At 35.7% G+C, this 71536-nt stretch overlaps 3 protein-coding genes and 1 non-coding gene across 4 annotated transcripts; 1 reads left to right on the plus strand and 3 right to left on the minus strand.

Annotated features, from left to right (window-relative positions):
- Positions 1-5188: 5188 nt before the first annotated feature.
- Positions 5189-15905, minus strand: LOC132625216 (MACPF domain-containing protein NSL1). The gene is made up of 7 exons (XM_060340055.1): positions 15363-15905; positions 13159-13397; positions 12203-12407; positions 9220-9303; positions 8947-9130; positions 7459-7625; positions 5189-6122 (listed from the first exon to the last, which is right to left on the minus strand). Exons 1-7 carry the CDS (start codon positions 15633-15635, stop codon positions 5433-5435), a joined length of 1842 nt encoding a protein of 613 aa, XP_060196038.1. The 5' UTR covers positions 15636-15905; the 3' UTR covers positions 5189-5432.
- A 6729-nt stretch (positions 15906-22634) lies between these two features.
- LOC132624563 (uncharacterized) lies at positions 22635-23132 on the plus strand. The gene has a single exon (XM_060339323.1). The coding sequence runs from the start codon at positions 22635-22637 to the stop codon at positions 23130-23132; it is 498 nt and encodes a 165-aa protein (XP_060195306.1).
- Positions 23133-33427: 10295 nt separating this feature from the next.
- On the minus strand, positions 33428-33530 carry LOC132625285 (U6 spliceosomal RNA). The gene has a single exon (XR_009576727.1). It is a non-coding gene; the product is annotated as a U6 spliceosomal RNA (small nuclear RNA).
- Positions 33531-64666: 31136 nt separating this feature from the next.
- Positions 64667-65479, minus strand: LOC132622008 (ethylene-responsive transcription factor 12). Its single transcript, XM_060336515.1, has one exon. It carries the CDS (start codon positions 65367-65369, stop codon positions 64923-64925), a length of 447 nt encoding a protein of 148 aa, XP_060192498.1. The 5' UTR covers positions 65370-65479; the 3' UTR covers positions 64667-64922.
- Between the last annotated feature and the right edge of the window lie 6057 nt (positions 65480-71536).

Consider the following 71536-nt stretch of genomic DNA (forward strand, 5'->3'; position numbering starts at 1 on the left):
AGTGAGATTGGGAATTTGAAGCATAAGGGTGGTGAACTCCTTGACATAGTCGCGAATGCTCCCTGTCTGCTTCAACTCTCTAAGTTTGCGCCTTGCCTCATACAAGACATTATTTGGGAAGAACTGTCGCTTAAACTCATGCTTGAACTGATCCCACGTGTTGATTGTGCATAGACCTCTGTCAGCATCGGCGACCTTTCTTCTCCACCATAACATGGCAGTCTCTGTTAGGTACAACACAGCGGTGTTGATCTTGGCCTCATCGTCCCTCACTTTTCCATGCCTGAAATAATTCTCCAAGTGCCAAAGAAAGTTCTCCACTTCTTGTGCATCACGAACCCCTTTGAACACTGGTGGCTTGGGAGCCTCGATCTTAGCCTCCCTCGTCACGACAACATTGTTGGCTGCCTTGGTCACACTAACATCAATATGCTCTTCGAGTGCCACTATCTTTGCCTTCATGGCATCGATAGTACTTAACGCCTCCATGAGTCTGCACTCTAGGGCAGTGATGGTTTGTTTTACCTCAATCTCAGCCTGCATGTGCCCTTCCAAGTCATTTCGGATGCTTTCAATCTCTTCAAGAGTATGCCCCTCAAGAATGCTAAGAGTGCCCTCCACCTTGCCCAAACGTTGGCCAAATATGTCGATGGCGTCCATCCCTACGTTAACCTTCATAACCCACTCTTTACCGAGCGAGACGTCCTCGGACAGGACCTCCACGTCATCCTCGCTCGCCTCAGTGGTAGATAGTTCTTGGGATGTAAGCCCTTCATTTGGCACAACCTCTGGCGGCACCTCCTGGCTCTTGTTGGCGTCATTCCTCTTTTTGTTATGGCCCTTCTTGCCAGCTGCATCCTGGATGACATTGGCTTGGGTTTTAGCAGCGTTGATTTCTCCGTCGTTTGCCATTCCCTCAGTCGTAACCTTCGCTCTGATACCACGTTGTCACGTCCTTAGTCTTCAACTAAGCGCACGTGCGGCACTTGACAACTCGCTCACGTTCTTGCACAACTTGCTCACGATCTTGCTATGCCAAGTCAGCCTAGATTACTACACTTAAGATCACTAAGGGAATAGTAATTAAGAAAGACAAGAGAATTTTGCTAGAAGGAAGCTTTGTATTAGAGAGAACTTGAATTGTTTTTCTTGATGATTTTTACAAATGTATGCCCCTCTATTTATACTACTCACCTAGGGGCTAATGGATAAATAATAATTGTTACACAAGTCCCTCTATATTTACAAGTATGCCCCCTCTCTAGAATTCTCTACATGCCTAGAATATTCTAAGGCTTTTCAAGAGAGTCTTCCTAAATATTTTATAAGAATCTAGAGTCTCTCCAAGAAAACTCTCCATGGCTCTAGAATCTTCCCATAAATGCTAGCATCTTTGCCATGTAAGCATCCACATGTCTAAAATATGTGCTTATGTGGCAAGATGACTTGGAAGGTCATCACATAAGAGTTGTTAAAACTTCCAAATGAAGTGGGTATGAACCATAAGAAATTAATAAGTCTCGCAACCAAAATTCTGAGGTTTTGCTTTGTATATATATTCATGGGGATAGTTTGGCTCATCTTTAGTGTTGCAAATGAAGACATCTTGGTAAAAGCTTACCCACATTGAATGTATATGCCAAACTAATGGATACATCTTATAGTCAAAATTAAAGTGAGAATACATGCAGCTTACGCATGATCAAAGTGGCGAATATGTATATGAAACATATATGTCTTACAATATTCATTGATTTGATATAAATATCAGGTACAACAACAACAACCCAGTGAAATCCACATCGTGGGGTCTGGGGAGGGTAGAGTGTACGCAGACCTTACTCCTACCAAGATAGGACGGCTGTTTTCGAAAGACCCTCGGCTCAATAAAAGCATAAAAAGAAGTCAGATAAGGTTAAGAGAATCAAAGCGATGAAATGAAATAATGCAAGCGACACAGATAACACAGGGTAATCAAAGCACAGGAAATAACAGATAATAACAGAAATCTGAGCAGAAGAAATTATATTGCGATAATGCGACTACTAATAAGAACGGAAAACGAGACTATCTACTAGCCTTCTACCCTAATTTGGGTCCTCCAAACCCTCCTATCTAAGGTCATGTCCTCGATAAGCTGTAGTTGCGCCATGTCGTGTCTAATTACCTCTCCCCAATACTTCTTCGGTCTACCCCTACCTCGTCTGAAACTATCCATGGCTAACCTCTCACACCTCCGCACTGGGGCATCTGTGTCTCTCCTCTTCACATGCCCAAACCATCTCAATCTCGCTTCTCACATCTTATCTTCCACCGAGGCCACCCCCACCTTATCCCGAATATGCTCATTCCTAATCCTGTCACTCCTGGTGTGGCCACACATCCATCTTAACATTCTCATCTCAGCAACTTTCATCTTTTGAACGTGAGAGATCTTAACCGGCCAACACTCCGCCCCATACAACATAGTCGGTCTAACCACCACTTTGTAGAACTTACCCTTAAGTTTTGGTGGCACCTTCTTGTCACATAGCACTCCAGAAGCAAGCCTCCATTTCATCCACCCTGCCCCAATACGATGTGTGACATCATCGTCAATATCACCGCAGCTTTGCAGAATAGACCCAAGGTACTTGAAACTACTTTTCTTCTGGATGGCCTGGTTACCAAGTCTCACTTCCAAGCCAGCCTCCTGAGGTGCTTCACTGAACTTACACTCTAAGTACTCTGTCTTGGTCCTACTCAGCTTAAACCCTTTAGACTCCAGAGTATGTCTCCAACTTTCCAGCTTAGCGTTAACTCCGCTACGAGTCTCGTCGATCAGGACTATGTCGTCCGCGAACAACATACACCATGGCACCTCACCTTGAATTTGCCGTGTCAATTCATCCATCACCAAGGCAAATAAAAACGGACTAAGAGCTGATCCTTGATGCAACCCCATCACAACTGGAAAGTGCTCTGAGTCTCCTCCTACTGTCCTTACCCTGGTTTTGGCTCCCTCATACATGTCCTTGATCACCCTAATGTACGCCACAAGTACACTTTTAGCCTCCAAGCATTTCCATAGGATCTGTCTTGGAACTTTGTCATAAGCCTTTTCTAGGTTGATGAATACCATGTGTAAGTCCTTCTTCCTCTCCCTATACTGCTCCACCAACCTTCTCACAAGATGGATGACTTCTGTAGTTGAGCGTCCCGGCATGAATCCGAACTGGTTCTCTGAAATAGACACACCTCTCCTCACCCTCATCTCCACCACCCTTTTCCACACTTTCATAGTATGGCTTAGCAGCTCGATACCTCTATAGTTGTTGTAACTCTGAATATCTCCCTTATTCTTGTATAGAGGGATCATTGCACTCGCCCTCCATTCTTCGGGCATCAATGCCGTCTTAAAGATGACATTAAACAACCTAGTCAGCCACTCCAAACCTGCCGGGCCCACGCTCTTCCAGAATTCCCCAGGAATCTCGTCAGGTCCGGTCGCTCTTCCCCTGCGCATCCTACGAACAACACCCTTAACCTCGTCAACCTTAATACTCCTGCAATACCCAAAATCGTGACGCCTTCCTGTATGTTCTAATTCTCCCAACACAATGTCTCTGTCCCCTTCTTCATTCAAGAGTTTGCAGAAGTATGACTGTCATCTCCGTCTAATGAGAGTCTCTTCTACCAATACTTTGCCATGCTCGTCCTTGATGCACTTTACTTGATCCACATCACGTGCCTTTCTCTCCCTCGCCTTAGCTAGCCTGAACAATTTCTGGTCCCCTCCTTTCTCTTCTAGTTCAGCATACATGCGTTCAAAAGCTGTTGTTTTTGCCGTCGAAACCGCCAACTTCGCCTCCTTCCTCGCCATCTTATAAAGTTCTGTATTCGTCCACTTCTCCACCTCATCCTTGCTTTCTATCAACTTCGCATACGCCACCTTCTTTGCTTCCACCTTCCCTTGAACTTCTCCATTCCACCACCAGTCCCCTTGATGCTGACCACGACTACCTATCGAGACCCCCAACACTTCCCTTGCTACCACCCTAATGCAACTAGCCTTCTTATCCCACATACTGGTCGCATCCCCACTACTATCCCAGGCCCCCATATCCTTCAATTTCTCTCCCATCTCCAGGGCACTAATCGTGGTCAAACTCCCCCATCTGTTCCTAGGTCGGTCCTCCACGACCCTCTTCTTCCTCGTCATCTTGATCGCTAAATCCATCACCAAGAGCTTATGTCGGGTTGTAAGATATTCGCTCGGAATGACCTTACAATCTTTGCACAGACCTTTATCATCCTTCCTAAGGAGTAAAAAGTCTATCTGAGTCTTAGCCACCGAACTACGGAAGGTTACCAAGTGTTCCTCCTTCTTTGGGAAACTCGAATTGGCTATCACCAACCCAGAAGCTCTTGCAAAATCCAAAAGTGAGACTCCTCCTCCATTCCTGTCCCCGAAGCCAAAGCCTCCATGCACATCATCATAACCTCCCGAAATAGGCCCGATGTGTCCATTGAAATCACCTCCCACAAATAGCTTCTCAGTAGGCGGTATGCCTCCCACTAATTCGTCCAAATCCTCCCAAAAGCGCCTCTTCTCCTCGTCGCCTAAACCCGCTTGCGGCGCATATGCACTAATAATGTTCACAGTGAGTCCTTCAACGACCACCTTAATCGACATCATCCTATCAGTGGCTCTCCTAACCTCTACCACCTGATCCCTTAATTCACCATCTACTAAAATGCCCACCCCATTTCTATACTTCGACCTACCAGAGAACCACAGCTTATACCCGTCTACCTCCTTAGCTTTAGGACCTACCCATTTGGTCTCTTGGATACAAGCTATATTAATCTTCCTCTTCTTAAGAATCTTAACTAGCTCTATGGACTTCCCCATTAACGTCCCAATGTTCCAAGATCCTACTCTCAACCTAGACGCTCCTCTAACCCACTTACCCCTCCTAACCCTCGCCCCCGTCCCCGAACGAGAACATGACCCTAGTCTACCATCACTAAGCAAAGCCACGAAAATGAGTATGAACTAATAAATTATTCAAAAGTCTAAAGTTAGCAAAATGTAACTACAAGTGTATGGACAAATAATGGATGTGGCAACCGGAGGTACCAACTCCAGTTGAACTGAACCTGGTCGCCGCATATATTCACAGTATCTCCTTCGAGAAAAAAGACCTCTCCCAACATCATCCATCTAATTTGATATTAAGTACATTTGCGAATGTTACATGTACATCCAAAAAATATGTTCCTCTCTTTCAGCAAAAGTTCAAAGTTTCTTTACACACTAAAACTTTTAACTAGGCCAATTTGACCCTGCTAACACATTTTACATATTTGAGCAAATACCAGATGAAGAAATATACACAATGTCCTATAGAAGAAGATAGATAAAGCATGTATCGCACTCTTTCAATCCTTTATATCAAGAACGAGTCCTCTGTAAGTATGGTCAAGAGGGAGTATTTCACTTTTATTCTTATCCTACCTTCTTCTACACAGAGCTTTGCACCAGTGACCACCCAGTAGCCAGGTGTCTCCTCTGGACCTCTTACCATTTCTGTTGTATCGACAAAGTGTGACATCTTTGGCGCCCTTGCCGGTGAAGGTGGCCCACCAGGATAAACAGCAGAATTCAAGTCCACTTTTGCTGGCTTCTGAGGTTGATTTAGCTTTGTACTGAAAGGGGTAGTGATCAGCATCGAGATCAAACCTGATTTCCGACATGTGGTTGCTGGTCCTTCCCATTCTGACCGACGGATCTTTGCTGAGGCGACCATCGAGAATCCCAGCCTCAGGAAGAGGACCTTTTTCATTCCCATACCTTTCACCTCAAACCAGGCCTTGGTCACAATAGAAGCAGAGTCATCTATTCGTGTTCCACGGTATTCAACTGGAGCAGTGCAAACATGTGAAAATATGCTCCATTTGACAGGTTCAAGATATCCTCGTTCAACTGGCTCATTGACAGGCTCATAGCTAAGATCATCTGTTAGTTGGATACTTTGAGGAAGTGCTGATAGATGTTGAAGATGGATAGCCAGGTGATCGCTCCTTTTACCTTCCAAGTATAACCGAATTCCAGTTACTGGCCTGTTTCCAGAGTCTACCTACAAATATTAGCAAGAGGAAGGAAAGAGTGATCATTCAGAGCTCCCACCTCGACTAAACTATCCGATTATAGTTACGTTAATGTTCAGCCCAAAGATCTTAGAAATGCTGATCATAGAACACAATCAACGATAGTCACTCCTTACGCCAAAAGTTAATGCTTATTTAAAGCAAAAAGAACGTTGAAGCACAGGTTATCCTCTGGAGAGTTAAAGGGGGTAGATTGCCCTATTCCCCAAACACGAGAGTAGAAATTTAACAGGCTCTCTAGAAATTGTATGGTAGGTCAAAATCAGAAAGTCAAGAAAATAATCATATCTATTACTCAAAAATAGATTAAAGAGAAAACAAAGTGAAGATTTGTCATCAAATCAAACTCAACATAGAAGTGCACCCTCTTTCTGAATGTTGAAACTAGTACAACAAAACTAGTCAATGCACATTTGAAAGGAACAGGAAAGAACTGCTACTGCTGCATTTCCTTTGTCCCTTCTAATTAAGAGGGAAAAGGTAACCTTTTAACTATATTAGGTTGAGTCGGATATGGGTCGGTCGAAAATGGGTTAAACCAAAACGGATCAATTATTCGACCCACCCATATTTTACACAGATAAAAAAGGGGTTAACCCACGGATAAGCTAAAAACCAAAATAAGCTTAGATTCTACGACAAAATTAATAAAAATAAGAAATCAAATATTTAAAAAATAAAAATAATTTTTTTTAAAATAAACAAAATTAAAAAAAAAAAATTAACTAAAAAAATTAAAAAGAAAAATCTAGACTCCCAGAACTTTCTATGATGTACTAAGTACTACTAATATAATAATTAGCTTGAGGGGAGTGTAGTTGGTGGATAACCCATGGGTTTACCCATAAAGTGGATAAATATAGGTTGACTCATATTGGACTCATTCTAAATGAGTTGGGTATCCAACCCATTTTAAATGGGTTGGGTCGGGCGGATAACCATAAATTTTACCCATTTTGCCACCCCTAAGTCTCATGCTGATAAATATGAAAACTTCAAAATGTTGCTCTTGAAAATCCAGAGTACAAAAAAAGCTTTCTTGGTGTTCTTATCTTAACAACAACAACAACATACCCAGTATAGTCCCACAAGTGGGGTCTGGGGTGGGTGAGGTGTACGCAGACTTTACCCCTACCCTTGAGGGGGTAGAGAGGCTGTTTCTGGTAGACCCTTTGCTCGAGAATAGGTTTGAAAAAAGAGCAAGAGTAAAAAGCAATGATGAAAATAATGAAGAAAGAAAAGTACTGACAGTAAAATAGTGTACATCGCCAAAGGATGTTCTTGTCTTAACACATGAAGATATACCTTTATAGTGTTAACATATAGCCTTGGACCCAACAAAGTGAACTGCAAGGATGGAGACGCTTGTTTCCTGTGACGATGACCAAGAGGAAGATCACTATATGCTGGCGCCCACTGCCGAGGTAACTGAAATTCTAAAAATTGTTCAAGTTCCTCGATTGGCGGTTTATCTGCATAAAAAGATCTTTGCTATCAGAGATAAGAAGCAGTTTACTATGTAGCTCTAAATGAAGAAATGGAAAAGAACTTCACAACTGTTGACACGAGAACACATTTGCTCTTCCTAAAACATACAAGGAAGATATTCTTTCATAGAAGTCCAATATGTTTTAAACTGCGGGAGGGCTTCACAGAATAGGAGTGTAATAGTCACATGCTCTGCTCTCACAAAACTGAAGACGTGTGCAAAGGTCAAGCAAAAAATGGTATAACCCAAACAATTCTGCACTGGTGATGGAAATTGAAAAGCACACATCGAAACAGGACAACTTCTCCAGCCCTTCTATTTAATATATTGCCAAAATGCTTGATCCAATTTTTTATAAGAGCATGCGTGTGGCTTTTTGTTCATAGTCCACGACATAGGACTCTTCAACTAGCTTTCTACTATTATCAGTCCTGTGACGCTTTGTCTGTTCGATAAACAAATGCAGACAGCCTAATTGTATTCCAATACATTCTTATATTTATGAAATACACGAAAAGTAGCAATAACTACGACTCAATCCCAAACCTTTTTTTTGTTTAACCATCTGGTATCCAGAACTCTGACCCGACTAATCCAGATTCGTGCAACATAAGAGTCCATTTATGAAGGAAGCACTCCCTGCTAGGAATTTTTCCATTCCCAATGCTCGAACCCCGAACCCAAGACCTTTGGTTAAGGATGGAGGGACCCATCCATCCCACCATATCCCTTTGTGGTAATCCCTAACTAGTTAGTGTAAATAATATGAATTCTCAATAGACATTCGCTTTATTTGGAACAGTTTCATTCCATAAATAGTTTGTTTCAGCAAATTAGGGTTCTCTAATGGCTCATTAATATCCTTTCAAAGATGATCTATATCATATAGAAAAACATATGATTGGTTTTACGCCAGCATCAATTACAACAATCTATTCATTGTATAAGGCTGCAATGCTGCTCAAAAATCCAATTATATAAGAGGGAAGAATTCAGAGCAAAAGACGACTGGCGAGTCATTTACTAATATGCCTTTATCAAGTAAAACTAAGGCTGAGATCTGATCTCTAAAGACAAGATTTCAACTGTAATGTTCTGCATATTATTCCCTTCTCATTTTCCATTCCTTCGGTCTGTCGTGCTGGAGTTTCTTACATGGGTAAAAGGAGAAGAGAATAAGCTAGATCTTGTTGATATTTTGATACTCATTATATTCCCAGGAATAGCCAAAATCCCAGGCATACAAAGCGAAGAGAAACATTTCCACCAGAAGAATAAAGCAACGATGAAATAGACATACTCACATCGCAGGTAAAGATTAATTGCATGGCTTAGAAATCCACTGCCCCTTACACCACTCAAAAGTGAAGCGATTGGCACAAAAGACATTGATATGACATTGGGAGACTGTGATACAGTAGGAAGCCACTGGCTATGACTTTGACCAAAATCAAGACCTCCTCGACGGATATGAATACTTAGTAGATCCTGCATGAGGAATTCAAATCCAAATCCTTTACAAAAAGCTAATCATCAGAACACAGCGATTCATTTCAGAGGGAACAAAACAACCTTACATCAGCTTTCGAGTGAGACATAATAGATGGTCTGATTGAGTTTGCAAATGGTAGATGAGGATCTGAGAATATTGATTTTTCATCCTGTCATGTGTAAAAAATTGAAGCTGCTGTCAGACAATTTATTTTGTTTGATCTCTGTGTAAAAATACTTGTAATGAAGTTTTACAATGAACATTGTGTTATCCATTTTGCTTAACTTTCCTTAAAAATGCATGGGCATGACATTATTACCTTTTAGTCTGTTCGACTAACCCATACATAACTTTGTTCCTTCACAACTATGACTAGGGGCTTATGGATTTAGTGGCTCAGTTGTATTAACAAACAATACATTTCAACCCCTCAACCCCATTTTGCTTGTCCGGCTTTCGTATTACGTTCTCTTGAAAAGATTGATCACTAGCAAAAAAAAATTTCTACAAGAATCTGATTTAGCGTAACATCGTATTTACTTGACATTATTCCTACCATGACACACTGTTGATAAATAATTCTCTCTACGTTCTAAAAGGATTTTCTTATCAAACCAATCCAAAAAGAGTTGCACTTTTCTAAATATGGAAAAAGTTTAACTTGAACTTCCCATTTTATACCTAATGACAAGCCATTCATAGCCACACAAATAATATAGCAAGTTTCAAAAGTCTTGTATCCACACAAATGTAATGGTATATTTAAGACCACAAGTTTCAATTTTCAAATGTCTTCCTTTATTTCTTAGACTGTGTCCAGCCAAACTATGCCATATAGATTGGAACAGAAGGAGTATGATTTTACAATTAAAATTTACAGTAGCTCTTTTTAACATTACAAGAAATTCTAAAATCGTATTGGTAAAGCTTTTCAATTGTAATAACCTAGTTAAATCATTCTCAATCTAAACCAGTGTTATCAAAAGCGAAAAGCGCAAAAAAGCTCTAAGGTCAGCTGGGGCTTTAAGCGCAAAGCGCAAATAAAAGTGTGGCCTTTAATGAAAAAAGCCGCAATGGCGCAAAAATGCAAATCTATATATATATATGTTTAGTCCAATACTAATAATAATAAGCATGAATAACAAATATATGGACAGAAATTTTTTAAAAACATTACGATAAAGTTGAATATCAATTATCTAGTGCCATCTCTTCAAGAGAGGCTCATTGGCAAGGAAAAGTATGTCTTAGAGCTTGATGATGACACTGAAGCACACATAAAGCGAGGCGAAGCGCTCAACATGTTTTGAGCCTCGCTTCAGGGCTTAAGCGCGCCTTTGACAACACTGATCTAAACGAGAGCAGACTAGCTTAAACTAATTGGATGGAAAGCAGTGGAACACTCAGAATCGTTCTTTATCAAAGAGAACTAACAAACACCTTAACTAGCATTAGCCAGAATTTTATTGCTTCAGTGGGCATCATTATCAACATGTATGAATCTATAGAAGTTTATTCCGAATTGCGGCTTATTTAGTACCCCAGCACATGGCTTCTACCTGACCTAAACAGCCATAAAGCACATCAATCATCCAGTCTCATCAGTAAAATGGGTTAACTAACCTCCAAAATATTTTGGAAGTGACAGAATTAGTTTGGCAGGCAAAACACATCCTCAACAACCATCTCAAACTATCTAAGGTTGTGTGTGTACTCCTTGTCATGCCTTAAATGTTTTTCCACATTTAGATGGTAAAACAAAAGGAAACATTAAAGTATCTATGTTGAAATTTGGTTTGATGATTAACTAACAATAACGCTATTTTGGACCGAGTGTCACAAACTGAAGAACCTGTTCCTTGGTGAGTTTCTGCCGACACATTCGGTACTTACTCTCTGTGGGGCTAGGATTCACTTTCACGCACAACATGTTTAGACAGATATGACCTAGTAGCAACCAAAATAATTGAGAATCTTGGATGATTTTGCTTGTTAATGTGAAGTCCAAGTTTACAAGGAAGAAGAGTCAAAGTAGGAGTTGTTTTAAGGAAAGCCTTGTGTTTTCTTTAACACTTCCTTTATTCTCTAGGGTTAGATTTTATTCAATTCATGTCTATCTCTAACCCTTGTTGCTAACATGTGCTCTATTTATGGTAGAAATTGTTTTCTTGCAGATTTACGCACCTATATTGAGAGCATCGTGAGAGCAAAAGCAAAAAGCAAGTTCCTGTGAGCAAGAAGAGATAGAGATAAAACTGAAGAACCAAGACTAGTGTTGAAGTTCCTTCAAATACTACAGTTTGTCTAGTTCCTGTAATAAGTGTTTTGATTTGTAACCTAATTTTCTTATTCTAGAAGCATTGTCCTTGGGTGATTTTCTGAGAGAAAATATTGTACATTTAAGCTAGAGTTAGCTTGAAGGTGCAGCTACGGTCAGAGTGATTGTAGGTTATTAATGGCTAGAGTTAGTCTCTTAGGTTATAGAATTGTAGCCAAATTGAAGAACCAAGACTAGTGTTGAAGTTCCTTCAAATACTACAGTTTGTCTAGTTCCTGTAATAAGTGTTTTGATTTGTAACCTAATTTTCTTATTCTAGAAACATTGTCCTTGGGTGATTTTCTGAGAGAAAATATTGTACATTTAAGCTAGAGTTAGCTTGAAGGTGCAGCTACGGTCAGAGTGATTGTAGGTTATTAATGGCTAGAGTTAGTCTCTTAGGTTATAGAATTGTAGCCAAATTTGCTAATTTATTTTAGTGAAGTTTTGGAAGAAATCCTATAATGTGGGTCGTGGTTTTTACTCCCTTGAGCAGGCAGACTTTCCACGTAAAATATTCTGTTATTTATTTTCGCAATTGTTGATGCAGAAGTTGGTTGCACCAATACAAAGATCATGTTCCTTGTACTCAAGTTCAACTATTGCTATGAAGTTAGGCAAAATATTAGAGATCGACAATTAGTGAAGACACTATTCTCCCACCTTTACTGTCTAGAAGGTGCACTAAAATAACAATCCAGATATTAACAAGAAAAGGTAGTTGCACTATGAAATATAAGATGTGGGATACCTTTGATTTTTGAGAGGATTTACCAGGGTTTGCTATCTGGCATCCATTTACATCTTCTGAAAATTTTTCATCAGCTAATTGCTTAAGTAACTTCTGCACCTCCACTGGCTGAAGAACGGAACTTTGCAGTTGCTTTATGTGAATTGCATCTTTACCTCCCATCTTTACCCCGACAACAATATGGGTGCCATATTTTTCAATGAACCTGGAAAATCATAAACAATTGACTTCATAGTTAATATTTTTCCACCATTTTCAATGTTAGCATATAAGGGTATAATCAATAGAAAGTTATGTCAACCTTCATAAGTGAAAAGAAGGCACAGAAAATCAGAGTGAAGGAGATAAAATCAAAATCAGAAGCGGTAAAAATCAAAGATTCCACAAACTGTCTTAAGACTTATCCCAAGTCCAAATTTCAGGGCCGTAACGACTCTCTAGAGTTCATCAGTCATTCTTTTTCCATTCTCTTTTCTCTTATTAGAATTTTTACTTCTTCTAGATAGAAAAAGCATAAAGCATTGACAATGTTTTTGGACAGAAACAGATAAAAGAGAATATCTTGCGTCCGACTTAGGAGGAGGGAAAAGAAAATCAAAGGAGGAAACAGACCGTTCCTCTCAATAATATCCTAGTCTAATTCACCGAAGCAAGAAAAACAATCTAAAATCTCTTTCTCCATCATATCTATCCTTTTCAGTTTGCCGTCTTTTCCCTTCCTTTGCTTAGTTTCCAAACAGTTAAATCACAATATTGGAAAGATGCTTCTGTACTAAAAAAATTTGCAGCCCCCTAATTCAAACCTTCTGCGTATCTGATTCATCTTATGTCCTATTTCATAAAGAAGCATGCACCAGATATCTCGTCAAGATTTTCAACTTACACAGCCTTTATCGATAATATCCTGGTGCAAGAAAAAATAGTTGTTTAAATAATTATGGAGGAAAAGTTCTTACTCTGCAAGCGCAGGAGGATCCCAAGAAGGCGGCACGTCTTGTTTCACTTGCTCAGATAGTGTTAGATGAGATCGGACTAACTCAATATTGTACAAGGTAATGAACCAACCATCAAAAGCGAGAAGCTTTGTCGAAGCTGCATCTTTTTGCCAGCATCCCTTATGACCAAACATCGCATTAAACAAACCAGAAGGTATCTTACCAGATAGGGACAACTCCTGATTCAATTGCTCTGACATCTGAACGCAATGAGCGATAGGGCAAAAAGGTAAGGTTAGTCTGAAATGCAATCGAAGTAGGAAACTTTAGGCTGAATTAACAAAACACCCATAATTATTGGAGTTTTGCAAAATAAGTTTCAACACTTAATCTAACAGGTACCACAAAGTCATATTTCACAAGCAATGATTAAATGAAAAGCATCATGAGAGCTCATAAATGCACAGAAGAACTAACAATGCTCCATAGGAAAAGGAAAGCGACCTCTTAAAGTATTTTTTTTTCTTTTAATAGAAACAAAAGGGAAGTTCACTCCAACCCTAGAATAAGTCAAAACAAATCTCATTTAGTAACTCCAATCTCCTTATTCATTTATCGATGTTATAATTCCAACTGCGACAAAGTTCCAGAAGCCAAAGAGATTGATGTAATTAGTTGTCATACAATAATCTATACTTCTAGAAGACCTGTTTAATGTTCAACAGTACCAGAAATCTTCACATGCAACTACGTGAACCAGACAACTTTATCCAATAACCAATACTTCAAGAAGACCAATTTTATGGACAAACAGTACCAGAAACCTTCACATGCATCTACACGAACCGGACAAAACTTTATCTAATAACCAATACTCCACGAAGACCTATTTTATGGACAAACAGTACCGGAAACCTTCACATGCAACTACGCAAACCGGGCAAAACTTTATCCAAGACTAGAGAGCTCAACGCCTCTATCCCAATTGTAATTCACCATAATTTAGCTATATTACTTTTTCATCAAGGAAACATTAGGCTGAATTATCAAAACGCCCATAATTTTGAAGAACAAGTTTCAACACTTAATCTAACAGGCATAAACAAGTGAGTCTTTCCCAAGCAATTATCAAATGGATAGCTCATGATAAATGCACAAAAGAACTAACAATGCCCTATAGAAAAAGGGTGACCTCTTAAACTATTTTCCTTATTAAAAGAAACAAAAGGGAAGTTCACTCCACCTCCGGAATAGGTAAAAAACAAATCTCGTTTAGTAACTCCAATCTCTTTATTCATTTATCAATGTTTAATTCCAACTACAACAAAGTTCCAGAAGCCAAAGAGATTGATGTACTTAGTTGTCATACAATAACCAACACTTCTAGAAGACCTATTTTATGACAAAACGGTACCAGAAACCTTCACATTCGACTACGTGAACTGGACAAAACTTAATCCAATAACTAATACTTCTAGAAGACCTATTTTACGGCCAAACGGTGCCAGAAACCTTCACATGCAAATACGCCAACCGGACAAAACTTATCCAATGACCAATACTTCTAGAAGACCTATTTTATGGCCGAACGGTACCAGAAACATTCACATGAAACAATCCGAACCGGACAAAACTTTATCTAAGACTAGATAGCTCAACGCCTCTATTCAAATTTTCTCTTTATAAAGGTTTCCTTTCATCCTAAAATTGAATCCAGTTTTTTACATTGGTTTCGTTGCAAAATACATAATTTCTATCGACGCCATTCCAATTCAAAGAATTTGTATTTTTAATTCACTAGAATTTAGCTACATTACTTATTCTTCAAGTATGAGACTTGAAATAGCAACACCAATAACTCTTTTCTCTTTTTGTATACATCAGTTAATCACCAACAAAAATTAATTTTAAGAGTTCAATCTCAACTAGTAGGACGAAAAAAACAAAAAAGTTTCATTCTTTTTTAAAAAAAAAAAAAAAAAAAAAAAAACCAGTCCTATTTTGAAGCAAATTACATTTCCTAGACATGAAATTTCAGTTAAACATCAAAATTGAACTGATTACAAGCAATCCACTATCAAATTTTGTATCTTTTCCAGCAAATGAGCAGCAGCAACTACAAAATCCTTAAAAAAAAAAAAAAAAAAAAAAAATTAACCAATTCAAGCATACACATATTAAACACTTCATAAAAACAAAACACTAAACTGATAAAAGAAACTTACCTGACTAAAAGAAAGAGCATCAGAGTGAAACCTAGTTCTTTCACCTTTATCACATTTAATAGAGGTTGAAACATCAGAAACCACAACCCCACCAGGTACCACCAAATCCTTGGTAGAATTCTGATCAATCTCAATCAAACCCGACCCGCTTGGACCCGGTTTACACGCAGTCAGCCGAATATCACTTGTCAAATCATAACCAAACCCGATCACAGAAACAGCTCTTTCTGCAGCCTTTTGTGGGTCCATTCTACTACTAGGATTAAACGCCATCTATCTTTCAAGAAAACACAAACCCAATTCTAATCTCCCAAAAGGGTGTCAGTATATGCAAATCTTTTTTACAGTAATAACAATAATTCTCTTCTTCATATACGAGTCTTTCTTGAGTGCATATATGAGAAAGAAGTTGCTAAAGCAAGTCTTCCGTCTTTTTTTCTATGAAATGACACAAACAATGACAGGTTGAAGTGGGTGGGTTGTTGAATGAGGGGAGAGTTTTGTCATTTTGTTTGAGTTTAAATATTGGAGGAAAGTCTATGGTGACGAAAAAGCCAGCTTTGTTTTTCTGGCGGTGTTGGGTAAAAATTCTATGCCGTGTTTGGAGGTTTGACTTTGACTGACTGACAGACAGACAGAAGAAGGTAAAGTTGGATTTTTTTGGACAAATGTGAACAGAGTTAGATCATCAGCGGCGGCTAGGCCCTACTTACACGTTGTCTCTTTAACCATTTTGCTTCTCTATTTATCATCATGGAAATATAAGTATTTAATTTCACTTTCCTCATAAATTTGTTGGAAATTCCTTTCCACCATGAGGTGAATTGAGATATATCACCCTAACTTATGTATCTAAAAATTTAGGATGCTAAATATCACCCCTTTCAGTTTAAAAATAGTGTTTATTTAGCCATTTTAATACTCCTTAATAAAAATTTAATTTTTAGTTAAAAATAAGTAATTTGACTAAATTATCTCTAATGAAATAAATATTGGGATTTGATCACTTAACGCTTAATAAGGACAAATCTAGAAAAATAAGTAACTGCTTTCTTGATTTGGGAAATAAACACTCTTCTTGAACCAAAAAATAAAGACAAAGTGAAGGAGGTAGTGAGTAGAAGCTTAGTTATATTCTCTAGATGGTCGTTTGGTTTGAAGACAAGTTATGATGAAATTAGTTATGGTGAAATTAGTTATATTGGATTATTTATGTTGGGATTAATTATATTGGGATTAGTTATCCTAATATTATTTCTTATTGATTGTTTGATTTGTTATATTAAAAGTAACATGCTTTGCATAATTTTTAAGAAAAAATTATTTGTTTGCAATAATACCTTCCACCTTATGTAGTAAAAGGGTTTTGAGAACCTCAGGGCTAGTTTTGTTAATTTTACTGTTTTATCCTTATCCCAGGATTATTATTCCACCCTCTAATGGGTATAAGCTATCCCGGTACTATTTTTAATCCTGGAATAACTTATCCCAGGATTAGTAACCAAACAAGGGATAAAGTGATACTAAATTTTTATCCCATGACTATTTTTGCTTATCCATCATACAAAACAACCCATTGGAAACAAGTTATCCCAGGATAAACTTATCATGGGATCAGTTATCCCGGGATTAGTTATTCCACCCTCCCACGGGAATAAAATAACACTACAATCCCGGAATTATTTATCCTTATCCCTTGTACCAAACCAAACGTGGGATAAACTGTCATTTTATCCCAACCAAACGTGGGATAAACTCATCTCAAATATAATCTCGAGATTATTTATCCTTATCCCTTGTACCAAACAAGCCACAACATAATTACTTACTATTTTCTTTTATAATAACATTTTCATGTTTTTTTCTCAGCAAATTTCTAACACCTCAAAATATGTCAAACCTACGAAAGTAATTCTTCAAAAAAAACTTGGAAAGAAGGTTAATCCGCCAATAGCAGGTCATTTTACCTGATAATGTAAAAAAACTAATACACTAACAATGCACAAAACTTAAGTGCATATCTTAATGCCTTGTTGCGTATTTTAATAATACAATTTTCAAAAATAAAAAATCTTAAACACTGTTAGCATCAAACATCATAAAATGGGACGACATTCCCTTTTCTCTATACTGAAATATTTTAAAACTTTCGACACAACTCTTAAAAAATAATACTTATTAGCTTTTAATTATAAGAATATTCGATTAGAATATTAGAATAAAAGTTTTAAAATGTAAAATGATTTATGTTTTTTATATTATAGAGGAAAAAATGTAAAAACATCAGAAGGGGAACTTTTTGCTTTTATTGCGGTATGGCAAAAGAACTTTTTGACCAAGTATTTGCTTATTTTGCATTGATAACGTAATAGAGAATATGCAAATTGACAATGACCTCTACTTTCAAACAAAAGGGCGAAGGATATCCTAAAGAAGCTTTAGAAAAGTTTGACCAATTGGAGAAACACAGTCAACTAACTGTACAAATGGTAGCTATGGTTACATAACCAAATACTACGCTAGCGTTTGGCCATAGATTTCCAAAAAAAAAAAAAAAAAAAAAAAAAAAAACTGGATTTGGGTGAGGTTTTTCATATTGTGAAAATGTGTTTGGCCATAATTTTTCAAAATATATTTTACTTTTATTTTGGAAAACATGAAACATTACTTATACTATAAGTTCTAAAAACTATCAAGAATACCTAACCATACAAAACATGCATACTTGCTAATCTCAAATTATACAGAACATGATATTTTAATAATAATTGTTAATAACAGATTTACTAGCTACTACAATTCAAATTACAATACAAAGATCCATCCGTGCAAGAAAAAAAAACGGTAATAACTAACTATTCTATAATATAAATTGTCACATTGTATGAACAATATTCACTTTATAGAAAAGACTGCTTTAATTGTGGAAACATGATAGATACGGCTTTAATGAAGGAAAGTGGTTAGATAGAATTAGTTGGGTAATAAATAGATGGGTTTTTTTTTTGCGCGGAATGTCCTTCAAAGGCATTGGTCTTTAATTTTTGCCCTTCAAATTGGTGGTCTTTAATTTTTGCCCTTCGCTAAAATCCCCTTGATTTCGAGTTTGAATCCCCGCTCAATCAAAAAGTTAAAAAAAAATCGCAAGGCATAAGTTGAGATTCAAACTCTGCCTTAAGGCAAAAAAAATTACTTTGCTGTATTTTGCTAACCTCTACCTTAAGGTTTAAATTTGGGCAAAAACTAGGCCTTAAGGCCTAATTTTGGGTAAAAGTTTGCCTTAAGGCAAACCTCTGCGCCTTAACGCATAAGTTGGGTCAAACTTATGCCTTGCGATTTTTATTTTTTTTATTGAGCCTGGATTCGAACCCAAAACCTCGGGGTATTAAGCGAAGAGAAAATATTAAAGGCCACCAATTTGACGGGCAAAAATTAAATACCACTGCCTTTAAAGGACAGTCGTGCAAGTGACCTTTTAATTTTTTTTTTTTTATAAACTATAAAAGTCTGGGGTAGTCTTTAAAAGTTTTGAAAAGGCCAAAACATAGATCTTGGCCCAAAAACAGGTTTGAGCCAAAATTTGAGAATTTGAAGAGTGTTTTCAAAATCTGTCAAAATTTTATGGCCAAACAAAGATCTGAAAACCAATCTTCAAAATATGCTCCCAAAATCTATGAACAAACAGGAGCTAAGAAATCAAAATTTATTAACTATTGAGACCTTTTTTTTTTTTTTTTTTTGGGTTTCCCATCTAGTGTCCGGTACCCGCAATGGGGTCCAACTAAATTCAGATTCATATCGGGTAGTCCCACATTAGCACTCCCTAACAATGGTGACTCTGTACCCAAGGAGGCTCGAACTCGAGACATCTTAGTTAAGGAACTATTGAGACCTTACGAATGCAGTACTATTGACTATTGAGAACATTTTCAATAGGATTAACTTAAACAATGAGTGATATTGGATATATTAACATTTTCAACCAAAATCTAGTTTATTAAAAAAATTATATACTTGGAAACTCTATATTAAATTTTATTATTTTTCCTTAATGACCAGTTTGAGGAAACATTGTCTATAGAAAACACTCTCTCTATCCGATAAAGATAGGGCTAAGGTATGCGTACATCCTACTATTTTCAGATTCACTTGTGAGATTACACCGGCTATGTTGTTGTTGTTGTCGTTGTTGACATGTTTGAGGAAACATGTTGTTTTTTAAAGTAAACTCGGAGAAGGTTCGCTTATTTGGTCTAGAACCCGAATTTCATAGTTATCGGTCATAGTTCAAAATTTTAAATTATATTTTTAACACGGTATATTATGTGAGGATCTAATTCTCTTTCATGGGGCAAAAATGGGAAACTTTTTTGGGGTGGCGGTGGAATTCGAACCTAGGACATCAATCTGCTCTGATACTACGTTGAAATGTGTGGTAATCTAATATAAAATTTAAGCAGTTAAATATAACACATTACTTAATTATGTCTTCAACCTTTTAAAATAATATGTTGTGAATTGAGAGCAAATGAAACAATATAAAACGAGATATGAAGAGGGGAGACTTTTTTGCTTTCAAGTGTGTATCGTGATACAAAAAATAGAACACCATTTATAGAATGAAAAATAACCTATAAATTATAAAAGTACTTAAACCTAATATTAATTAGGTACACATACTGACAAAAGATAGAACACCAGAATGAAAAATAACTTATAAATTACAAAAGTACTTACATATACAAGAAAACATGTTATTGAATGAACACCCCCAAATGCATTGGACTTATAACATAGTATATTACTTTTCTCGTATAGTCATATTAGTGCTTTTGAGTTAACTATTGAATTGCATAAAAACAAAGCTGGCCGATTAACAAGATTAAGCAATCTTAATAAAATTATTTAACCAATGTAATGTCAACTGAGTTGTCATGTTGAAAATAGAACCAACTCATATATATGTTTTCAACTTGTAAATGTATAACCTTCCTTTTGTTTTTTATTGAACGATTTTTTAGTTCAAAGTAGAAAGAAAATTATCTTATTGATCAGTAATTCAAAATCTTGGAAAATGACAATCCTTTTGTAGCACTTTCTTAGCAAATGAGTCATTCAATGGATTGTAACACCTAAGGCCATCTCCAATTCACCTCCATTTTTACCTCCAAACTCCATTTTGAGTCAAAAATGGAGAAATTTTGCTCCAACCCAAATTTGGAGTGACACTATGCATCCACTCCATCACTATTCCCTATTATTTTATTATTATTTTTTATTATTTAACCCTTTTAATTTATCATATTATATATACCTAATTATGTTAATGTCATATCTTTATAATATTAATTTTACATCTTAATTTTGGCGTATAATTTTGATAAATTATTTTTCGTTCATATATTATTTTTATGTAAAATTGAAAGTTAATTTTATTATAAGTTATAATTGTATAAAAAAATATATAACCATCACAAAAATAAAAGGTGAAAATATAAAATATAAGATGTTACTAAAATTGAAAAGTGAAAATTGAAAATACATTAAATAAAAATACATTAAAATTGAAAATACATTAAATTAAAAATACATAAAAATTGAAACTACATTAAATAACATAATAATTTAGTAGGGAGGTAAGTCGTTTCTAGATACACTAAAATCATTAAAGAATTGAGTGAATGGGGCAAAGGATTGTTGTGGTTGTGGCTGTGGAAATTGTTGACTCCTTTTATCCATTATTTGTTTTTGTTCTTGTCACAAAAATTCACGACGATTCGGATCGACAATAGAATCCACATCGATGAGTAAAAATTTATTTTCTTCTTTGAGTTCTTTAGTCTCAAAGCTTCTTTTTTTGTCTCATTTGAATCTTTCATCACCTCAACAATCCGACTATTTTCAATGTGGACCATTTTCATATAATCTTCATCTATTTTTTTCTTCATTTTTGCTTTCTTCACCCCACTTGGTCGTTGTGATGGAATCACCTGCAACATCCTCATTTAAATTTAATGAAAATGATGATAAGTTAGGTGAAGATACAAAGGGTGGATCGGGGGTAGGAGTCTCAGACTCCGATGATATATTAGTATAATCTTGCTTTCTTGCTTTTTTTCTTCCAGCATCGCCATCGCTAAACTTCTCAAAATCCTTAATTATAACCCACACATGATCAAATTTAAAACCTTTTTTGAAGTTCGGATCTTGCATAAGTAAATCTTTTGCTTGGGTAGTATGCAATATTAAAAAAAAAAAAAAAAAAAAAAAACAGTAAGTAAATAAATACAAATAAAGTATAAGTAACTATGAAATAAATACTCATAATATCTTAATCTGAAGCACCACTAGGAAGCAAATTTCTACTTGAAGTAAACATCCATTTATTTTTCTTACGGCCTTCTCAATAGTTTAAATTCGACATTGCAATGATTTTTTGGTGCGAATCTCCCAACTACCTAACTTTGCATTATTGTATCCATCTACGACTCGACCCGAAAAATGATCTCTGGATTGATTGACTCCCGTTATTGGATCTTGAGAAATATCTAAATAAATTTGGCATAATAGAACACCTTCATTTGTTGAGTATTCTGCAGATCGCGAGGACATTTTTTCAAGTGATTTTAGAGGAAAAGTGGATTATATGGATAAAGAAAAATAAAAGCCAGTTGTGGTTATGGAAGGGTATGTTGGCACTTCAATATATAGAGATAAAGTAGACACAATAATTTAGTAGATAAGAATAGGATAGATTTAATCTTGATCTCAACCGTCGAATGGATTTCATCATAATCTCAACCATCCGATGGATTTTATCCTTATTCCTATTTTATCTTTTTAAAAAAAATTCACAACACATTATTCAATGTGTAGAGATAAAGTAGACACAATAATTTAGTAGATAAGAATAGAATAGATTTTATCTTGATCTCAACCGTCGAATGAATTTCATCCTAATCTTAACTGTCCGATAGATTTTATCCTTATTCCTATTTTATCTTTAAAAAAACATCACTACACATTATTCAATGTGTAGAGATAAAGTAGACACAATAACTTAGTAAATAAGAATAGGATAGATTTTATCTTGATCTCAACCATCGAATGGATTTCATCCTAATCTCAACCGTCCAATGGATTTTATCCTTATTCCTATTTTATCTTTAAAAAAAAATCCATTCTATAAAAATGAACATCATTTAGGAAAATAATATTGGATTTTCAATTCATTTCAAAATCAAATTAAATATTCATATTTGTCTTCTGAAAATGAATTTCTATATGGGAGGTTCATCTAATAATAATGATTCAAATTCCTCTTCATCATCATCATCAGCATCATCATCTTTAGTTTTTGATGATGAAGTTGAGATGCAATTGTGCATGCAAACAATTCACATGAACAATTATGTGTTGCAGTGTTTGCAAGAAAATCAAAAGAATCATCCTATCAGAGTTGGCTCCATTCCAGGTCATTTGGTAATCAATCGAGATTGTGAAGGAGTTGATAATAATTTATTTCTCGATGATTTTTCAGATAATCCATGCTTTAATGAGGGTATGTTTCGTCGTAGATATCGGATGTCCCGGAATTTGTTCCTTCAAATTGTTGATGCAATTAAAGGTCATGATATGTACTTCGAACAACGCACTGATGCGATGGGTAGATTTGGATTATCTACTCTACAAAAAATCACAGTCGTGTTTAGAATGTTGGCATACAGTTTGCCAGGAAAATTGGAGAGTCGACTGCAGTTGAAAGCATGAAGAGATTTTACCGAGCTATCGTAGAGGTTTTTGGCGAGCAGTATTTGAGATCACCAGCAACTAATGATGTTGCAAGGCTTTTGCACATCGGTGAACAGCCTGATTTTCCAGGAATGCTAGGGAGTCTAGACTGCATGCATTGGAAATGGAAAAATTGTCCAACAACATGGGCTGGACAATATGCAGGTCGTAGTGGATCCCTAACAATTATTCTTGAAGCTGTAGCTGATTATGACCTTTGGATATGACATGCATATTTTGGTATGCCCGGCACCAATAATGACATTAATGTTTTAGAGTCATAACATTTGTTCTCCAATCTTGCTAAAGGTATTGCTCCTCCCGCCCATTATGTTATTCAAGGAAAAGAATATGATGTGGGTTATTATTTAGCTGACGGTATATATCCAAAATGGTATACCCTTGTGCAAACTATTCGTGAGCCATGTTCACCAAAGAAGAAATATTTCGCGATGAAACAAGAATCATGTCGAAAAGATGTTGAATGCGCATTCGGAGTTTTGCAAGCTCGTTTTGCAATTATTGCAGGACCGTCACGTTTTTGGAGAAAAGAAGTGCTACATGATATAATAACTACATGTATTTTACTGCACAACATGATGATCGAGGATGAGCGTGATCTTAATGCACCAATTCAAGATGTTGGAAAAGTCCAACTCCAACAGTAGAAATAGTAGTAGATGAAAATCACCGATTTGAACAATTTTTAGGTGGACACAAAAAAATTAAGGACAAAGATGCTCATTTTGCACTTCGTAATGTATTAATAGATCATTTATAGGAGCATAGCTAGAGGTGGAAGTTGAATATTTAAGTAGTATTTAAACTGAATTTTACCACAATGTGATATGTATTGAATTATCTTGTATCTCAATGATTTCACTTTTATTTGAATTATCCGTTAATATGTATAATCTATGATATTTGCTTACAAATTATATTATTTAAAAATTTATGGTATAAAATAATTTTATTTTAAATGGTTATATAAGAAAGAAATATGAATTATATGGGATGAATATGTAAAAAAGAAAAGAAAAAAGATAGGATTTGTTTAATGGAAATAAGAAAATAAAATTTAAATAAAAGAGAATAATATAATATAGAAGAGAGAGAAGAATATAAAAAAGAAATATTCTTTTTTGGAGTAAAAAATGAAGTAATGGTTGGAGTTAGTTTACTCTATTTTGGAGTAAAGAATTGGAGTGAAGGATTAGAGATGGCTTAAGAGGACAAAGTAAAGACCTTAACTAAAACAACTTGGCCTGCATTTTTTTTTTCCTTTAGGTAAGAGGGATAATGTGATTACTTATTATGGTAGAAAATATCAAATATTGTGTTTTATTCGTTGCTTCACTTACTAGTTGAAGATGTCAAATCAATATGCTTGCCCAAGTTTGAATGCTTTAAAATTGAGTGCGTCAATAATCGAGCCACCGCTTAACCCTTCAAATTAAATTTGCTTTATTAAAGAATGCATATCTCCCATTTATTCATTTAGTAAATTTTTGCGTATATGTAAGTTATTTTTTCCACTATCCCCTCTCATACGAAAGTACGACAAAACTTTAATTGGCCCAACATGGACTTGATGTATTACTAAATGAATTACGTATCAGTTAATCGATAATTCACAAAAGGCACGATATGAGTATGAACCAACATCGTGCTCTGAAGTGCCTATAGATTATAATCAACTAATACTAATATAAATTACATTTAATTAAAGTATGTGCCTAATCAACAATAATGAGAATTTTTCGCGTCCGAAGCTAGAGTAAATTTGTGTGACCAGATGTCCGTACAATATGCATGGGATTAACCGCTTCAACGGGATCTTTTATCCTGGTGGGAGGAGACATTACCAAACGTCTAGCATTTTCTCACGTTTGGGGCCAATAAAGTTTTTATTTGACAGCAAATAGCCTCAGTGATTTTGATCAAACCCTTCGCGTTCCCACTAATTCAAACTCCTATGTGTGTGCATGTTAGATAAAAAAAATAATAGACAAATATAAAGAATGAAATTCATTAACTCCAGATTCTGAATTTACCATTGCCAGTTGCCATCTAATCATATGGCAAAAGATGCAAATTGTATTTAATCTCTCTCTTATGACGAAGACTTGGCACTTGGGACTATCCAATTCTTGCGGTTTCTTATTATTCCGGTTTATGTTAATAGTAGTTAGAAGTGTTTTTATAAGACTAGACATTGATACATTTGTTGGGCTTAAGTAGCACCGACCCGTTATCCTTAACCAAGAGATCTCGAGTTCGAGCCCCCTTGGGTACGGAGTCACCATTGTTAGGGAGTGCTTTGCCCCCCCAATGTGGGACTACCCAGCACAAATCCGAATTTAATCGGGTCCCAATGCAGGTATCGAACACTGAATGAAAAACCAAAAAAAAAAAAAAAAAGACTAGACATTCATATGCAAAGCAAGTCGTTCTGAACATTTTAGTTATTTCCCCGTCTCAAACTAGTTACCATATTTCACTTCTCCAAATTCAAAATCTTCATGAATTGAGTCTTTCTAATTGATCTATTTCTTAAAAAAGGTATCGCTGTGCTTTGGAAGGTAACTCCTTTCCTGATAGCTGGGCTGGCCTGGCCCAATAACCTAGTTGAATCCGCTCCATTTTTTTTTTCGTGCGGATTGTCCTTCAAAAGAACTGGTTTTTAATTTTTGTCCTCAAATTAGTGGTCTTTAATTTTTGTCCTTCGCCTAATACCTCAAGATTCTGGGTTCGGACCCCAGCTCAGTTAAAAAAAGAAGGAGTTTCATAAGGCAGAGGTTTGGATTCACAAGAATACCTCAGGTAGAATTTTGAATGCAAAACTCTGCCCGGATAGAGTTTTGCTTTTAAAATTCTGCCTTGTGATTTTTTTTTTGATTGAGCCGGGGTTCGAACCCCATACCTCATGTAATTAAGCGAACAGCAAAAATTAAAGACCACCAATTTGAGGGACAAAAATTAAAGACCACCCCCAAAATAAGGGCATTCCTGCGAATGTGTTAAAAAGAAACTTGTACAGGAATATTCAAGCGGGTTAAAAATTAATTTCTTATACTTATTTATAAGATTTCTCCATTAAAAATACACAGCATAACTTATACGTGCTATATCCTCGAATTATATTACAGTAAGAATATAAAGTTGGATTGCACTACTATACACAACTAGCATAGTGCCCGCGTGATGCGCGGAAAATGGTAGAATTAAAAATCATATTAAGTTTTTAATTTGTCTTGTTTCAACATGTTAGAGCATGATATTTTAATAAATTTTGAACAATTATCTTATTTTTCAATGTCATGTATTCAATCACAAACAAATTTGTTTTAAAAAAAAAGGTCGAATAACTTTTATCTTTCTTATTTTTCTTTATTACACTATCAAGCTATTTTGTAATTACATTATTAAATATGACATTTATTTAGTTCTGTTTACTATCCTTATTCGCTTCTCTCGTTTCAATATAACATAACTACTATATAATTTGCTTACTATTGACTTTTTATATACTTTTTTTCTATTGTTCAATTATATGAATTATTTGATTTGTAAAATTAATCCTACTATAAATATCGGCACATTATTTCCATCTTCCTTTTCGTGTACATTTTACTCTGGTATGATATTTTAGTCAAATTTTTGTCCATTTAGCATTACTTGAAGCAATTTCATATAACATGTTTTTTTATGAAACTGCATTATAGAATTGACTCCACTACACTCCTTACAAATCCTCCATTACCGCCCATAGTCTTACTTATTATTCAAAAAATAATAGCAACAACACAAATTTAAAACTGACCACACTATTTTAAAAAATAACTGTAACAACACGAAAAAATTATCTGCATTAAAATGGATAAATAAATTAATTTAACTATTTAAAAAATACCTGCAACACTAACAAAATATCTAAAACTAAAATGGATAACTATATTTTAACTTAACTACTCTCAATTAAAATTTTAAGATGTTAAATATTATTTTTTTCAAAAAAAATAATAATCTTATTTTCAATTTTTTTAACATTATCCTAATATTTTGCTCCTTCGTACTAAAACATGCCATGTGGGTTTTTGTTATGCTGCCACATGACTTAATGTGGTGCCTTTACCTCTTGATATTTATATATGTAGATTAATTATATAAAATTATTATTTTATTCTTTGACCAGATTAAATTGTTATTATTAGTACACAATTTCCTTTGTTCTAATATTAAAATAATATTCCTATTAGTGGATGATCACCTATAATATTATTAAAAGAATTCTACTGAACTTTTATTAAGGAAATCCTTGCTTTTGATTAATTACTTTGCATAAAATTAAATATTAGTGTAATATAAAATTAACACACAGAGTCCATCATAATTCGCATACCCTATTCATCACTATACAATTCTTTTTGAATTGATTCAATTATAGAACAATACAACAAATGAATAAAATAAAGAATGGGTTTAGTAAATGATCTCGAAAACATATAATTGGTTGAATATAAATCGCGGAGCAACGTTTTGATTTTTTTTTTTTTTTTTTGGCTTTTGTCTATCTTTTGGTATCCCGATAATGTTTTATTTGAAGGAGACACTATTAACTCGAAAATAATAGCAGTAAAAATAATTCACTTTGAACAAAGTGAGTACTAAACTGACATTTAAAATATATTTAAATCTAAGCTATGAAATATATATATATCAAACTCAAATTTAAATTGGCTCAAGGGAGAAAACAACACAAAAAGTCAGATAGGGACAAGCATATAAAAAACAATATGAAAATGAGGAATAACAAAAGCGAGAAAGTCATGATAGAACAGTCTGGAAAGAAAGGAGCATTAGCTACCATAGATAAATAAGATAATCAAAGTACAAGGCCCACCAAATATAAGCAGAAATCAAATGGCAATAAACGAATGAGCAAAACTACAACTACTAGGATGAAAGGATAAGCAACCTAGCCTTCTATCCTAATCTGAGTCCTCCACAACCTCCTATCTAAGGTCATGTCCTCGGTAAGCTGAAACTGCGTCATGTCCTGTCTAATCACCTCTCCCCCAATACTTCTTCGGTCTCCCTTTACCTCTCCTGAAACCGTCCATAGCCAACCTCTCACACCTCCGCACTGGAGCATCTGTGTCTCTCCTCTTCACATGCCGAAACCATCTCAGTCTCGCTTCCCGCATCTTGTTCTCCACTGATGCCACTCCCACCTTATCCCGGATATCTTCATTCCTAATTCTATCCCTCCTAGTGTGTCCACACATCCATCGCAGCATTCGCATTTCCGCAACTTTCATCTTCTGAACGTGAGAGTTCTTGACTGACCAACACTCCGCCCCGTAAAATAAAGTCGGTCTAACCACCACTTTGTAGAACTTGCCTTTAAGTTTTGGTCGCACTTTCTTATCACACAACACTCCGGAAGCGAGCCTCTATTTCATCCACCCTGCACCAATACGATGTGAAACATCATCGTCGATATTCCCATCTCTCTGTATAATAGACCCAAGATACTTGAAACTTCCTTTCTTTTGGATGGCCTGGGTACCAAGCCTCACTTCCTCGTCAGCCTCATGCGTTACGCCCCTGAACCTGCACTCCAAGTATTCTGTCTTGGTCCTACTCAATTTAAATCCTTTAGACTCCAACGTCTGTCTCCAGCCCTCCAGCTTAGCGTTAACTCCGCCACAAGTCTCGTCAATCAAGACGTAAGTGAATTGAAAGGGATCGCAATTTTTTTTTCTTTCTTATCACATAGCTTGATTAAAACATTATTACAGTTCACTACTATCGATATTAACTGTAAGCATGCTTCTATGTAAAAATAGATCAGATCGAACTGCATGATTTTAGGAAATTTACTTGTGAATATAGACTATTGGTTATTATATTCGTATTACGTATATTACTCGATATATACATATACCTTTATTATAAAGTTGTTTCTTCTATTTCCGCTGTCTCTGATGCCTGAGCAATTTAGAATCATTTTGTGAATGTTCCTCTAACGCCTAATTAAGCTGTTTTTTTTTAATACCGTAATTCTAAATATTCTTTGTTATTTTAAGCCCATGAGTGCTATTGTTTCTATGCTCAGACCTCAGTTGACTGTTTTGATTCTCCTGTGATGTTTATTCTTTTTGTAAGTATATTAGGGGCAATAATATGAGTGTAACAAAATCAGTTTAGGAAGGGAATGTAGTTAGTTTTTTGTTTCATTGTTTTGTTTGCAAGACTCTAGAAGAAAAAGAGTACCTTATTGTAAAATCTAGATCAATCCATGCATTGAAATCAATTCACTGAAGACTACAATGGCTCAATGGTATAGAAATGGGGTGTATATTCTGACACAGAATGGGGATTATTCAGTTTCAAAGAGTTACAATGCATTGATAGGCAGGCACACAAGGATCCCTGAAGCTGCACTGATTTGGAAATCTATCATGGTACCTAGACATAGATTCATTGTGTGGTTAGCTAACCAAGAAAGGTTGTTGACAAAGGATAGGCTCATTAAGTTGCACATACATGTTGATGATGAAAACTGTGAATTATGCTCAAATGTTCAGGTGGAAACACATAGGCACTTATTTGCAAATTGTGCATGGTTTAAAGAATTGATGGATGCAGTGGTCAACTAGTCTGGGATTTCATATAGGAATTTGAATGCTCAGCAAACATTGCAACGGGTCAGGAGAAGGAAATGGAAGAAATTCAAGAATGAGTTGGTCATTGCCATTTGGGGGTGCTATGATGTACCACACCTGGATGGCAAGAAATGTGAAGCAGTTTTAGGATAAGCATGTGCAACCTCAGTTTGCAACTGCCCAAATCCAGAAGGAGGTGAAGGAAAGAGTAGGATTTTTCAGCTGTACAAAAAGAGCTTATTGTAGTAGACACTTGATTCAGCAATTGTGTAGTTGAGCGGCTAACAATTGCTGAGCTGTTTAGCAGGACTGTTTTGCATTTCTAGATTCAGGTTTGTATAGGTTGCATCTGTGTTTTTTTTTTTTTGCCTTGAGATATTGGAGAGTAGCAACCTACCTGGAAGGAGGCTATTGCTCTGATGAAGCTGGATGATGTATTGGTTTATTTTGTTAGTAAGGTAATATATTCACAGGTTATTACCAAAATCCATGCATGACAGTAATGGACTTGTGAGATCGAGATCCACAGAATTGGAAATGAGCTTGGAGGAAGAAAGGAAATGAATTGAAATTATTTTGTTCTGTAATGAAAATAAATTACAACTAACTCCTTCTTAACAATCTAACCAACATAATTGCATTTGAGAAAATAATTGCCCCCTAACTCATCAATCTAACTGCAGTAATTAACTAAGCACTGTTCAAGTTAACTAACTAACAATTTTTAATTTAGCCTCCATGTATAACCATCAGTAGTTCAATACGCCCTCTCAAACTAGAAGTAAAAACAAGTCTTTCACTCTACGATTGTCTAGCAAATAATGGTGTTGTCCTTTGCCAAGTTCTTTGGTTAATAAAATCTGCTTACTGTGCGGTGACTTTACATAAAGAGTGAAAACGAGGCCTTGATGTATTTCTTTCCTCACAAATTGACAATCAATGCCTATATATGTTTGGTACATTCGTAGGGGATAGAATTGACAACTAGCTATATGAATAGATGCTTTGCTGTCGCAATACATCACCACAAGTTTGAGTAATTTTGATCCCCAGTCCTTGAAATACATAGATCAACTAAGAAATCTCAGCAATCAACTGTGGGAGCCATGCTTCTAAATTTTGTCTTAGCTGAACCCGTGACACTATGCCTTGTTTCTTTGATTTCCATGAAACCAATGAATCTCCAAATTTCACAGTGTATTCAGTAACAAACTTTCTCGACTCAGAACATGCTGATCTAACTCACAGAAAACTAACAGTGTTCTGATCTCTTAGAGGACATGAATTGTCCTAAATCATGTACATTTTTATGTATATGATGACGCCCAGCGCTGCATTCATGAGTGAGAGTTTTGGTTGGTACATAAATTGACTGATGACCTGCACAACAAATGCAATATCCTTACTTGTAACATAAATCACAATGTAACCGATCCTTAGGTGGCCTATTGTAACTCTGTCCTTGCCTGTTGCCTAGAAAGGCAATTGTTTCATTTACCTCAGAATTCTGCAATTTGTTAGTAAGCATTCTCTTACTTTACTCCTGCATAGTCAATGCATAAGCTTGATTGCATTAGTTAGACACAACATCATTAAAAATTGGTTCCTTGAAGGCATAGAAGTCATCAATCTCATTAGAAACTGATAAAGCCTTTGCTGCTGAATGTGATACGTAAATGCCTTAGATTTTTCACAATACTCCATCTAACCGGTAAAATCCAACCGTAATTCTTACCATATTTTTCAGCATGTGACCCAGTCCAAAGCTAGCCTATCCAGCTGGAATGGGAAGAACATTGGCATCATAATCGGGTCTGATATAGGATCTGAAGGGATCTCATTATCAGACTCTCGAAGGATGGTGTTGAGCATAGCTACATCCATCTAGACACATATTGTTCCATTATCTGATTACAAGAATGACATTCTTAGCAACAAGATCGAAATGTTTCAGAATATCAAGCAGGATGCACATTGAAACAATTCAATGGAAACACACTGCTGGATTTTTTATTTTTTTTGAGTTTTTCAAGATGTTGAGTCGTAAAGCATAACAACAACCAGTTACGTTAAAAATAACATAATTCAATCAAAGTGAAAGTAGAACTAGAAGTAGACTAAAATCTCAGTCAGCAACATTTTCATCTATGGGAAAAGATGCAAACAAAGTTAAACGAGATCTAGTTCAGATTTGCTGTTTTCATTGTTATAAACTTCAATGCAAACTTCAAAGCATGTTCATTGAAAATCTTTTAACTTCTCTCTCTCTCTATATATATATATTATCATCTCTTCAATATTATCATTGATGAGTAGTTTTGTGCAGATTTGTTATAATAATCAAGTACTTTGTCGTCTATTCAATTATTCTCTAAAAACGTGTGTTATCAAACAATAATATACTATTTATTAATTGCTTAGAGAGAAATTGACAAATAAAGCTTTTATTTATTTAATTAATTAACTATTTTATTTGTTGTATATATGAAATGTAATTATTGGCGACTTATTTCATAATGTAACGAACAAAATATTCTAATTATTCTTGTAGTGTCGACAAAATTATACTCTTGTTATATTAAGATCAGTGGTGGAGCCACATGTAGTTGAGGGGTGTCGGACACCCCTTCGTCGGAAAATTACACGGTGTAGTTAGGTAATTTTTTTATTTTTATGTACATATATTACATATTGACACTCCTTGGCTTCTTCATGAATTTACTTCTTTATATTTTGACACCCCTTAGTGAAAATTTTGGCTCCACCACTGATTAAGATGTAAATAGAATTCAACTTGTAACTTTAAATGTGTATCCTCAAACAAAGACCTTATAAAGCAAGCATTTTCTACTATCTGCATTTTTTTAATTTTAATAAAATTCAAAATTTATGTGAATAAAGAAATGTTGCTTTTATTTTTAAGAACGGGACGTGTCATGTTGAAAAAATAAGAAGACAAAATGATATGCAATCACATTGCAACAACTTGGTACTGGAAAAATGGATCCTCATCACTTGACCAAAAACTTGAAGCAACCCCCAATTCTGTTTCAAACCGGTTGCTGGTTTCAGACTTTTGGTTGACGAGCTTCCACCTATCACCTTCCTTATTTTTAAATTATTGTTACTAGGAAATATGTGTAAGTTAATTAATGATTTATTTATATTTGAGTATTGCCGGTTACTAATTTACTTACCTTTAAGTATTGTCGTTTAGTTATGAATAATGAAAACATTTTTGGTAATTAGTTTTAGTGGGCCCTAAATGAATACCTAAGACAAAATTCTCTTAATTTTAGCTTTTAGGTAACTAGTTAACTAGTAACTGCCCATTAGTCATCATTCATTAATTATTTTCCAATATGAATAACTATTATAAATGGCGACTGAAAGATAAATTATCACGTCATGCTTTCATTGTTATATTTGTTCTCCATCTAGTATTATTTTAATTGAAATGAAAAAATGTAGCTAAAATGTAAACTATAAACATATCAATACAAAATTGTTTATGTTAAATAAATTCTGCATTCTTAAGAATTTTTTTATTGAGGTTTTTTTAGGAATTTCGACTAAATTATGATTATTTTATCATATATATAAAAAAAGTTGAAGCATATCTCGATTTATGTGTATCATCCTTGCGCAAGAGTCATACTAATCTTCTCTGTATCGTTCCAAGTTTATTGGATGTCCTCAAAGGGACATTTTTATCATGTATATAATTGATAAGTAATTTATTTCTCTTCTATTAACATGTCGTAAAAACTGACGACGTGCGGTGTGGTCTCCCTTTCCGAATAGGAATCTTCGATTTCATTGTTTCCGGCAGTTGAGGAGGAAGGGGCATCCGAGACAGTTTTCACCTAATTGAATTGAACATCACTCCTAACTAACCAGTCAAGTGAAAGGAGCCCACTTACCCACTCTCCTTTCCCCCATTGCTAGGAGCCTCGTCCGTGATCAATACTATTTGGAGGCTTTGACGAGAGCTGAAGTGATAATTCGGGACCCAGCCATCAGCCAAAAAAAGACTGTAGATTTCCTTGGTGGCGGCGCTAACGGGAACAGTAGGTGTGGGGCCAGAGTCAGCCACCAACCACCAGCCTCTCAAACTTGAGCTCACCCTTGCACCGCCAGGGAGCATGTGATGCATCACATTTCTTAAATCCCTTCTTCTTTTAATCTTTTAGACAACTAGTTTAGTTTTCCATTTGAATTTTCAAAAAAGAGAAAATGATTAACTGGAATAAAGAGAGAGACGTTGTGACGGAAGCAAGCGGTCAAAGCCGACGACGGCCACGTTCCTTTGTGCGATAAATGAACATTTTGTTGCTCTGAATAACCACAAAAAAGATGGAGCTCCATGTTTTTTTTTTTAAAAAAATGTTTTTGGAACAAGAAGAAAAAGATCATGATATACTGTATACATGTCACAGGAATTAATATGCTACGTTGTAATCTTTTCTCATATCGCCTAATGACATAAAAAGATGTAGTGGTTATATTAATTTAGAGATTTCTGTCTTCTTCATTGTACACGTTTTCTGTCTTTTTACCTTTCCAAAATTATGTTGGATGAATTATTGTTTGGTTGTTCGATCGGAAAAGCAAAAGATGAGGGAGAATTGAAGGAGCACTGTGCCTCGAGGACAATGGACGGTGCAATCGGTTACGACACACGTGTCCTAATAAAATTAAAGATGCTGGAGTTTACATTTGTTCATTAGTTCGTCCATAAAATCACTCACAGATAGGAGTACTCAATTAAAGAAAATAAAGTAAGTGTTTTATTTTTTATAAGAAGTATAGTATTTAATGAGTAACTTGTAGGTGTTGATCAATTATAGAAAACAAATGAATTGGAGTAAAATATGTGAATTACTATTGACTTGACAAAAACAGTATCTCAATTTAGTATTAGATTAATTATATATGTACTGTATACTGAGGTATGCACAATTATAGTAAGTCACTAGTGCATGTTATAAGATAAAAGTATTACTGTGTAACATTTTTTTTTTCCAATGGTGGGTCAGATAAATCATACCTCTCAATCATCAATAAATAAGACGCTTGGTGTCAAATGGGCAAGTTGGGTTGAAATTGACCAAATCAAAATTAGCTGAGATAATAAATGGATTGGGCTAATATTGGTTCAAAAGTTACTTGAGCTGAAATGGGCTAAAAATACCCTCCCAACTTGACCCAGTTTTTTTGAGGGGTCTGTTTTCTAGAAAAATATTTTTAGTGGAAAATATTTTTTAGAAATACATTTTTCTTGAAAAATATTTTCGCGGATTTTTCGTGAAAAATGTTTTCAAGAAAAACATTTTCCTTCATATCAAACACATCACAAATTTATAAGATATATGATACAAGAAATGTCTATACATAATAAAAAAAAAAAAAAAAAAAAAAGAAGAAAAAGAAGAAGGAGGTAATCTCAAGCAATAAATTCAAATTTAAGCAAGTAATAAATTCAAATTTAAGTAAATTTTAAAATCGGACTAGAACTGAGCTAATATTGAGCTAAGCTGGAGATCAATTTAAAATATGCTATATTGGGTTGGGCTAGAATCAACCCAATATAAAATTATCTTGAGTTCAACTCATAAAATTTTTATCGAATTGGACGGGCCATCATGTTTTAGGCCATATTTGACACCCGCATCTTCGATTTCAGACTGTTCCGACTTTACACCTGCTTTTTGTTTTTGTTTTTGTTTTCTTTCTTAATTGTTTTAACTACTTTTTGATTTATTAATAATAAAATAGTCAGTGGGAATTTCCCATTGACCTTATTTATATTAAAAAAAATGTAATTATTGTTATGCAGTGAAAGAAATTATGTAGCAATTACTTAATTAATTAAGGAAATTTTAACTGTATATTTCTATATTCATTTTTCTATAAATATATTGTTGTTCCATTTTATATTTTATATAAATTCTAACTTAATGAGAGTATTCTGTAACATCAAATGGAACACTGATCGGTTATGCGTGAGTCTCTTTCCCTGACACGATCCACTAAACGCTACATTGATTATTTATTCTAAACCTCCAATCAAATATTTTATTATTATATGAATTATTTTATGCTCAATTATTTTTCTAGTATGTAACCACATTCTAAAAGGCGTGTCATATAAACGTAAATTAGAAAGTTGAATTGACGGCTTGCCGGGTGTTAGGGTGGTAGGGTTAAAAGTAGTAATTAAGGTGAAGTTGCAGACTGTGAGTGCAATATCTCTGTAACAAATCTGCTTATTTCCCTGCCGTGCTGCTGACGCTTTATTACGTACCTATCCATTACACAAATTTCTAATAATTTTAAATTAAGAAGAAAACAAAACTCCAGATGAAAATTCTGAGAAAAAGTTGGGACTTGCGTGTCTGAACTTTCTTTTTCTTTTGTTTTCTCATATTTGGGGTGGTCCACTCCACTCTGATTCTCTTCGACTTATTTGTTTAATCAGTCTCTGAAATATTGCTACGGGATATTCATTGTTGATGCGTCATTTGATTTTATTTTCTCACCTCCAATACGTGTTACTTTCTCCGTTTCCGTGTAGATGGCAAAATCTGGAACACCACGATCAAACTTCTTAATTTTTTTTTAGGCGGAATACCTTAATAGGTCTCTGTATTTATTCATTTTTTGTCATGTCGGTATCTGTATTTATGAGTTTGACAGCTGAACCCATAAATTTGTTAAACCTCAACATTTTAAACCCCTCTGAACATTCACCGAACTTATGTGGACTTTTTTTGTTGACTCAAATATAGGGCGTGGTGTCACACTCTTAAAAGCGAGTGAATGCAATAAATTTGTTTAAAAAAATATTTTATTCAGAAGAAACAAATTAAATAACAATAACAAAAAAAAAAAAAAAAAATTCCAACCCCTCCCTCTTCTTCCACTGCGTCTCTGCCCTCCCACCAAAAAACAGCCGCTCCACCGTAACACCACCAGTAAAACACTATGTAAGAGCTCATTTTCAGCTTCATCACCAAGCTCTTCCAAATCCGAGCTCCTCCAATAAAATCAAGTATAACTTCTGCCTAGGGGATGCATATCTTTCTCAAATAGAGGTTGAAGGAGTTCAACATCAAGCAGTCAAGAGAATACATCACATTTGTAATACCGTAAACTCAATCTTATAATTTCTGATCACTGAAACAAATGCAAGCAAGTTGTAAAAGATCTACGACAAGTTGTAAAACACCCTTTCCCCTATCTCTCTCTCTTCGTTTCCTCTTCTAGAACAAAGTCCAGTCCTTTTGAGCCATGGATAGTCTTGGTTGTGCCATTTTTGGTACAAGATTCTCCTATCTCCACACTCAACTTGGCGCATCTCAACGTCTCTCTCAATGACGCATCTAATCTCTTGGTTTAAGTCGAAATCTCACCATTTGGGGAAAGATCTGAATTGAATCGTGCTTGATATTGGTTAGCGTGAAGGGTGATAGTGAAGGTACTGAAAAGGCTATCGGAAGATTCAAAAACTCCATTGATAAGCTTGAAGAACAATAAATGGGTCTTGTAGATTTGTGATATTAATCCAAACTGGTGACTGATGTTCGTGGGTTTGTGTTTATGAACTTGTAGTTGAAATTTCAAGTCAAAAAGGGAAGGATTCCAGCTATTTGAGATGATCTTGGTACTCAATTTGTGAGCAAACATGGAGAACCTGCTCCTCAAAGTTTTCCAGAATTTGCATAAGTGACCTATTTGATTTAATTTAATTTTTAACATTTTATTTCCTATGTGTCATTAAAAAATGATGTGAAATTCGACGTGTACTCGGGTGTATTACACTTGTCATGATCGGATGAGAAAAGGGTTTAAAATGTTGAGTCACCGGCATGATAAAAATGGATAAGTACAGAGCCTTACCAAGCTATTCTTTCTTTTTTATATAAGTTTGGATATAAAAAAATTTATTTTAAAAAATAAATTTTTAAATATTTGAAAGGTATACGAGCCAATTGGAAGAAGTTAATAATTATCAAATCTTAAACACATCTTCTTAGAAATGGAGAGCAACCTTATATATTATTCTTGCTTGCCTATCGATAGCTTTCTTATTTTAATGACATTCCCTTTTTCTAGATTTTTTCCTTAGTGCTAAAATGATAAATGTTTTATTTGTCAATAAATTGGATTCGCTCCAATTCGATCAATAATGAATTTTTTTAGCTATAGCAAAATTTTGTGACATGGATGCCCAACCCAACTATGCCCTATAACTGATGAATCCTTAAATTATTATAGGAGTGACAAAATCGAAAATATCTGGCTTGGAACATTAATCATATTCTAGAATTAATAGTTTTAAATATTTAAAGCACTTATCAAGTTTATGATCAAGAGAAATATGTTTGATTTCTGAAATAGTGATAATGTCATTATATTATTGACATATTGAGCTAGATGGGGGAGCTAGAATGCCAATGTATAGCTAATGTTATTAGTCTGTATCCGAAAATATACTTAATCCAGAAACTGAAAATTTCAAAAACAAAACTAGAATCTGAATTTTTTTTAGAAGAACAGAATCTGAAAAATGTACAAAAATTAAATCGAGCTCATTGAATACACAGTGTGTCCTAAAGAAAATTATTTCCCTCAATGTACCCGAGGTTGTGGAATGTATCCTCCCAGGATAGAACAATTTACTCCCGTTGTAGCAGTACTGCAAACTCAGGTGACAGCGAACTCCCTCGACGGCAATATCTCACACGAGAATTTTAGTGCAAGAAAAAAATGAGAGAAGATCAGAAAATTCGTAACATTTATAGCCATTGAAGCGCTGGTTCAAAAAAGTTTGCAACCTTTCAGAAGAGTTTTGTTCGGATGGTGGGAAATTTAAATTAATCCGGGAAGGAAAATCGGGTCAACGGGTCAGAAACAAATCCGGGTCATACTCTTAATTTTAATTAATCCGTAAAATCGGGTCATGATTTGGATAATTAATTAATAATTACACAATTAAAAATTAAGTAAATTTGATCCAAAAAGATTATTAATCAATTAGATCATTTGACCAAATTCAAATCCAATCCGAAGCCGAGCCGAGCGACAACGATAGCGCTAGGGGAGGTCCTCTTCTCAACTCTTTATGAGCTAGAAGATGTGCTTATTTATATAAGCACAAGAACTTTCCTTTCCACCACCAATGTAGTAGAAATGCTTCATCCAAAAAGCAATAAAGGAACAATTCAAAATTTTCATTTTTCCCTCCATATTTTCTTCCCTCCATTTCCCATTCATCTAACACTTAAAACCCAATATTCCCCCCACATGAATGGGAAATGGCTATAAGATACAGGAATGCACGGACAACTGTGTGATTTACAAGTAAGATTAATTGCATCTTGATAAGTAGGTTTCCCTTTGAACTTTCCGTGGTGAACTTATACCGGATGTACTCGGTCAATCGGTAGATATTTATATCTTTGAACCGTCGAGCTTTGTTGTACACCTAGACAACATAAGTCACACAATTAATCCTTAACCGTCTATGGTTCTCACGGTTGTATTCGTTTCAGCGATGAACACCACCTGGTTTCATGAGTGCATAGAGAACGGGTCTTTACTATCGTTCTCCTTGAAGTGGATTACACTTCACACTTACATAGGTGGTTTCTAAACGTGTAATCCTATAGATACACTATCTGGTCATAGCTTGCCAAACTTAGAAACCATTAAAAAACGTTAATGCTTTGTTAACTCATTAAGAGGCCTTAACGTTTTATCCTTGTTTCTGAACATTGTCTTCATCACGAGAATGGGTTGAGTTATTTGATAATGTTGAATCGTCATTCATAATTTTGTTTGATCTCTTTGAACCTAGCTCTCTGGATCTCTTGTCTACTAGGTAGAGTTACTGCCATGATGACCTGTCCTGGGCCTTAACCCCATTGCCCTCGATGATCTTTCAACTGCCTCTCTAGTTAGGTCTTTTGTAAGTGGATCCGACACGTTATCTCTCGACTTTACGTAGTCAGTAGTGATAACACCACTAGAGAGTAGTTTCCTAACGGTATTATGTCTCCGTCATATGTGACGAGATTTTTCGTTATACAAAACGCTCCCTGCCCTACCTATTGCCACTTGGTTATCACAGTGTATGTATATAGGTGCCAAAGGTTTGTGCTAAAATGGAATATCTGTTGCACCTCATTTTTACCAAGGCTAAACAAAGCACAACTTATGGGACTCTAAAATAATTAATTATGTACAGAGTCGCCACCTAGCATTTAAGGTATACTAGGGTACCTATAAATTGTTAATATATGCAGCTTAACATGGTCTACGAAAATAAGTGAGATTCTAGGTAAGGGTTCAAATTATTCCGAAGGGAAGGTGTTAGGCATCCTTCAGAATCCACAAATGTGGTTCCCGGCTGGACCAATTTAACTATACGAGGGATGTGTAAAAAAAGGCTTGATTATTATTTATAAAAAATATTAATGGAATTTAGACTAAAGAATAACTAATATGACTATTCACGTAATAAAGGGTGTAAGTATTTACATATGTAGAAAATACGTATACATGATTATTTACAAGTGAACAAAGTGCACAACTACAGTGACTAACAATTTTGGCTTTACATGAATATATCATAAGGTATTTACTTAACAATGAACGATTTACCTTTGAATGAAAAAAGAAAGATTCAAAACATATGTGATATAATAATTATTTAAAAAAAGTTAAAGTTATCTGCAACTTAAGAGCTTGTATGAAAAAAGGTATAAGGAATGGACATGAAATTATTTTGCACTCGAAGTGAGTTAACTAATTTAACTAGCTAAGTATATACGCCTAATCAATTAATTATGAGAGTATATTCTAAAGCCTAAATATTGAGGCAAATCACCCTATTTATTCACTTAAGTGTGCTAAGCTACTAAATTAAAACTCTAGCGAAACGTGGTAACTATAAGAATATTAGCTACGAAAAATAATAACTGTCTAATGTTAATTTGTCTAAAAACACATAAAAATTTAAATCACGTAAGCGGATCATAAATAAATACCACCAACCTGCACCCTAAAAAGTAAAGTTTCACTATATTTTATGCTTGCATAATTTAAGAATGTAAAAAAATATATATATATAAACAAAGAATTTAAGAAGCTATTTGAACTTCTTTTGAGTGTCATCTTCAAAAGTAACTCCGGATGCCTGCATGAGACTTAATAAAAAATGTTAGTAAGAGTATAAATAATTATCGGATGAATTTAAAAAAATAATGAATAAACTTAAAATAAAAATCCGTCTTTGTACATGGAAGGCCTTGGAAATCGACGGAAATTTCTTCATCGGCCAAGTCCTTTACTTCAATCACTATTGAAAAACAGCAAATATTACAATAGCCAATTAGAACAAAACACTGCAACAGTTGGCCAAGGAGACACACATATAAACATGACAGCAGCCCAAGATCAGCAGCCGATCAAGGAAATTAGTTGATATCCATAAAGAAGTTTTTATTTTTTATTTTTTTATAAATGGCAAACTTGCAGTGGTCTTACAAAGGATAATTATAGACTGCAAATCGCGTATGAGATCAGTCATTGCATCTACATAATGTACAATGCTGAGTTTGCACCAAAAAAGCTAATAAAGAAATGCATCTACGTTTAAGGCCAAATACGTCTCTACTTTCCCAGCAAAAGCAGCAGCTCAAAGGTGGATTTGGCGTTGTCCAAGTTATGCCAAGTAAATTGCCACCAAATATCTTCACACAAAGCTGAAAGCCCCCTTTTTTTGTAGGTTAGAATGTCTTACGGCCTGGTCTTTTTGGGTGTGACAGCGACAAAAAAAGGGAAAATGGGCGGTGTCGTTTCGACGGCATTACGGAATGACAATGTAACAGAAAGAATCACCAAAAAAAAAAAAAAAATGAATCTAACCAGAAATCATACACCACAACATAACATATTAACAGTTAAAACACAATAAAAATAAACGAGATCAGTCTTGAAGAAAACTAAAGCACAATAAAATGTAGCTAATGGCATTTTCCGTTCTGATCTGAAGGAAGAAACAGAAGGAGATGTGGGTTAGTGAAATCGAAAAATAAAACAAAGAAAGAGCAAGAGAAGAAGATAAGCGGAGCAGGGCTTTACTCGCCGTCAATGGCTATTTTCCGGTGGCGTGAGACATGTGGTTGGATTTCGCGGTGATGGTGTTGATGGTGTTTGACGGATATGGAGGAGAAAAAAGGGGGAAAGAGGAGGAAGATGGTGGTGTAGTTGGTTGCTGTGGGTTGCTGGCTGCTCCGGTTCACCGGAGTTATATACTCCTCGCCGGAGCAGCGAAAAATGGAGACGAAGGGGGACTGTGCGGTGGTGGAGCGTGGTCAACCGGAGCAGCAAAAAATGGAGACGAAAGGGGGCTGTGCGGTGGTGGAGCGTGGCTGATGGTTGGAGGTGAAGTTGGGGTTCGCCGGAGCTCGGAGCTCCGGCGTGGTGATGGGCGGCGGCGATTTGTGGAGGGCAGTGGGTGAAGAAAAAAAAAATGAGAGGAGGGAAAATGCTTAGGTTTCTTGGGAGAGAAAATGAAATCTGTCAAATATTTAGTGTGTGTGTAATAATGAAGAGAGAGAGTTTTTAGGGGGAAAGAATGGGAGAAAGTCAAAAGTTAGAAAACACATGGGGCCCTGCAGAGAAAAGGGAGAGGAATAAAATCTGGAAAAAAATGGGAGGGGGAAAGAGTGGGAGACAAGTCTAAGATTTAGGAATATGTCTTCCCATTTTACGGAGTAATGCGATGTAATCATGCTAATTTGCGCAAGATAAATTAAATATCGCTGAATTAGTTTTGTATGTGATAAACTATTTCGATTTTTATATATTGATCGACAGTATTAAAATATAACTAATATACATATAAAAATACAAGTATTAATATACAATTAGAAAAAATGTGATTGATTTTTATAATGTGCTGTATAGAAATAAAAAATAATTATTTATGAAGATATAATTGCCCTATTATGCTGTACCTGTAAAAATGACTCTGAAAAAGTAATAATTATTTAAATTAATTCAAATGACGATAAATTGATAAAAAATCATAATATTTGCATAAATAAGGATAAGTATCAATAAATCGTATTAAAAATGTGAAAAATATGTAAAAGTTGTATTTTGTGCTATTTTGTGCAGAAACGTTAATTTTAAGAAGGATGAGCCAAAATTGAGTGTCAACAGCTGTCCCTCTTTGAACGGAGATGATGTAAGAGTCTTCGGACAAAGAAGTTGACATTATGACCGATTTTGGCTCGACCGGACAAACAATCATTTTGAAAAAAAATGTGATCGAACTCTGATTTTCTAGTTTCCACACACCTTGGATTGTCGGGATGTCATGCCATGTAACGCCTTTGCTTCGGCGAAGAATGCGGTATTGGTGCCTGAAATATCGCCTTTGGTTTGGCGGAGAATGCGGGTGCAAAAGATAACGCCTTTACTTCGGCGAAGAATGCAGGTGCAGAGCAATGCGTCTGCGAGCATACGCAGAGCATTTGAAGATAATAAAGCAATGCAGGTGCGGTGCATCTGCGAGCATACGCAGGGCGCTTGAAAATAATAAAGCAAAGCAGGTGCGGTGCAATGCGGCTGCGAGCATACGCAGGGACATTAAGGAAATAACAATAAAACAAGGCAGATGCGGTGCGATGTCTTATGCATCAAAGGGCAGTGCGCGGCCCGTGCAACATATGAAAGGCGGTGCTCAGCCTTATGCAGAAATTACAAAAGGGTGGTGCGCAGCCCATGCAAAAATTACAAAAAGGGCGGTGCACAGCCCATGCAACATATGAAAGGCGGTGCTCAGCCTTATGCAAAAATTGAAAGGGCGGTGCGCAGCCCAGGCAACATATGAAAGGCGATGCTCAACCTTATGCAAAAAATTTAAATGGGCGGTGCGCAGCCCATGCGACATGAAAGGCGGTGCTCAGCCTTATGCAGAAATTACAAAGGGCGGTGCATGGCTCATGTAATATATGAAAGCGACGCAAAGGGCGGTGCGCAGCCCATGCATCAATGAAAGACGGTGCTCAGCCTTATGCAGAAATTACAAAGGGCGGTGCATGGCCCATGTAATAAATGAAAGCGACGCAAAGGGCGGTGCACCCATGCATCAATGAAAGGCGGTGCTCAGCCTTATGCAGAAATTACAAAGGGCGGTGCATGGCCCATGTAATATATGAAAGCGACGCAAAGGGCGGTGCACCCATGCATCAATGAAAGGCGGTGCTCAGCCTTATGCAGAAATTACAAAGGGCGGTGCATGACCCATGTAATATATGAAAGCGACGCAAAGGGCGGTGCGCAGCCCATGCATCAATGAAAGGCGGTGCTCAGCCTTATGCAGAAATTACAAAGGGCGGTGCATGGCCCATGTAATATATGAAAGCGACGCAAAGGGCGGTGCGCAGCCCATGCATCAATGAAAAGTGGTGCTCAGCCTTATGCAGAAATTACAAAGGGCGGTGCATGGCCCATGTAATATATGAAAGCGATGCAAAGGGCGGTGCGCAGCCCATGCATCATATGAAAGGCGGTGCTCAGCCTTATGCAGAAATTACAAAGGGCGGTGCATGGCCCATGTAATATATGAAAGCGACGCAAAGGGCGGTGCGCAGCCCATGCATCATATGAAAGGCGGTGCTCAGCCTTATGCAGAAATTACAAAGGGCGGTGCATGGCCCATGTAACATATGAAAGCGATGCAAAGGGCGGTGCGCAGCCCATGCATCATATGAAAGGCGGTGCTCAGCCTTATGCAGAAATTACAAAGGGCGGTGCATGGCCCATGTAATATATGAAAGCGACGCAAAGGGCGGTGCGCAGCCCATGCATCAATGAAAAGTGGTGCTCAGCCTTATGCAGAAATTACAAAGGGCGGTGCATGGCCCATGTAATATATGAAAGCGATGCAAAGGGCGGTGCGTAGCCCATGCATCATATGAAAGGCGGTGCACAGCCTTATGCAGAAATTACAAAGGGCGGTGCATGGCCCATGTAACATATGAAAGCGATGCAAAGGGCGGTGCGCAGCCCATGCATCATATGAAAGGCGGTGCTCAGCCTTATGCAGAAATTACAAAGGGCGGTGCATGGCCCATGTAACATATGAAAGCGATGCAAAGGGCGGTGCGCAGCCCATGCATCATATGAAAGGCGGTGCTCAGCCTTATGCAGAAATTACAAAGGGCGGTGCATGACCCATGTAACATATGAAAGGCGGTGAACAACCTTATGCAGAAATTTAAATGGGCGGTGCGCAGCCCATACAACATGAAAGGCGGTGCTCAGCCTTATGCAAAAATTACAAAGGGCGGTGCATGGCCCATGTAATATATGAAAGCGATGCAAAGGGCGGTGTGCAGCCCATGCATCATATGAAAGGCGGTGCACAGCCTTATGCAGAAATTTAAAAGGGCGGTGCATGGCCCATGCAGTAATAAAAGGCGGTGAGCAATGCAGGTGCAATGCAATGCGGCTGCGAGCATACGCAGAGGCATTTGAAAGTGATAAAGCAATGCTGGTGTGGAGGGTAACGCCTTTGCTTCGGCGCGAATGAAGTGTAGAAGGTAAGGTCCTTGGGCCATGAAATGGTGCCTTTAGGCGATGAGAATGATGCCTTTAGACAATGACGCCCTCGATGTCCTGTTGTGGGGCTGGACGAGCCAATGCAGTGTCCTATTGTGGGGCCGGATGAGCCCGTGCCTTTTCTCTCAAAATGTGCTATTGGTGGAATTTTTGAGGGCCCCCTCAAAAATTCTGTCCCAGTTTAAACAAACAAAAATTCGCATACTTCCAGCGGAAAGTGACGTGCACTTGCTTTTTTTTTTTTTTTTTAATTATTATTATTATTATTTTTTAAGCTACTTAAAAATGTTCTCCCAATTTCATGCTTCAGCGGAGAAATACGAGGATCTTTCATGGTAAGACCAGATGTCGATACCTCGTAGAGTTAGTAACAACACAACAACATTGAACTATATTTACTGTGCAACGATAAAAACAAAATTAAGAAAGAAAAAAAAAATCACGAAAGCAAAATCCAGCAAAATTGTTTTTTTTTTTAATAATAACAATGATTGATATAACATGCCCCGACTTTAGTTGGTACCAACAATTAGTATTGTGCATAAGAATTCACCATTATTTATCGTCCAACAAACCAAGATCGACTTATTGGTAATTCCTATAGCTTCAAGTGGTACCTCAGACATACCTAAAGATCGACAAGATTGGTTCATTTTGCTTCAAACAAGGATTATGAACTATACCTATCCTCATGTTTCATGTGCCTCACCAGAAAGAAAGTCCCTTTTTCACACATATTCAATATATATTTTTTTTTTAACTTTGGGATGTCTAGAGAAGTACACTCATACTCAGAAAGATGTTCAATACTTACAATTGTAATACCATAAGCTTGGCCGTCATGTAAGTATCCACTAATGAGAGAAACCTTAGCATAGAATCACGTAGGGCTTGTTATGGTGTTGTAATGTAGGCTTGGGAAAAGGGTAGGATATTATTTGGGTAAGGAGTGACTAAACCTTCCCTAAGCGTTGCACTATGTCTGTGCTCAGTATTTGTGTGCTCTGACACTTTGTTTTATTGTCCCTTTCTTTTGTACTTGTGCGACCTCTTTTGCAAGTTAAAGCCCTTTTTTCGTTTTTTTTTTTTTTTTTTTTTTTTGAGTTTAGGGTTGCATGCCCGAAACTATGTGGGTATTAAGGGAATTGACCTGGGTTGCATGCCCGAGGTCTTGATAGTAATTCCAGGTTGTATGCTTGAGTGTGAAAAAGAAAAAAAGAAAAAAGAAATAACGGGTTGTATGTCCGAGATTCTGAATGACTAAGTTTTTTTTTTTTTTTTTTTTTTTTGTGTGTGGGCTCTTTCTTGCTTTGGAGGTCGTTCTTAGCCTTTGTTTTTCTGGGACGGTCGAATCCCTTTTTTTTTTTTTTTTTTTGAAGCTTCAGCTCAGATCTCTATCCGCGGTTGCATGTTTTTAGTGCGCTCAGGGAGGTTGGGCCAAGAGAGATAGTGCATGTAAGCACTCAGAAACGGTATAGGTTTATGATGTGGTTGTCAAAGAAAAGGCTTTAGGATCAAAGGGGGAATGCTAGGGATAACGTCATTTGGTAGGCTAGAAAGGCTCAAACGGGTCAAAGAAGGCCTACGATCCTTTTCTATGCTGAATGTTACTCATAATTTCGCCTCAACAGACATTCAGGCCAAGTTCTAGATCACAATGCAATGCAATTGAACGTTATATAAAGCTCACCACACAATGCACATGAAACAATGAGGTTGGTTTTGTTCTTGTCTTACAAGCATGCAAGAGAATTTTTCAAGTGTCCCTTAAAGTGTGAATGAGAGGTACCAAAAGAATCTATAGTTTTACCACGAAGTCAGTCCTCTCCATTATATTGATTATCACTTGTTTCTTTCATATGAACAACCCTAACTATGTTGGTACCAACCAAATCAAAGATACGAAACTAAAAAATATTTTTGTATTTTTTTTAAAGTTTTGAATAAGGAGTACCGAACCCGAGAAGGATTGCCTACGTATCTCATCTTAGATGAGAATCAGGTGCGCGTAGTTCGTTCAGAGAGGTAGAAAGAAATAAAATATTTTGTGATTTTTTTTTTCAAAATAAAGTTTTTTTTTTTTTTTTTTTTGTGATTTTTTGAATAATAATACCGAACCCAAAAGGGCTGCCTACGTATCTCATCAAAGAAGAGAATCAGGTGTGCGTAGTTCTTGCAGAAAGGATAGAAAAAATAAAATATTTTGTGATTTTTTTTTCAAAAATAAAGATTTTTTTTTTTTATGAATAATGAATACCGAACCCAAAAGGGCTGCCTACGTATCTCATCAAAGAAGAGAATCAGGTGTGCGTAGTTCTTGTAGATAGGGTATAAAATGCATGATTGAAGAAAAATATTTTACAAAATGCAGGGTTCAACACAAGTCAACTAAAATAGTTAGATAAAGTGCTAAGGTAGTACAAAGCAAATAACAACAATATTTATTTAAAAACAAAAACATGTAACAAATAAAGAATATGTGAAAAAATAAAAAGAATGTTCGAAATAAAGGATAAAATTCAACCTAGCTAAAAACAACTGCAAAATGGAATGTACAGTAACCTAGGAATTCTAAGAGTTGGTTTTCCTATGACACAAGGCTCCCCTAAGCGGACAACTTCGGAGTGGAAAGTCTGTGGCCGTCGACTGCACCGCCGATCGACTAAATCCACAAGATCGATCCAATTAAAAGGGTAATTTAGTAGTGCACGGCCGCGAACCGCGAAACCGCTTTAAGTGTGTGAATTTGTGTGAATTTTCCAGGAGTGGAGGAAATATGAACGGAATGCCATTTTATATAAACCGATAACACATATGAATATTAATATAAAACCACAAAAGATAGAAATTAAAAAAAACAGTAAAAGCAAGATGCATAATTTACAATAAAGTAAAAAATGGATATGGTAAATAAAACTTGTTAGTAAAATAAAGGCAATAATATAGTGTATGAAATTAAAAATAGATATGTACGTAAACAAATAAGGAAACAAGGGAAAGGATATACATGACGAATAAATACAGGCAAGTAAAATAATAAACAAAGACTCAAATAAAGATAACATACCTCGAATGACAAATTGAGTCCATATGGTTAGAACCTAAGTGTCCCCAGCAGAGTCGCCATGTTGTTGCACCCCATTTTTACCAAGGCTAAACAAAGCACAACTTATGGGACTCTAAAATAATTAATTATGTACAGAGTCGCCACCTAGCATTTAAGGTATACTAGGGTACCTATAAATTGTTAATATATGCAGCTTAACATGGTCTACGAAAATAAGTGAGATTCTAGGTAAGGGTTCAAATTATTCCGAAGGGAAGGTGTTAGGCATCCTTCAGAATCCACAAATGTGGTTCCCGGCTGGACCAATTTAACTATACGAGGGATGTGTAAAAAAAGGCTTGATTATTATTTATAAAAAATATTAATGGAATTTAGACTAAAGAATAACTAATATGACTATTCACGTAATAAAGGGTGTAAGTATTTACATATGTAGAAAATACGTATACATGATTATTTACAAGTGAACAAAGTGCACAACTACAGTGACTAACAATTTTGGCTTTACATGAATATATCATAAGGTATTTACTTAACAATGAACGATTTACCTTTGAATGAAAAAAGAAAGATTCAAAACATATGTGATATAATAATTATTTAAAAAAAGTTAAAGTTATCTGCAACTTAAGAGCTTGTATGAAAAAAGGTATAAGGAATGGACATGAAATTATTTTGCACTCGAAGTGAGTTAACTAATTTAACTAGCTAAGTATATACGCCTAATCAATTAATTATGAGAGTATATTCTAAAGCCTAAATATTGAGGCAAATCACCCTATTTATTCACTTAAGTGTGCTAAGCTACTAAATTAAAACTCTAGCGAAACGTGGTAACTATAAGAATATTAGCTACGAAAAATAATAACTGTCTAATGTTAATTTGTCTAAAAACACATAAAAATTTAAATCACGTAAGCGGATCATAAATAAATACCACCAACCTGCACCCTAAAAAGTAAAGTTTCACTATATTTTATGCTTGCATAATTTAAGAATGTAAAAAAAAATATATATATAAACAAAGAATTTAAGAAGCTATTTGAACTTCTTTTGAGTGTCATCTTCAAAAGTAACTCCGGATGCCTGCATGAGACTTAATAAAAAATGTTAGTAAGAGTATAAATAATTATCGGATGAATTTAAAAAAATAATGAATAAACTTAAAATAAAAATCCGTCTTTGTACATGGAAGGCCTTGGAAATCGACGGAAATTTCTTCATCGGCCAAGTCCTTTACTTCAATCACTATTGAAAAACAGCAAATATTACAATAGCCAATTAGAACAAAACACTGCAACAGTTGGCCAAGGAGACACACATATAAACATGACAGCAGCCCAAGATCAGCAGCCGATCAAGGAAATTAGTTGATATCCATAAAGAAGTTTTTATTTTTTATTTTTTTATAAATGGCAAACTTGCAGTGGTCTTACAAAGGATAATTATAGACTGCAAATCGCGTATGAGATCAGTCATTGCATCTACATAATGTACAATGCTGAGTTTGCACCAAAAAAGCTAATAAAGAAATGCATCTACGTTTAAGGCCAAATACGTCTCTACTTTCCCAGCAAAAGCAGCAGCTCAAAGGTGGATTTGGCGTTGTCCAAGTTATGCCAAGTAAATTGCCACCAAATATCTTCACACAAAGCTGAAAGCCCCCTTTTTTTGTAGGTTAGAATGTCTTACGGCCTGGTCTTTTTGGGTGTGACAGCGACAAAAAAAGGGAAAATGGGCGGTGTCGTTTCGACGGCATTACGGAATGACAATGTAACAGAAAGAATCACCAAAAAAAAAAAAAAAATGAATCTAACCAGAAATCATACACCACAACATAACATATTAACAGTTAAAACACAATAAAAATAAACGAGATCAGTCTTGAAGAAAACTAAAGCACAATAAAATGTAGCTAATGGCATTTTCCGTTCTGATCTGAAGGAAGAAACAGAAGGAGATGTGGGTTAGTGAAATCGAAAAATAAAACAAAGAAAGAGCAAGAGAAGAAGATAAGCGGAGCAGGGCTTTACTCGCCGTCAATGGCTATTTTCCGGTGGCGTGAGACATGTGGTTGGATTTCGCGGTGATGGTGTTGATGGTGTTTGACGGATATGGAGGAGAAAAAAGGGGGAAAGAGGAGGAAGATGGTGGTGTAGTTGGTTGCTGTGGGTTGCTGGCTGCTCCGGTTCACCGGAGTTATATGCTCCTCGCCGGAGCAGCGAAAAATGGAGACGAAGGGGGACTGTGCGGTGGTGGAGCGTGGTCAACCGGAGCAGCAAAAAATGGAGACGAAAGGGGGCTGTGCGGTGGTGGAGCGTGGCTGATGGTTGGAGGTGAAGTTGGGGTTCGCCGGAGCTCCGAGCTCCGGCGTGGTGATGGGCGGCGGCGATTTGTGGAGGGCAGTGGGTGAAGAAAAAAAAAATGAGAGGAGGGAAAATGCTTAGGTTTCTTGGGAGAGAAAATGAAATCTGTCAAATATTTAGTGTGTGTGTAATAATGAAGAGAGAGAGTTTTTAGGGGGAAAGAATGGGAGAAAGTCAAAAGTTAGAAAACACATGGGGCCCTGCAGAGAAAAGGGAGAGGAATAAAATCTGGAAAAAAATGGGAGGGGGAAAGAGTGGGAGACAAGTCTAAGATTTAGGAATATGTCTTCCCATTTTACGGAGTAATGCGATGTAATCATGCTAATTTGCGCAAGATAAATTAAATATCGCTGAATTAGTTTTGTATGTGATAAACTATTTCGATTTTTATATATTGATCGACAGTATTAAAATATAACTAATATACATATAAAAATACAAGTATTAATATACAATTAGAAAAAATGTGATTGATTTTTATAATGTGCTGTATAGAAATAAAAAATAATTATTTATTAAGATATAATTGCCCTATTATGCTGTACCTGTAAAAATGACTCTGAAAAAGTAATAATTATTTAAATTAATTCAAATGACGATAAATTGATAAAAAATCATAATATTTGCATAAATAAGGATAAGTATCAATAAATCGTATTAAAAATGTGAAAAATATGTAAAAGTTGTATTTTGTGCTATTTTGTGCAGAAACGTTAATTTTAAGAAGGATGAGCCAAAATTGAGTGTCAACAATATCTTCCAAAAAATTCCGGAGCCATTCAGCTTCTTCACCGGCCTTGTCTAAAGCTATAAATTTAGATTCCATTGTAGATCGGTCGATACGTCTGTTTGGATGATTTCCAAGACACTGCTCCTCCACCAATGGTGAAAACATATCCAGTTGTGGATTTAACTTCAGATGATCCGGTAATCCAATTTTCATCACTATATCCCTCAATTACTGCGGGATACTTATTATAGTGCAAAACATAGTTTTGGGTGTGTTTTAAATACCCCAAGACTCGTTTCATTGCCATCCAATGAGTTTGATTGAGATTACTTGTGAACTGAATCAGCTTACTAATAGCACATGTTATATCTGGTCGCGTACAATTCATGATATCCATCAAACTTCCAATACTCGCGCATAGTGTAATTGTGAATCACTTTCACCTTCATCCTTTTGAAGTGCAAAACTTACATCAATTGGAGTCTTTGCAATATTGAAATTCAATTACTTGAACTTGTTAAGTACCTTTTCAATATAATGAGACTGTGATAATTACCTTGTGGAGTTTTATGGATCCTAATTCTCAAGATCAAATAAGTAATTCCTACGTCTTTTATGTCAAATTTGCTAGCAAGCATATGCTTAGTAGCATTTATGTCAGTAAATCTCTACTCATTATCAACATGTCATCAACATATAAACAAGCAATGACTTCATGATTTGGAGTGATTTTAATGTAAACACATTTGTCACACTCATTGATCTTAAATCCATTTGCCAACATTGTTTGGTCAAATTTTGCATGCCACTGTTTGGTGCTTATTTAGCCCATAAAGCGACTTAACAAGTTTGCACACTTTCCTTTCTTTACCAAGAATCACGAAACCTTCAGGTTAGTCCTTGTAAATTTCTTCCTACAAGTCTCCATTTAAGAAAGCTGTCTTAACATCCATTTGATGGATTTCAAGACCATATATTGCCGCTGGTGTTACTAACACCCGAATGGATGTTATCCTTGTTACCGGCGAGTATGTGTCAAAATAATCAAGACCTTCTTTTTTTCTATAACCTTTAACAACAAGTCTTGCCTTATATTTGTCAATAGTGCCATCAACTTTCATTTTTCTTTTAAAGATCCATTTTGAACCTAGGGGTTTATTTCCGGGAGGAAGATCAACCAATTCCCAAGTATGGTTTTTCAAGATTGATTCAATCTCACTATTGACTACCTTTTTCCAAAATGGTGAATCTGAAGAAGACATGGCTTTTTTAAACGTTTGAGGCTCATTTTCAGCAAAAATATCACAAAATCCGATCTAAAGGAAGTAGATGTCCTTTGACGTTTGTTACGCCTTGGGTCCTCTTTACTTGGTATATTTTCCTTTGGTTCTTCCCGTGGTCATTTAGATCTTTTGCTAGATGACTCACATTCATTTTTTTACGGATAGATGTTTTCAAAAAATTCGGTATTATCTGATTCAATTACCGTATTAACATGGATGTCGGGATTTTCGAATTTGTGAACCAAAAACCAAAATGCTTTGCTGTTGGTAGCATATCCAATGAAAACACAATTCACAGTTTTTGGTCCTATTTTGACCCTTTTGGGTATATGAACTTGTACTTTAGCTAAGCACCCTCACACTTTGAAATATTTCAAGTTGGGTTTTCTTCCTTTCCATTTTTCATATGGAATAGATTGTGTTTTGCTGTGGGGCACTCTGTTGAGTATTCGATTCGCTATAAGGATAGTTTCCACCCACAAGCTCTTCGGCAAACAGGAACTTATTAATAAGACATTCATTATTTCTTTTAATGTTCAGTTTTTCCTTTCCGCAATTCCATTAGATTGTTTGTGTGTAAGGGGCAGTAGTTTGATGGATAATTCCATATTCTAAACATATTTCTGCAAAAGGAGTTTCATACTCTCCACCCCTATCACTTTTTATCATTTTTATATTTTTGTTCATTGATTTTCAACTTCAGTTTTATATTGCTTAAATGATTCAATTGCTTCATCCTTACTATTATGCAAATAAACATACCAATATCGAGTGCAATCGTCAATAAAAGTTACGAACTATTTTTCCCACCGCGAAATGGTATTGACTTCATATCACAAATGTCTATATGAATTAAGTCTAAAAGATTTGAATTCCTGTCAATAGACTTATAAGGATGTTTAACAAACTTAGATTCAACACATATTGACATTTTAATTTATTACACTCGAATTTAGGCAATACTTCTAAGTTAATTAATTTCCGTAAGGTTTTGTAGTTGACATGTCATAAACGAATATGCCATAAATCATTTGACTCCAATAATAAGACGAAGCTGGAATTTTATTAAGGGCTCGTTTGGCCATAAATACCAAAAACTTTTTCACTTATTTTGGAATTTTTGAAGTTGGAGTTGTATTTGGTCATAGTTTTTTAAATTGTAGTTTTTGGTGAAATGTAATGTATAAAGGTGAAAAAAGTTGAAATTTTTTGAAAAACAAATTTTTCTTGTTTTTAGTATTTCGGAATACAACTCCGGAAAAAATGAATAATTTTTATTGCCAAACGCTAAAAGTAAAAAAAGTGGAAAAAAAATTCCGAAAAAAGTGAATAATTTTTATGGACAAACGCCCACTAATACTGTCAACAACCATTACATTGAGTTTGAAAAGGCCTTTTGTGAGGTAGCCCTTTCCAATATACATATCATTTTTGCTAACAACAACCTTATCAGAAACAAAAGCATATTTTAAACCATTCTTGACTAATAGTGAAGTTGAAATTAAGTTCTTCCTAATTGTAGAAACATGAAGAACGTTGTTGAGCGTTAACAACTTGCCGGAAGTCATCTTTAGGAACATCTTCTCATATCTTTCAACCTTGACTGTTGCAGTATTTTCCATGGAAAGCTCTTCTTCGGGTCCCGCTGGAGTATGCAAATGCTTTTTTGACCGCACAAACATGTCGAGTGTCTCCGGAGTCAATCCATCACTCTTTTGGGTTTCCAACTAAATTGCATTTCGTGAGCATAGCACATAGATCATCAATGTCATCGTTCTTTCCCACCATGTCTGCCTGATTTTTTTTTTTTTTTTGTATTTATCTTAGGGGCCTGACAATCTGGAGCCTTATGTCCAGCTTTCCCACAATTATAATAGTTGCCTTTGAATTTTTTCTTGTTCTGTTCCTTCCTCTCTCCTGAAGGCTTCTTCCTTTTCTTATTGTTTGAAGCAGCTTCCTCAACACTATTTTCCCCTATAACCATTGAATTTCCACGCGACTTCCTTTTGGCTGCTTTATTATCCTCCTCGATCTTCAACCGAATCAGAAGATCTTCGAGCGACATTTTCTTGTGCTTATGTTTCAGATAGTTTTTGAAGTCTCTCCACAAAATAGGCAACTTCTCAATCACAACAACTACTTTAAATGCTTCATTAATTACCATACTTTCAGCAATAAGGTCATGGATAAGGACTTGGAGTTCTTGAACTTAGGTTCCAACAGTCTTACCACCATTTTGTAGTCTAGAAACTTGGCAACCAAATTTTTTTTCAAGCATGTGTCTTCAGTTTTATACTTCTTTTCAAGTGTAATCCAGAATTCTTTTGATATTTTCGCAGAAGTGTAAACGCTGTACAGATCACCTCTAAAGCACTAAGGATGTAACCTTGCATAAGAAATCGGAATGCTTCCAAGCCCCAACAACCATGAAGCGCTGATTTTCTGGTATTCCTTCTTCAGGAATATGAGGATCTTCGTTTGTGAACTTTTGCATACCAAGAGTAGTCAACCAAAAGAACATTCTTTGCTGCCATCCTTTGAAGTTAATTCCACAAATATTTTCTGATTTCTCTGCCAGTGCCATGGCATGTACAGCAGTTGAACGACTTGACGATGCAACAGTCTCTGTTCCAGTGGAAACATTGACATCCTTTTCTATTGCTATTTTTCTTTTCTCTGTCAATAGTTGACAAACAATTTAATCAATGGCAAACAAAAACAGAACAATAAACAGTGAAGACTTATATGTTCAAACTGTTTCACAAGTTAACGATGAAGTTTTTATGTTCTTCAAATCGTTTCACTCTTATGAACTTTAATAATCCAACGAAGTTTTTATGTTTTTCAAATCAGACTAGAAAAATTCAAACAGAATAGAAAACCAGAAGATTTTAATCTCCAGAAGCAGAATACAGATTAAAAAACATATATAAAATAATTTCCTTAAGATTGTTATTCTATGTATTCGAAAATATATTTAACCTATAAACTGAAAATTTTAGAAACAAAACTAGAATTTGAAAACTATTTAGAAGAACGAAATCTGAAAAATATACAAAAATTAACTTGAGCGCACTGAATACACGGTGTGTCCTTAAGTAAATATATCCTCCCAGGATAGAACGAGTTACTCATTGTTATAGCGGTACTGCAAACTCCGGCGACAGCGAACTCACTCGATGGCGGTATTATCTATAGCCATTGAAGCGCTGGTTCAGAAAAGATTTGCAACCTTTCAGAAGAGTTGTGTTCGGATGGCGGGAAATTTAAATTTATCCCGGAAGGAGAATCGGGTCGGCGGATCAAAAACGGATTCGGGTTACCCGGGTCATACTCTGGATTTTTATTAATTCGGGAAGGAGAATCGGGTCAGCGGATCAGAAACGGATACAGGTCATACTCTGGATTTTAATTAATTCGGAAAGTCGGGTCATGATTTGGATAATTAATTAATAATTACACAATTAAAAATTAAGTAAATTTGGTCCAAAAAGATTAATAATCAATCAGATCATTTGACCAAATCCAAATCTTAATCCCAACCGAGCGACGACGACGGCGCGAGGGGAGGTCCTCTTCTCTACTCTTTATGAAATAGAATATGTGCTTCTCTATATAAGCCCAAGAACTTTCCTTTCCACCACCAATGTGGTAGAAATGCTTTATCCAAAAAGCAACAAAGAAACAAATCAAAAATTTCATTTTTCACTTCATATTTTCTTCTCTTTGTTTCCCATTCTTCTAACACTTAAAACCCAACCGCTAAAACATCCAAACCCAACATACCTCTTGTTATATACTTAGCAGCTAAGCATCTAATTACAACTAAATGTTAGTTTACGTACATACAATTGTACAAACATATGTAGCATCTAAAATTTAGTAAATTGTACATTTGTACTATTACGGGCTGCCTTCGTTGTACCTTGACGCCCATAACCCCTGCGCGCCCCGATCGGGCCAAGTTAGTGTCAGTCGAGCAGGAGACGTGCGCATATGAGTGTCAACCGTGTAAGCAGTGTCGGCCGCGCAGGCAGTGTCAGTCGTACGGTCGACGTGCACTGACAATGGGCTCCGACGAGCGGGAGTCAACAAGCATCTAGATATGTTGTATTGCATATCCTAAGAGTGCCAAGGAAGTTTAGCAAGAATCTGGGATGAGCCCATGGACCGGAGGTGCGAGCCTGAGTGTCAGTCCCATGTGTTTTGAGCTATGGATAGAATCTTAGGATTTAGGGTGGGAAGATCCTTCCTAGGATGTTAAGGAATATGCTTACCAAGTTTGGCGTCATTTGAAGATTGTTTACCTATGGGCTTGACTTAGCCAAGAAGCAGTGTTAGTGTCAAAGCTTCCGAAGGCTATATCTCGTTCCACGAGTATTGGGATGAGATGAAACTTCATGGAGGAGTGAAAGAAGTCAAGAGAAAGAGTTAGGAACAGATGGCGCCTCATTTGGAGTTCGGAAGAGTGAGAAAGGCCAAGTGTGATTCTCTGGCAAACGGATGTCCAGTGCTAAAACTTGGGTTTATTTCTTTAAAGCATATATAAGGGGGGCAGAGGTTTCTACAGCTCAGCCAGCCTCCCCCATTCCTACGGGCCAGCGTTAGGCCACAACGAGTGCCGGAGGCTTGATGTAGGAACTGTTTATGCCCCGCGGGCTATCCTTATGGATGTTAAAGACCTCCGTGCCGATTGAGTACTCGAGGCACCACTCAAGAGCCTCGTGTATTGACTTGTGATCTTGGCTTGGGTTTAGCCTTGCAAGCAAGGGTCCGCTAGCCTAGACGTGCAGTCGTGGGGTGACGCTGCACTACGAGGGATGGAAGTATGTTGCGAGGGCTATGTTTGCCAATGCCATGAGACAACCATAGGCATATAAAAGAGGATCGCACATGATGAAGGTTAAGGACTGGAAGTTGCCCTACTCGGGCACGACACAAGGCAAGTGTTAAGCTCGAGGATAGAACTATGCGCGCAGGAGCGACGCTCAGTGTCACTTGCGTCAGAAACTTATCGGTTTTGAGGAGGAGAAATTGGAAACAAAAATTTTCTTTCGAACAATCTAGGCTTGCATTCAGGAAAGGGACATGCCGATGAGTCGGGTGGTCAGGAAAAGACCATGTTTGCTAGGCCGAGCAACCATGTTGTGGAGAGCTACGAGCCATGGACTATAAAATTTGGGGTTTGATCGTGGAAATCCTGCCATGGATGCGACAGACGCATCAGTTGAGTGTCTTTCCAAGACGGATGGACTTGAGCCTTGCCTGAGGGCATTGGAAGGCGTCCTACTCGAGAGTTTGGACCTTGGGGTGAAGATGACATATGCTTAGCCATCCTAAGGGTTGTAATGAATGGAAGGTGAGACCCTCAAAAACCATGTCGGATAAGTGGGCTTGGTGCTTAAAACATGGGGCAAGCTTGGCTTGCAGATTTCAGTGCTACGTTCGGCGGGAGACGAGCTAGCACCACAAAGTTTGATCTCTACACGTTTGGGTGATACCAATGTTAGAGCGAGGCATGCCAATGGAAGCGACAACATAAGGAAGGGCCTGAGAGCAGTATTCCTTACGGGATGTTCGAGTGTCACAATGAGGTGGAGGCAGCCACCATGTTTGTGAAATGGAAAGCCAAACAATTTTAATGGGGAGGCAAGAATCAAAAGGGAGCCAAACTACAAAGGTAGGGAGGCATGATCAAAACCAATCTGAACCGCTAGACGGAGAGGCATTGTTGGTTTGAGTGGAATTGCGTGGAGCAGGCAGAGGACGGAGTCGAACCCCGTGAAGCGGGGAGACCCTTGAAGGATGATGAACCACTTTGTAAGGAGTCAAAGATGGAAATGGGGCCAAACTGCAAGGCCAGGGCGGCGATGCTGAGGGTGAGCCAAACCACTTTAAGAGGGGGGGGGGGCAGATGTGGGAAACGTGTCAAACAACCGAAGTGGGACAATACAAGAGTTAGCTGAGGAGGCAGTGTGCTGAATCACAGATGTGAGGAGGGGAAGTTAAAGTGGGATTATCTAAGCTTCGGAATTTGATGGGTCTCCAAGTTTTAGAATGTGGTCTTTCCAGAGCTAGAAAGTACAGGGGTACACCAAACGACCGGGGAACCATAGAGATGGGACCAAGTGCTGAGGTACACCGGGAGCATAAGGGATCTGCCGAGGAAGTGACAGTTTGAGAACAAAGATGTTATTCAGAATGGATGAAGCTACCACTTTCAGAAAATGAAGTACTCACCAGGAGTACGTCCCAACATTTGACAAGTGCCAGAGGGTGCAAACTATATGAAGTGCCAAAGACACCACAGTGAAGCGTGGGTCATGCAGGGACAGGGTTGAGTTTGAAAAGCCGCTAGTGTCAGTGTGTGGGCAACTTACTTCGATTTATGGGGTCGAAACTTGATTTGTCTACGCAGCTGACATAGTGGGATCTTCCAGAGGAAAACGGACAACAACCATAAGGAAATGGCTGGCAAAGGTTGCCACATCGAGGGATGCCTACCTGGGCCATCAGGGCCGGCGTTGCAATTGTGCTATGCAGTTGTAACAAGCGTTGAAAAGTGTTTTCCTCCTTCAGTGGGGGAGTTTTCGCCTACAAAGAAGCATTGGGCTATGTGAAACTTAAAGGATGAATGTCTTCTGAAGTAAACGGTAAAAAGAAGCCTGCGGAGGTCGCAGTTGGACTATGAAAGTCGCACCAGAGGGTGCTATATTGAAATTACCAAGAAGGGAGACAAAGGTTCCAGATGAGATGAAGGCCGTGAGGGACATGGGGTGGATGCCAAGCGTGTCACCATAAAGTTAGCCACCAGAGGGTGCAAGTGCGGAGGCACTTTCCAATTGAAGTGCGAAGGCACGCTTAGGAAGTATGTTGCGAGGGCTATGTTTGTCAATGCCATAGGACAACCGTAGGCACATAAAAGAGGACCGCACGTGACGAAGGCCAAGGATTGGAAGTTGCCCTACTCGGGCACGACATAAGGCAAGTGTCAAGCTCGAGGATAGGACTGTGCGCGCAGGAGCGTCGCTTAGTGCCAGACGAGGGACATGCATGTCTATAGCCAACCCAAGGGGTGTGCATAGACGAGACCCAGCATATGAAATGCACCACCAGAGCATGAAAGCTAGATAAGGCTGAAGCCTTGACATCAAACAGGTGGCATAAGGAAAGCTAAGACTCTGAGGCAAGCTTCATCATAGGCACCAGGTCGTGCCAAGAAAACCTGGGATAGAGAAAGGTTGGCTTGTAGTCAAGTGGGACTACGGGCTCCGCACGGGCTATTTGTGTGCCGCTGCCGCTTAGGAGTAGTCGGCCCATGACAGTATGTTTGCCTACTTTGCAAATTTCAATTGGGTAAAAACTTACGCACACCGAGTGTTTACGTCAAATCAATACAACTTATCATGATTAAGTGATTCAATGAAGTAAAAGTACATGTTAATTAACAATTACAGTAAAAGAACTCTACATCCAAAAACATAACATGCATGTATTGATTTAGTGCAAACACCCCGTATGGATAAGTTTTTACTTTTCAATTGATTCTATGCATGATATATTACGTATTCTATTCCTCTTCCTTAATATTTGTGTAGGCCCGACCACAATGGATACTAAATTATTATTATTTTAAAATAGAAAGGGCAGAGTAACTTTTGATGACAACTCGAAAATTATTTCATTTCTTAAAGTTTCCCCTTCTACTTGCAATGTTTTTGTATTAGTAGGAGGGATGGGCTTATACCTGTAACTCGCCGCTTATAAGCTAAAAAAATAAGTTGGAGTAATTTAACTTATTTTTTTAGCTTATAAGCTGTTTTCAGTTTATAAGTTATTTTACATAAGCTAAGTTAAATGGACTCAATTATTTTTTGGAGCTTATTTTAAGCATAAAATAACTTTAAGCTGGTCAGCCAAACACTCAAAAAAGCGAAAACAGCTTATAAGCAACTTATAAGCCAATCCAAACGGGCTCTTGGTCCAGTGTTGCTGCGAGCTTTAATTTGCTGGAATGAAGATTTTTTTTTTTTTACCAATTCAACGTACAATGATTGTCACAAGTCTATAATAACCATTGATTAATTTAGAAAAGTAAAATATTTTAAATCTAAAACAGCAAAATGTTTGACTAACCTATGATGAAAAGCCGCCCCATTAATTTACACTATACCATATAATATTACACTTAAACTGTCATTGTCATTTACTTTAATATCACACTAAAACAGTTATTATAATCATATAGTTATTGCATTTATCAGCTGCTACCGGCAAATCTTGTTAAAAGAGTTAGACATGCTAAAAGATTTTATATCTTTTCTTGGTTTAAAAAACTTTGTGCTTTTTTGATACTTTATTGAAAAACATTACATCTTTTAAACATTACCTTAAAAGACTTATAAAACCTACAACTAGCATAGTTATTCCGTGTTTTGTGCTCATTACTCCATTTAGTTAAAGAACCGTCTTCTTTGTCAAAATGGTAGTATATTGTTTTTTCTTTTTCAAATGGATAACCTTTTGCTGAAGTAAACATCAAAAGATTGGAACCACCAATACCGACAGATACTTAAAAAACCTCAAAATATGTTGAAAACATATCAAGCTTTAATTAAACTTTAATTAGGTATCCACTACATATTTTTATGTTTCCCTTTAAGCTTTTCTTTCTTTTCATTTCTCTACCATATATTGTTGAACGCGGACTCAAAATTTAAAGTTTATGAATTTTTCTGCAACCTCAAGTTAATTTACAGTCAATGTTTATACTGGGTTTACAATCATGTATTTTAAATATTTAATAAATTTGTAATATACATATAGAATATGACAAAAGCTACTGAATTTACATAAATCTATAAGTTAAATTATAGGTCCGCGCTGTATATTGTATATTTGTATTAATTCCCTTACTTTTTCTTTTTTGGTGTGTGATTTTAAATTAGAGATGAAGTACTGTATCTTGGAAGAAGACACACTTCGAAGATTTTGATTTATAGCAATATAGGATAACAAAGGAGAAGAAAGCTACTGGAAACTGGCAGACCCGGACCCCCTCCCCCCCTTGCCCCCCCCCCCCCGGCCCCACGCCAAAAAATATATTCATTACTCATGTTACTACTAAAATTATATGGATTTACTATTAGTATAGATAAATTTTAGCTAATGCAATTTAGCTTCTTATAACATGTTATTTAATTAAATTTTTAAGGTATCGATTAATGTTCTTTATTACAAAATATTCCGTGTTATTGAATGTAATTTTTGTAAAGATATTGTATATATTAAAATGTAATCATGTAATGTTAGCATACAGAACTTAAATTATAGTATTTTAAAGGCCAAACACGCTTGCCAAACCCCATTCTCATAAAGCCAGAGATATAAGAACTTATCCATTAACCCCAATTTCTGGGGATTAATTTCTTGGTCCCCAAAAAAGAAGAAGTTGTTGGTCCCCCAATCCCTTCATTGTGCTTTATCAATCAACTAGTGGGATATTCCTCGTGCTATGCACAGACCCAATATCTTAGTTTGTACGTTATATTATACTACTGTGATGAAATTTTTATTGTTCTATATATTTGCTTAAGCAGCAAAAACTTTATGAGTAAACATGAAAAATGTTGCTAGCACGAGCCCAACAATTTATGTTATACTGCATGTCTTGTTTCAATTAATTCGATCCAGTTGTTTAGTCAATTTGTGAAAATTATCTTATGCAAATTAGAAGTAATTTAACTTAACTTTCAGTTTACTTTTGATAACAAGTTTTTATTGTCAAACAAATAACTGTTATGAAATATTTAATACTAATATAAGTTTTGAAAGCTTAATAGCCACACAAATGTTGTGGCATATTTATGATCACAAATTTCAAAAATCTTTTTTTCCTTCGCAATACCATCTCCATTGTAGAATAAAAACAATAATAAAACTCACATTTGCATATATTTTTTATTAGTTTTATTTTTTACTTTTCAAATAAATAAAAGAATAGAGTATATAGCAAGAATTACCGTTAGAATAATCTAAGGTCCCATTTGGACATGGTTTGAGACTATGATTTGAAACCTGGTTTCAAACCATGTTTGGACATACAATTTGAATATTTTAAGTTGTATTTTCTCTTATAGACATAAAAACCACACAAATTGTGAAAACATTCTCAATTCTTATACAATCTTATCAAATGAGCAAATCATAGTTTATAAAAAAATTAGTACACTACTAGAAGGCTTTTCTAAAAAATGCAACATCAATTAATCAAACTTTACTTCAATAAAATCGAAAATTTAACATGAATAGTAATGTAACTACTATTTAATATAATCTTCCCACATAAATTAAAGATTGGTAGACATAAATAAAGGTTGGTGGAAGTTAATGAGATTGGTAAATGATTGATGGGGATAATTGTTAAAAATATTTACCAACTTATGGGTTAAATTTTATATTTAAAAAGCTGAAACCATGGTTTCAAACCCAAACCATGATGATTTGGGTTCAAACTATGGTTTCAAACCAGGTTTCAAATCACGACTAAAAATTGATGACCAAATGCTAATTTGAAACCATGATTTCAAAATTGATGGCCAAACGCCTGCTAAATAACAAATGCTGATGAGGTTAGAAAATGTATTAGGGGCCTCAAGTGTAGGAAAACTAAAATTGTAGTTTGAGGGGTATTCTTGAGCCAAAAAAATAGGTTGGGGGTATTTCTAGACCAAATAGGTGGATGGAGGATATTTTTGGACCAATAGATGGATGGAGGGTATTTGTGAGCCATTTCTCATACGTTAGGAGCATTTTTGGACCTTTTCTGATATATCAATGTAGGTAGAGGAAAGCTGAACCATCAGCCTGCTCATATTGAAAGTTTTAGCGTAAAAGGAATTATTTTTGCTGTGTACATTATTGTCTTAAGGGGACTTTTCATTTTAAATTTGCACTATTTGGAGAATGACCTGGCAGGTCTTTTGATGATATGTAAGATTTTTTACCCTAGTTATACTAGTTACGTAATTATACTCTTTTTACTATTAGTCACCTTTTTGCTTTTAGCCTTTTTCTATACTGAGTAATTCTAATGCTCTTTCATGCGCCACCTGAAAAGGCGAAATTAAAGATCATGTCTCAAAAATCTACCACACCCCAATCAAACCAAACAAGAACAAGAAGAATATGTTTTCTTATAATTTCCTTTTTCTTATCCATCCAAGTAAGAGAGGGAAAAATTTCTTGCTGAAAAATGTTATGTAAATGCTATGATTTATTCATCCAATTATACAGCCACCAACAACTGCATAAGCTTGATTGTATTTTAAGTTTCACCATCTCCATCGGAACTGTAAAAACTAAGAACCAGCTTTTTACTTTTTTTTTTTATTTGAAAAATTGTTGTGACTATATCCACTGTTTTACACTGCAGTAAAAACCGTTATATTCTTTTAAAATAATTTTGTACATACATTTTACTAACGTTATCCAAATAGGACCGTCAGTGGTAGAATAACCCATCATCCAACTATTCTTCGACTGGAGCGAATGTACAACTCCAATTTAATATACCAAACATGTATGTTGTACATACACTTGTACATCGAACGAAGCACATACATTAGTACGTATTTAATTTTATATATGAAAATGTACATACAATTTACGTATATCCTTTCGACATATAGTATAATACTAGTATTAACGTAAACATGATTAGCTAGGTTGAGAAACACAAGAAAACAAATGAAATTAGACCATAAAGTCACATGTACTACTTCATTCAGTTTTATGATAAGCGTGGTACAAAAAGATAAGAGAAGGATTAAATAAATAAAAACAGGTATTTACATAATAATGTTTCCTCCTAGATCCTAATAACATAAAAATCTCAAGGAAACTTTTTTTTTTGGTTTCTTCTTTTCTTCATAGTCATAGGATTTGCCATTACCCTTCTCTCAAAAGCTTGAAAATAGAGAGAACGCCAAAAAAGAAAGATCAACTCATTTCACATCCACAAAGGCGGCGGTTCATTCAAGTCAATAGGCAACCCACGTCTCACAATCCCAAAATACATTGCACCATCATTCTCCTTGGCCGGAGCAACTCCGGTGACCGGCAAATTGATCTCAGGCGTAGCGCCGACTTGTAAGAACTCCCCAATCATGAGTCTACGGCCTGACGGGGAAGTCCACCGATGATCTGAGGGAAGGTTGAGGTCTAGAGGAAGAGAAGGAGGTGGTGGAGAAGGCGGGGGTGGGGGAAAGTTTGTCTTGGCTTTAGCGCCACGGAGAGAACGGGCGGCACCGTCGTAAGCGAGAGCGGCTTGTTCGGGGGTGTCGAAAGTGCCTAACCAGACGCGTGTTTTCTTCCAGGGGTCACGTATCTCTGCTGCATAACGACCCCATGGACGTTTTCGTACTCCTCTGTAGTGACCCTCACGAGTTGAAGCCATTGATATGCTGAGAGAGAGAAGAAAATGAGGGTAATTTAGAGATAGAGAGAGAGAGAGAGTGTGTGTGTGTGTTATTGTGTTATGGTACGTGTGTGGGGTTTGGGGAGCTAAAAAGAGTATATTTGGGCAGCAGTCGTTTAAACGGGGACCCACGCAGACACCCGTAATCGTCGACTGGACGGCACGACTCCTCTCCTTACATAGGTAAAATTTTAGGTAGAAGTGTCGTTTGGTTCGCGAAAATTATTCAGTGAGTATAATTTTGGGATTATAATTTTTTGACTAATTTATTTTAAGTTTAATGCGATAAGATGAGATAGTTAGAATTAAATTATAATATTTGATTGACAGTATAAACTTTTCCTAGAATACGTTTGGATTAAAGTTGTTCGTTGTTTTGCAGCATCAAATTAAGAATAGGTGAAGTAATAGCTAAGAATCTAGCATAATACTTTCTCCGGCCCAAAATAATTGAAGTTTTAGACTTGAACACATGAATTAAGAATTTTACTTACTTTTAAAAATTAAAAAGTGTATGGATTAAAATACCCTTAATTATGAGAGATTTTGAAACTATAACAAGCATTAAATTAAAAATGTATCAAGGATAAATTTGAAAAAAGAATAAAAATTCCTTTTTAATAGATTAAAACCTTAATTATTTTGGATAATTTTTTAAAAGTTAAATCCTCAATTATTTTGAACTTGAGGGAGTATGTTATTATTGTCTTGCAAATACGGAACCGCACATTTTATATTATTTCACAGATTCTATAGTCATGAACTCACGATATGTATACCTAATGAAAATTGATAAGAGACATCAGGATTAAAATAAGTTGGAATAGAATGATAAATATATACTCCTTCTGTCTCATAATAAGTGTTATCTTAATTAAAAATATACATATTAAGAATTTAATAATGTAATGTAAAGTTTACTAAAACTTTTTTCCTCTTGATTAGAGCATGCATAAGTAATAATCCTTTTGACATTGGGAATACAACAATACCAAGTTACTATGTGGCTTTTCCAATCATCATTTAAATGTTACTTTAACTTGTTATTTTTTATCCAAGGGTAGAGTTGGAAAAAAACTATTCAATTTTGTGTTTGGCCAATTAATTTTAAAAAATACTTTTGAGCATTTGGTCAAACTTTTAAAAAGAGTTTCTGAGTGTATTTTTCTCAAAAGTACTTTTCAAAAAAGTGCTTTTGGGCAAAAACTATTTTTTTAGCTTATGAAAAACTGCTTCTGCTACTCCCAAAAGCACTTAGTTTCTCCCAAAAGTCTGGCCAAACACCTCACTTTTTTTAAAATAAGCACTTATTAAAAAAATAAGTACTTTTGAGGAAAAAATAAGCTTGACCAAACAGGCTATTATTATGGGACGGAGAGAGTACATTTTTGGTAATGGTAATTCGGTCCTAAAAAAGAGTAATTTGTTTTCTTTTGCATCTAATTTTGCTTCCATGAGAAGCTGCATCTAATTTTGCTTCCATGAGAAGCTACAAAGTTCAATTACAATTTTTGGTATTTGTCGGAATCACTTAGATTTTTTTTAAAAAAAAAAAAATCGACTAAGCACCATGACCATTTCAAAGGGGTATTTATTGTAAAAAATGAACACTTCTAGTTTTTTCACAACGGTGGCTAACAAATTTTAAGTCACAATTCAAGTCATTTGAAGATGCAATTGTAATTGCAATTTAGTATTGTTTGGTCTTGGTTATAGTCTATGTTCTTGCAAGCTTGTTCAAATCAAGATGAATTCAATTAATCTTTATTTCCACCCACGTTTCTGAAGAGACTCTGAGTATTGATAAGATTAAGAAACAGCCTAAAGTCAATATACACCACAACATGTGATACTATTTTCTTGTATCCAATCTTCAACCTCGTTGAATTCCACTGATAAAATGATGGGTATATTATCTTTCTATAAGAATAATTAACTTGCATCAAAATCACGTGGGATAATTTGATTCCAGAATGATGTCTACGATAAATTCCACTGGGATGGGCGTTCGGGCTATCGGATTGGATATGAAATTTTTGATTTGGATATTCAGTTTTCGGATTGAAGAAATTACAATCCAAATCCAATCTAAATAAGTTTGGATTGAATTGGATATTTTAAGTTCGGTTTGGATATTTCGGATTTTTGAATTTGACTCTTGAGACTTAAGGGAAACTTATTAGGAACGAAATTCATGTGTTATTCCACAGAAGTAAATCTAAATTTTAATTGCTCAGTTAAAAAGAGTCTTCCAGTTCAAATTAGGATTAACAAATCCAAGTCATGTCCAACATAGTAAATCCATACCAAATAAAAGCATTCTAGAAAAGTGAAAATGAACAAAATAACATGAGACTTTTGAGGCTTGAGAAGTAAGAAACTCCTATATTATATTTGATTTCTTAGATAGGACTTCGGATTTTATTTTTAAAATTTATGGATTTCGGATTGGATATGGATTTAGTACTATGGATTTTTTTGGATATCCGAAAATCCGAAATTTTTATACTTTTTATCTAGCCCTACCTATATCATATGTGTCAAGTATTAATAAATCTAGTTTCTAAAGGGCTAGATAGGGGTTTCAATAGATTTTAAAAATAAAATCCGAAGTCCAATCCATAATACAAATATCCAAACCAACTATTTAAAAAGTTTGGATTTCGGGTTGGCCCAAACTGTGCCCACCCCTAACCTTTACTCTTTCGTTTCTCCAATCGAAATTGCGGTACTTTGACGACGAAATTATTTATCGGAGCAGTTACCCGTTATTTAGAAGTTAAAACATTCTAATTTCTATTATTGGGTAAATTTTTGTTTTAATATGCATGTTATCTTATGAAGTATATTAAATTTTTATTAATTGAATTTTGTGCATTTTTTATTTCATTGCTTGTGAACATTCACAAAATTTTCATATACCATCAATTACTCGTCTGATACAGTTAAATTTTAGTATTACTCATTTTTTACGTTAATATAGTTTTACAAATAGTCAAATACAACATATTTTCTACATGAAAGGACCAAAAACACACATTTTATTTAATTGCAGGTTAAATATGCTAAGTTATATTTCAGAAGGTCTAAAAATATTATTATTATCTTTTGTTATATTAATAGTACTAAATTAATAATAGAGAAAGTTCAATATGAAATTTCAATTTTTTTAAACAAACTATAATTAAATGAGTCATAAATATTTCTATACCTCAATTTATGTAACGGATGTTAATTCAACGAGATGAGAAAAGGTAGATTTTTTGATATTTTGAAACAAAGAGAATTCATATTATATACACAAAATGTCTATTCAGTATCTTACACAATAGATATTGATATATGATGCAAATTAATGGATTCAAAGTTGTAGATCCAAAAGTATCAAAATTGGGTTCACGAATTTAATTATGAGATAAAAAGAAGCTTCATATTATTACTATCACTTGTATGAGGCACAAAATAAAAAATTAATATTACCCAACATTTTTGATTTGGCTCATAGTTTAGCTACTACAATAATACATAGTACTCGTTCTGTTTTAAATTATGTGACACTTTTCCTTTCCTGAGATTAAGTTGACTAATTTTAAAATTAAAAATTATATTAATTTAATATTTTAAAATTGTAATTTAGATAATTAAAAATTAAAATAAAATATTGATCAAAATTATAAATAAATAGTTTAAATCTCAAAAACAAAAAGTGATATATAAATTGGAAAAGAGAAAGTAGTAGGAGTACTAATTACTCCATTCGTCCCATAATAAGTGTCACCTTAGTCAAATTTTTTTATCCTCATAATAAGTGTCATCTTAGGAAATTAAGATATAAATTGAATAGTTTTTTTCAATTCTACCTTTAAATAATAACGTAATATCTAAATAATGATTAAAAAAAATTAAATAATAATTTAATATTATTGTATTCCTAATATCAAAAGTGGAGTACGTAATAGAAAAAGAGAGGGCCATGAGGGGGACGAAGCCGCCGGGTGATAGGACGTGTCTCACGGTGGGGGCTTGTTCTTCTGTCTCTTTATTTGTGTGCGTTTGTTAGCATTGAACAAACAACTCGCTCTTTCTCTCTCTACAAAAAAAATTAAAGAGTTTCCAAAATCAAATTAGTATGGGTGGAGTCTTACATCAGCCCTATAACCCCCCCCCCCTACTCCCTGTACGGCGCTCTGTTCAGCGGCGCCTCCAACCTTTTTTCTTTAATTTCCCATTGTTTATTTATTGCATCATTTTCAATATGCTGACACGGAATATCTCTTGTCCCTATGTGCACAACACGCTATGATAATCAACGGCCCCTACTCCCCCTCCGCCTGCATATAACTACTGAGTATTTTAGGAGCCTGTTTGGATTTACTCATTTTAGGTGCTTTTAAGAATTTTTATAGTGTTTGAATAAAATAAAAAAATTATTTTTAAACATTTATTTGTAAGGTAAAATAAAAAAATTAGTTAAAAGTTATAAACTAAAATTTCTAAAGCATAAGTTCATCCAAACAGGCTGTAGTACTCCCCCCTCCCCCCCGCCCCCTCCCCAATTTAAGTATTTTATTTTCTTTTTTGATCTGCCTAAAAAAAAATAAAAAATTTTCTATACTAGTAAGTTTTCCATTTCAAGACAAGTTTAAGATCATAAAATTTTAAAGATTACACACATCTTTTATTTAAGATTATAAGATTTAAAAGTATTTTTTTTTATTAAACTACGTGTTCAATCAAATTAAGACAATTAAATTGAAACGGCGAGACTACTATAGTGTGCAGATTAAATTATTACTGAAATATCTTAAAAAGAAGAATTGTACTGTTTCATTGTTTTGTTATCTGAAAAATATATCAATGGTACACCAGTTCCATGACACGGTAACAGCACAAAAGAACCAATATACTTACAAAGATAAAAACAAGAATCCGAAAAGACTGCTAAGGGCAGAATAATGAACTATTCATCGGACGATTCGGTGTTTTCGGGTATTTCATTTATTATTAAACTGTTATACTAATACTAAATCTGACTAAATTTGATATGGTTTTATTTTTCTTTTCTTTTATTTCAATTATCAATTTGACTGGAGAACAATAACTTTTCTTTTTGTCTTTATGGGCGGATGGATAACAAAACCAAAAAAAATTCGTAAGATATCTTACCAATTTGAGAACACAGAACCAAAAAGCAATAAAAATGTTTGTCGATAAACTACAATTCAATGTATACTATGATAAATGAATGTAACTTCATAAATAATGTAATACTCTAATATTTGTAATTACTAACTTGATCATTAACATTTAAAATGCTAAAACTTCATTTACCATAATGTTTCAAGTGTACTGATCACAAATCTCTTGACCATTTCCTAATATCTTTTCCAAATACCCCATTTATATTCGAAAGCAACTTTATAGTTTTGGAATACAGGACTAGTATTACTATTGTTTTTTAACCTTTACGTTTTGTTCCAGTCTCAAAAACAATGTAGGAGTAGTATTATTGTGCAAATTATGGCTGCCAAGAAAAGAACAAAGTAGTACTAATTGGAGAGGAGATTAGGTAGAGTGCGGTGTCAAGAAATGAATGGAGAAGAGTAAGTGTCAGGCCCCCACGTGGAGAGTAGGCGGTGTCTGAATTGAGGAGACAGAGGAGTTGATGTTGGGGTTAAGGGGCCAAATGTGGGGTTGTCATAAATTCATTAGTCAAATATCTTTGTTTTTCCTTTTTTATTTTATTATTATTTTTCACTTTTGTTAACTTACTTTTTTGACTCGGTTTTTGGGGTGGTGGTGGTGGACCAGAACCAGGAGTCAGGGAGTCAGACAGACACAACAACTCAGAGAGATTATGATTTTATGAATGCTGCTGAGGTCAGTGTTCATTTTTCCTGTTTTTGAGTGTTGCTTTGGTTTTCCTGTTTTCTCTTCACCACCCTCTCTCTTTCTAATACACTTTTTTTACCCCCACAAACGTCGAGGCTGTTTCACGCGCCTCTTCTTTTTTCTTTCCCCGCTCAAATAAAACGGATTTGGATATTAATTTCTGAAGACATAACTAGATTAGAAATTAGGAAGTGATTGCTTTTTCTAAAGAACAAGAACTCACTTCAATGAAATGAAAGAGTTTCACGAAAATT

Source organism: Lycium barbarum, chromosome 12, assembly GCF_019175385.1.
Source record: "Lycium barbarum isolate Lr01 chromosome 12, ASM1917538v2, whole genome shotgun sequence".
NCBI classification, from domain to species: Eukaryota; Viridiplantae; Streptophyta; class Magnoliopsida; order Solanales; family Solanaceae; genus Lycium; species Lycium barbarum.

Coding starts and splice junctions, on each gene's coding strand:
- LOC132625216 (XM_060340055.1), bottom strand. CDS start 15,635: ATGGCGTTTAATCCTAGTAGTAGAATGGACCCACAAAAGGCTGCAGAA. Junction 13,398..15,362: donor ATGCTCTTTCTTTTAGTCAG/GTAAGTTTCTTT, acceptor CATTGCGTTCAG/ATGTCAGAGCAATTGAATCA. Junction 9,304..12,202: donor AATCCTCTCAAAAATCAAAG/GTATCCCACATC, acceptor TACACATGACAG/GATGAAAAATCAATATTCTC.
- LOC132624563 (XM_060339323.1), top strand. CDS start 22,635: ATGAATTTCTATATGGGAGGTTCATCTAATAATAATGATTCAAATTCC.
- LOC132622008 (XM_060336515.1), bottom strand. CDS start 65,369: ATGGCTTCAACTCGTGAGGGTCACTACAGAGGAGTACGAAAACGTCCA.